General features: G+C 40.2%; 1 protein-coding gene across 1 annotated transcript; it reads right to left on the reverse strand.

The window, feature by feature from the left end:
- Positions 1–20,941: 20,941 nt before the first annotated feature.
- On the reverse strand, positions 20,942–34,911 carry lmo4b (LIM domain only 4b). The gene is made up of 5 exons (XM_033622780.2): positions 34,431–34,911; positions 32,809–33,049; positions 28,338–28,434; positions 25,383–25,538; positions 20,942–21,882 (listed from the first exon to the last, which is right to left on the reverse strand). The coding sequence occupies exons 2-5, from the start codon at positions 33,042–33,044 to the stop codon at positions 21,874–21,876; spliced, it is 498 nt and encodes a 165-aa protein (XP_033478671.1). The 5' UTR covers positions 33,045–33,049; positions 34,431–34,911; the 3' UTR covers positions 20,942–21,873.
- Between the last annotated feature and the right edge of the window lie 37,178 nt (positions 34,912–72,089).

The following is a 72,089-nucleotide window of genomic DNA, read 5'->3' on the forward strand; positions in this document are numbered from 1 at the left end:
CATGCATTTATTTATGACTGAGCTCATTAAACAGCGAAAAAGATGGTCGCCGCTCTGAAAACACATTAGTCCCCGAGGAAACTGCCTGTGAAGTCGCTCTCCTCAGGCTGTTTCAGGTCACAGATTCTGAATCTTTGTGACATATGAAGAAACAGGGAGCTGTAGTGCCTTTAAAAAAATAAAAACTTCAGTTCTGAGGGGACAGAGTGACGGTTCAGGACATTCTTCAGGGTGTATTTGAAGCTGCTTGAACTGGTCCCATAATTACATGTATAGGTCATTGACCGCGGGATGAACAGAAATTCACTTTCAGGTCTTTTGCTTTGCATTTTTGTCCTCAGGTATTTGTGGAGTCTGTTGTTCTTTACATTGTTGATTTACTTCCTTTAATATAATATGACAACTGCAGCGAAAAGAAATGACACTTTGGGCAAAACTAGCAGTTATTAACGGACATAACTCAACTTAGATGAACACAAAATGCCTCCGCCCTCAAACACAAGCCTCTACCCCCACCCTCTTTTTTAGATTACTATGGTATTTAAGTTAATTTAGGACTAAGGCAGTGCAGAGCTATGAAATCAAAGGCAGAAGATATCCCTCAGGTATATTTTCTGTCTCTGGAGGGCTTGTCTCTCCACACTCTCTGCGTGTGTGTGTGTGTGTGTGTGTGTGTGTGTGTGTGTGTGTGTGTGTGTGTGTGTGTTTAAAGGGCATAGACAGAGAGATCTTACGCAGATCCCACTCCCTTCCTTGTAATTGCAAAGATAATGCCAAATCACACAGTCCTTTGCTGAGACAACTGGCAACTTGATTTAGTGCTCTTTAATGGCTCCAGCTTTGAAGACTGAGAAATTTCTTGTTTCTGCTTGTGCTGTTGAGCTCAACTTTTGCTTTCCTTTAGGAAAGACTGGGGTGTTAGCAGATTTTCATTTCCCTTCTTATGTATTATCAACAACAGCTACAGAAGTCATAACAAACACTGTGAATCTTACTGAGTCAGTGCTGATGATTAAGTTACGTCATGGTTAAGAGAGTTATCACTGATATTTACACATTGGCAAGCAAATACAACAGTCCTCTCACTTACTGTGTTTTGCGGCATATTTTTTCTTAATGAACTGTTCCTTGTTTTCTGCTCTGAATTCGATTAGCTGCCTGGTTTACTTAGGAGTCCCTGCAATGATACAACAATTAACACCTATTGCTTGTTACCATTATCAACTATTACAGTGACAAATCTCACAGATGAGTCTATTAACAACAGCCAGGAAGCAAGACAAAGAGTTGAAAAAATTAGGTTTGCTAAAAATAATGGATAAACAGTTGAAATAGTTAGCTTAAAGTAATGAATAAATGGTTGAAATTGTTAGCTCAAAGTAATGAATACATGGTTGAAATACTTAGCTTTAGAAAAAGGTTGAAATATTTAGGTAATTTAAAGTAATGGATAAACAGTAAAATAGTTAGGTTAGCTTAAAGTAATGAATAAACAGTTGTAAAAGTAAAAAAATAATGAATAAACATTTGAAATAGTTAGCTCAAAGTAACTGATAAACAGTTGAAATAGTTAGCTCAAAGTAACTGATAAACAGTTGAAATAGTGTTAGCTTGCTAAAAGTACTGAATACATGCTGTGAATAGTTAGCTTAAAGTAATGGATAAATGGTTAAAATAGTTAGCTAAAAGTAATGGATAAATGGTTAAAATAGTTAGCATAAAGTAATGGATAAATGATTAAAATAGTTAGCTAAAAGTAATGGATAAATGGTTAAAATAGTTAGCGTAAAGTAATGGATAAATGGTTAAAATAGTTAGCGTAAAGTAATGGATAAATGATTAAAATAGTTAGCGTAAAGTAATGGATAAATGGTTAAAATAGTTAGCGTAAAGTAATGGATAAATGGTTAAAATAGTTAGCTAAAAGTAATGGATAAATGGTTAAAATAGTTAGCGTAAAGTAATGGATAAATGATTAAAATAGTTAGCGTAAAGTAATGGATAAATGGTTAAAATAGTTAGCGTAAAGTAATGGATAAATGATTAAAATAGTTAGCTAAAAGTAATGGATAAATGGTTAAAATAGTTAGCTAAAAGTAATGGATAAATGGTTAAAAAACTTAGCTAAAAGTAATGGATAAATGATTAAAATAGTTAGCTAAAAGTAATGGATAAATGATTAAAATAGTTAGCTAAAAGTAATGGATAAATGGTTAAAATAGTTAGCGTAAAGTAATGGATAAATGGTTAAAAAAGTTAGCTAAAAGTAATGGATAAATGGTTAAAAAAGTTAGCTAAAAGTAATGGATAAATGGTTAAAATAGTTAGCTAAAAGTAATGGATAAATGGTTAAAATAGTTAGCGTAAAGTAATGGATAAATGGTTAAAATAGTTAGCGTAAAGTAATGGATAAATGGTTAAAAAAGTTAGCTAAAAGTAATGGATAAATGGTTAAAAAAGTTAGCTAAAAGTAATGGATAAATGGTTAAAATAGTTAGCTAAAAGTAATGGATAAATGGTTAAAATAGTTAGCGTAAAGTAATGGATAAATGGTTAAAATAGTTAGCGTAAAGTAATGGATAAATGGTTAAAAAAGTTAGCTAAAAGTAATGGATAAATGGTTAAAATAGTTAGCTAAAAGTAATGGATAAATGGTTAAAATAGTTAGCGTAAAGTAATGGATAAATGGTTAAAAAGGTTAGCTAAAAGTAATGGATAAATGGTTAAAATAGTTAGCGTAAAGTAATGGATAAATGGTTAAAATAGTTAGCTAAAAGTAATGGATAAATGGTTAAAAAAGTTAGCGTAAAGTAATGGATAAATGGTTAAAATAGTTAGCTAAAAGTAATGGATAAATGGTTAAAAAAAGTTAGCATAAAGTAATGGATAAATGGTTAAAATAGTTAGCGTAAAGTAATTGATACACAGTTGAAATAATTAGCTAAAAGTAAAAGATAAATGGTTAAAATAGTAAGCTTAAAGTGATGGATAAACAGTTGAAATATTTAGCTTAAAGTAATGAATAAACAGTTAAATGGATTAACAGTTGAAATAGTTAGCTAAAGTAATTTATGAACTGTTTAAATAGTGTTACCTCTAATAAATGTTTAAAGTGTTAACATTTGCTAAAAGTAACAGATAAACAATTGAAACATCAGATGGGGTTGTTTACACAGTGGTGTATAATCCTTGTTTTAATGTTCCGATTGCATATTCCTCTGCATCTATGTATAAGAAAGATATTCTGACAGATTTTAACATTTTTTACATGATTATTTATGAAGATATTTATCAGCTTCTTACTCCGCAGTGTTAGCCATGTTGCTTGTTTATGTTTACATTGCTTCAGTTGGCAACCATTCTGGGATTTTTGTTCTACCACTCCGGTGGAGTCTGCATCTGAGAACACTCTGAAGGGGCCGCCTGGAGGGCTGGATGACTATTACCCCTCGACTCCTCAAAAGAAAATTTAGCTCCAGTTTAGCTAGCTATCCAGACGCTAATGCTGCGGTGAGACGGCAGAGACCTGCTAAAGTGATTTAGACGACGTTCCCTTTTCTTTGGATTTAAATCCAGTTTACTCTCACTTGAGTCAGAAACCACTGAAGTCTGCAAGTTTGAAAATGTAAAAAATCTGAGTGTGGAGTAAGAAAAGATGTGACCTCTGTAGCCCGCTGCCCACCACTGCATGACACCTGAATCTCCTAACAAACTGCTGGCTAACAAACTGCATTGTGGGTAATGTAGGTGCCCCGTTATGTCTAGGAAGAAGAATGCGTAGAATTACAAAATCGCAGTATCTCTGGTTCTGCTGAGCCGATCTGGATCTTTTTTCACAAACTGACAATGACATTGTCAAACAGGAAGTGAAACGGTAGATCAGTGAACAAAATCAGCCTGATGTCGAGAGATCAATGTTTTCTGTTTAGTTAGTAATAGTGATGTGCTGTTGAAAGCTGCAGTCTTTTCTGCTGATATGAAAAAATGTGGTTAGACTATTTATTAAGTGCTCGATCTGTCTATCATCCTCAGGCCCATCTAATATAGGCTATGTGCTCTGATCAAACCTGGCAGAGTGAAGCATTATTTATATATTTAAACTTTTCTGGCCATCTGCTGAATAGCAACAAAGGGGACTTGGGTCACAGTAATTTAAAAGCACTGTTATAGTAGGAAAATAGTGTCATTCTTTGACAGTGAACCAAGTAATGAGCATTAACACGCTCGATCATCGATGAAATTCCTTGAAATTTACATCCTTACTTTCTTATCTTTCACACAGTCCGTGAGTAAGAAAGAGTGCTGGGATCATCATTATGGTGTGTTTGCAGTGCTGCAGGCACAGAGAGGCTAAAATCAATCCACAGGGTACCCGCTCAGTGCTTCATTTTAGGATGGCTGATAAACAACAGCATTTGGTGACCTTTTGGTGTTCTTATGGGGGATTTAACCCCCTGCTCAGAGCTGCACCATGCTGGTGGCTCCAGCAGACACGAGCACGATGAGCGCTGGAACTCAGATGGGACTTTTTCTGCAGGCATCGAAGGAAACCTGCGCAAACAGGATGATATCACACGTTGAGGTCCTCTGACTCACCGGACAGTGCGAGACCTCCAGTCTGACGGTGTTTTCGGCTCATCATCTGGAGTCACAGACAGTGTGTAGGAGTCTTTTTTTGTGTGTGTGTGTGTGTGTGTGTTTGTGTTTGTGTGTGTGAGACAGAAAGGAGAGGGGTGGGGGAGCGGAGGCGAACTCTCCACTCTCTGTAGGACTCTGTGTAAGATGCTTTCAACAGCAGACAAACTGGTTCTGCACTTACTGTGAGAGGAAGCTCTGAGTGTTTAGAGTACTCAGCCCACTTAATGCATTATTATTGTTACTACATTCTTGAGGAGAATGGGGGAAAATGGAGCAAGGAATGCTTTTCAAGAGTCAAACCAGTTGAAGGGGAGGTCTGTGTGTGTGTGTGTGTGTGTGTGTGTGTGTGTGTGTGCACGCGGCGGGTTTAAGTGTTGAGTATCTCATTCCTTTTGTATTTATGCTCATTTTTTCAATAACGTCCCATAAAAGCCGTCTGAGCCCACATGTCATGTTTGTAATATTCTCTAGTGAAATAAACATGAACGTTGGTGCAGTAAGAGCTGCTCCCATTCCTTTTGTGTATTTATTTATTCAGTGGAAAAGACGATGCAGTTACTTGATTAAAAAACGATTAAATTTCTTTATTGTATCACTCATTCTCGACAATTTGGACAAAATCTTACTTTTGTTTTTTTTTTTAGATTTTTACTCTTCAATTAGGCTGGAAAATATATTTTAAAAGATCAAAGCCTAACTATAAAACCTTGTAATGGGAAAAACTCCCAGTGTTTTAATATTTTCTTGAATAACATACGTGATGATCATCAGCGGTAAGATCTGACGTAGTTAACGTCTTACGGAGTTGACAACAAGCTATATATTTATTAATTTCACAGCAGTCATAGTGAGTAGTCGTTTTATTTTTCAAAGTCGCTAACAGTTCTTGATGCTAATCAAAATACTCATTTTTAAACCATAATTCTTATTAGCTTTGATTTCGGAGGGCTATGTAGTTGACCTGTTACTGTTGAGACACACCCAATAGCAATATTATTTAATAAAATCATCACCCCGTAGGGGTGGGCAACATATCCTCCTGAGACCCAAACTTTTGTTTGGTATGCATTTTTAAATTCTCTTAGCTATTTGGGATCAGTAGGACCCAATAAGTCCCAATGTCCTCAACCGAGTACTTCCTAATTACAGTGTCTTAGCATTACTGTTGCTAAAATTTGTCAAATTTGTTGCCAGACTGACTTAGCAGAGATGGCTGCCATCTTGTTTTTACATGGATTTGTGTATTGTGCTCTTACTTCCACTAGATGGCACAAAAAAGTGCCCATGAACGAGGACAACAGGTCTAAGTTAAGTTAAATGAAGTGTAAGGTCAAGTAAACCCAAAATGTGATGTCCTCATATGAGGGCACAGGGTCTCAAAGGTGGATATCAAATATACTCAATGCATCATAGCTTGTTTCACGTGGGAAATATAAAATGACTATATCGCGAACATTGAGTATAATAATGGTTACGTCATTTTATTAAACCACCGGTATGAAACTCACTTTAGCTTTTCGGTTCGGCTGTCATGAAATGTAACACACACTCCTCCACCCATCCAGATCACTTTCTTCACGAGCAACAGTGTGAGCAGGTAGGGTGTATTTGTCATAGCAGGGCTCCAGACTGCTAATGTTACTATTTAGTCACATTTTATGACCATGGAGCACCACTGCAACTTGCAAATATTATTAATATTTACCTGGAGAGCTGTCAGTGTGTTTCCAGCTCACAGTCAATAAATCCTCACGTTTAAAGGCGCAGTGGCAATAGTTCACTTTCTGTTCACATCCAACTTTTGACTGTTCACAGCAAAATAATCAACACTTGCAGCCCAAAACGAGCTGGGTGCTTCAAAATAAAAGCACCAGTGGTTCTGCTTTGATTTATGTAATTATGACCATACTTAATTCAACTTTATTACGACAGTAGCTACTTTTTGTAACTTTATTGTAACTGTAGTTAATTCAATATTTATTTAGTTTTTATTCTAGCAGTCAAAGTAATATAGCCTTAAAATATTGCAATATTATTTTTAAGCCATATTGCCCAGCCAAATTTACCAGTACTTTAGCAGCAGTCCCACCTTTTTGGAAACCATGAAGCAAGACAGGAGTCATTGTGATATAGCTAACCTCTTTTATGACTGATTAAATGATGTTTTTGTAGAAATTGAACAGGGTTGACAAAAATCTGGGACACATCTTTAAAGGGCCAACATTTTTACAAAAAACATATTTTAAAACAAAGATGATGATAGCAGTACATTTAACACCAATGTTATGGTTACTTTTAGATTTTGAAGGCTTTTAACACATTTTTTAATTGTTTGAAGTTGTGAACTCTTGTCTCGGATGAGGCTGTATTCTGGTACAGGGCAAGTTTTTAAGTTAAAAAAAGGAAAGCAGATCTTATCTTATAAAGGGGTGTCAGTGGCTTGGTGGTGGAGCGGGCGCCCCATGTGCAGGGCTGTTGCCGCAGCGGCCCGGGTTCGGGTCCGGCCTGTGGCCCTTTGCTGCGTGTCATCTCCCCTCTCTCTCTCCCTTTCACACTTGGCTGTCCTGTCCATTAAAGGCAAAAATGCCCCAAAAAATATCTTAAAAAAAAAAAAATTACAAAAAATAATTTAGACTTTAGATAATTAAGATATTTCAGACATATTTTAGGGAATCTGAGATTGTTTCCTGTGAAAATGTGAAAAGATTAATTTATTCGTTTCTCCTTTTTTTTTTTAAGAAACGTCGCTGAGTGTTAACAAATTCCACTCAGAGTGAATGTGGCTCTAAGAAGATAAGAGTCCTGAGGGCAGGAGGTGCTTTGTTTCTCTTGTTGCATTACGAGTGCATTTCCACTGCGAAGGACATCTGAGCGTAAAGTGAGCCTCTTTTCATCAGGAGGTGGGCCTTTTAACAGTAAAAAGCAAAGCTTTGACGGTGCTCCTTGCACCACAGTTCACAGCATACATAATGGAGAGGATAGAGTTACCTGCTACTTTAGGCCAAACATGACTGCCAATAATTGCCCTACCAATATTTGCATGTCCCTCTCTGTGTTATTGAACACCCTGCTAAGTAACTGAGCACCCCGGGCCAGGCACTATTTTAAGTTGTTTGCTGATTCCACGGTGGGCTGAAACAAGACAATTATGAACCACATTTCACACCATTATGGTGTTTTAAGGGGCTTCAGGTTTCACTGAAAGCTTGGGCTGAGTCCTGCTGAACACCATGCAGCAACATCTACACATAGTCTAAACCTGGTGTGAACCTTTCTGGAATATATGCCATTTAATGTTTGATATGTTTGAGAAAGAAGTGGTCAACCATTTAAATTAGTGAACATGGAAAAAAAGAAGAGCTTGAGCACCCCTCCTGACTCTGGACAATCAGTAAAGAGATACCTTTGTATCATGATGTTTTGACCTACTCTCATTATAATCTGGGAAAACTGGAGTGTGGTGCTGAGATGCATCACTTGCCCAGGTTTTGTCAAAATCGGATAAATGGTTTATGAGATACAAATGAACAAAGGAACAGACTAAACCCCTTGGACCTAATCAGTGTAATTACAGAAATGCTGGAACGCGATGGTGAGATGCATAATTTTCACAGGTTTTGGCAAAATCTGATCAAGACTGGCCAAGAAAACAGATGGATGGATGAGCCAATGATGGAACAAATAAAGAAATTAAAGTTGACTGATGTATGGAGGAAGTTCTATTTAAGAAATACAGGACATGGAAAATACAGCATGTATGTGTTTCAGATACATCCCAGGAAACATGAGATGAGATGAAATGAACAGTTAACCCTGTGAGGCTGTGGTGTTATAAAAGTGCATGTTTTGTTGTATATCAGTAGTTAGTATTCTGCTTTAGCCATTCTTAAGGCAGATTCATAGTTGTGCTTCAGCTCAGTCTTAACATGTGGCCTATGCAGATGTGAGCATTTATACTTTTGCCCTGGTGTGTCTGTGTCACTCTGCAGTTACACCCCCAAACACCAGTCGGCTGTGGGGTTTATATAAAGTGCTGTAAAGTCTGATTGATTCAAAACACACATTAAATGTGGCGTAATGGAGACAATGTCAAACACAAGTACACAAATTGGCTTCATTTTAACTCACAAGATTTACTGACATAACACATGTCTATTTGACACACTTTCCCCACAAACATGCTAATGTTATTACACAAGCCTTAACATTGCTAAGGTTAGCTTAATGGCTAGCAGACTTTTCCTCCACTCATATGAAGCCAGGAACAACAGCAACATTTAACAAAGGCAACGTTACAAAATTCGACTTCATTAAAACTCACAAGGTTCACCAACAAAACAACTGTCTAAGACATTTAATTAGCCTAGCGGCTAGTGGACTTTTCCTCTGCTCATATGAAGCCTGGATAAATCACACACAAGACATAAAACACTATTTTGTGGAGGCTTTATTATCTTACCTGTGAAATTAAAGTAAATAAAAGTTTCATTTCCACTGAGGGAAATGGTTTCAGCTTACAAAAATAGTCAAGAGGTCTGTGTCACTGTAAAGTGTGTTTACATTTCTGGGGAGGTGCAAATCAGGCTAAAACACGAATGGCCATATTCAGAACCAATGTTTGGTTTGTCCATTCTGGGCCACTGTAGACACGTCAGGCTCATTCTAAAGTAACAAAAACACAATTCTTATTTTCAGGTGATAATACACTAAAGAAAACATACTTACTATATTATTCCATTTCTGTCAATACATTCCCCTTAATCCTGGACTGGACAGACCCTTTTACTGTTAGTAAACAGTGTCATGTTTTTGGTGGGCGGGGCTTAGCTGGACGTAAAACAGCTCTTCACAGACATTAGCTAGCACTAGCTAGTCACTTCTGCTGGCTTGTTTTGGACAATGGAGGAAGATGATGCAAGTGATGCATTCAGAAATATGCATTCTGAGTGTCAGAGCGCACTCTGGCGCAAACTTGACCATTCGTAAATTCAGAGCATTGTCTGAATGTACCGTTCATTTATTCAGAGCACCGCACTCTCAGAGTGGCAGAGTGCACTCTGAGCAGCAGAGTGCCGAGTGAAGTGAATGTGTGATTAACTTAACCATTGGTTAATTCACGTAGAAATATAACACTCCGTTTCTTCAGCCAACAGGGTCTTATGTTGGTGTAGAGCGAATTACGAATTTACGAACGAACGAGCGAATTTACCAACGCACCATGTCAGGTCACTCACTCTCCGGGACCGCCAGTGTTACTTGAAAAAGTAAACACTGACCAATGGGACCAAAATGGCCAACCCGTTTGCTCTCACTCAGTGGATGGATGATGTCACAGGAAGCTTTGTGGTAGATTAATCTGGTTTAATCTGGACAGACAGTCTCAAAACTTAAAAGAGGGGCCTCCGCAATGCCAGAGCAAACTATTACTCAGCATTAATAGAAGAAAACAAGAACAACCCCAGGTTTCTTTTCAGCACTGTAGCCAGGCTGACTGAGAGTCAAAGCTCTATTGAGCCTTGTATTCCTTTAGCCCTTAGCAGTAATGATTTTATGAGCTTTTTTAATGACAAAATTCTAACTATTAGAGGCAAAATTCATGACCTCCTGCCCTCAGATGGTAGGCCTACCTATCTAACCTCAAACACAGCTGTAGAATCTAATATATATTTAGATTGCTTCTCCCCAATTTCTCTTCAAGAATTGACCGCAGTGATTTCTTCATCTAAATCATCAACGTGTCTCTTAGACCCCATCCCAACTAGGCTACTTAAGGAGGTCTTTCCTTTAGTTAACACTCATATATTAGATATGATCAATATATCCCTATTAACAGGCTATGTACCACAGTCTTTTAAGGTAGCTGTAATTAAACCTCTCCTAAAAAAGCCCACCCTGGATCCAGAGGTGTTAGCCAACTATAGACCAATATCTAATCTTCCCTTTATGTCAAAGATCCTTGAGAAAGTAGTCGCAGACCAGCTGTGTGATTTTCTCCAGGATAATAATTTATTTGAGGAATTTCAGTCAGGATTTAGAGTGCATCATAGCACTGAGACAGCACTAGTTAAAATTACAAATGACCTTCTGATTGCTTCAGACAAAGGACTCGTCTCTGTTCTTGTTTTATTAGATCTTAGTGCGGCGTTTGACACAATTGACCATCAAATTCTACTGCAGAGACTGGATCACTTAATTGGCCTAAAAGGTTCTGCACTAAGCTGGTTTAAATCTTATTTATCTGATCGTTTTCAATTTGTTGACGTTCGTAATGAATCATCCTTACGTACCAAAGTTTGTTTTGGAGTTCCGCAAGGTTCTGTGCTCGGACCAATCCTATTTACTCTATATATGCTTCCTTTAGGTAACATCATTAGAAATCACTCTATAAATTTCCATTGTTATGCGGATGATACACAGTTGTATTTATCGATGAAGGCAGAAGAAAGTAATCAATTAACTAAACTCCATAACTGCCTTAAAGACATAAAAAATTGGATGAGCACCGATTTCCTGATGTTAAATTCAGACAAAACTGAAGTTATTGTTCTTGGCCCCAAACAACTCAGAGACTCTTTATCTGATGACATAGTTTCTCTAGATGGCATTGCTCTGGCCTCTAGCACTACCGTAAGAAACCTCGGAGTAATATTTGATCAAGATTTGTCTTTTAATTCTCATTTAAAGCAAACCTCACGGACTGCATTTTTTCATCTGCGTAATATTGCGAAAATTAGGCCTATCCTGACCCGAAAAGATGCAGAAAAATTGGTCCACGCTTTTGTTACCTCAAGGCTGGATTACTGTAACTCTCTATTATCAGGTAGCTCTAGTAAGTCCTTAAAAACTCTCCAGCTAATTCAGAATGCAGCAGCACGTGTACTAACAGAAACTAAGAAACGAGATCATATTTCTCCTGTTTTAGCTTCTCTGCACTGGCTCCCTGTAAAATCCAGAATTGAATTTAAAATCCTACTGTTAACTTATAAAGCTCTAAATGGTCAAGCTCCGTCATATCTTAGAGAGCTCATAGTGCCATATTATCCCACCAGAACACTGCGCTCTGAAAACGCAGGGTTACTCGTGGTCCCTAAAGTCTCCAAAAGCAGATCAGGAGCCAGAGCCTTCAGCTATCAGGCTCCTCTCCTGTGGAATCATCTTCCTGTTACGGTCCGGGAGGCAGACACCGTCTCCACATTTAAGACTAGACTTAAGACTTTCCTCTTTGATAAAGCTTATAGTTAGGGCTGGCTCAGGCTTGCCCTGTACCAGCCCCTAGTTAGGCTGACTTAGGCCTAGTCTGCCGGAGGACCCCCTATAATACACCGGGCTCCCTCTCTCTCTCTCTCTCTCTCTCTCTCTCTCTCTCTCATCCTATTACTGCATCTTGCTAACTCGGCCATTCTGGATGTCACTAACTCGGCTTCTTCTCCGGAGCCTCTGTGCTCCACTGTCTCTCAGATTAACTCATACCGCAGCGGTGCCTGGACAGCGTGACGTGTGTGGTTGTGCTGCTGCCGTGGTCCTGCCAGATGCCTCCTGCTGCTGCTGCCATCATTAGTCATTAGTCATACTTCTACTGTTATTATACACATATGACTATTGTCACACATGTATACTGTCAGATATTAATACATACTTTCAACATATTGTACCACAGTAGCCAGAACTATAACTATAATATTATTACTTTCATTAATGTTGTTGTAAGCTACTGTAATTACCTGCATCTCTTTCTCTGTCTCTCTCTCTGTCTCATTGTGTCATATGGATTACTGTTAATTTATTATGCTGATCTGTTCTGTACGACATCTATTGCACGTCTGTCCGTCCTGGAAGAGGGATCCCTCCTCAGTTGCTCTTCCTGAGGTTTCTACCGTTTTTTCCCCGTTAAAGGGTTTTTTTTTGGGGAGTTTTTCCTTATCCGCTGTGAGGGCCTTAAGGACAGAGGGATGTCGTATGCTGTAAAGCCCTGTGAGGCAAATTGTGATTTGTGATATTGGGCTTTATAAATAAAATTGAATTGAATTGAATTGAATTGATTACTATGCAAATCTTACAAAGGAGGACGACACTTGATCAGTATCCTCCAGTTTGTTTTGCTATTGAAGATAATGTTAGCTAATGCGCCAAAAAGTTAGCGTAAGTTAGCGCAATATCTCCCCAGTTTCTGATGAGGTGGACATGATAACCCTTAATACACATAACGTTATTCATCCCTACAACAGGAAATACTTTTCCCTAACCTGATATGAAGTGTGCGCTGCACATGTGAGCATTTTTGATGATCACCTCCATCCAGTCCTTTGGTCTTATCGCATTTAACCATAGTTGTCTCTGTTTTTGTTGACGGGCAGTGGCGGCTGGTTTTGAGCCATGACTCCTTCTATTCTGGCTCCCAATAACACAACAAGACCACATTTTAAGACTCCTATGTAGCCTACAGCCCTGTGGTGGAGAGTCGTCCTAATAACATGACGTCATTGTGACGTCGGCCCTTAAAGGGTCTATAGCAGCCTGAAGTGGCTGAATTAAGGCACTTTTCAGACCTGAAGTTTACGTCTACTTATTTTATACAAAATGTATGGTTACACAACAACTGAAAGGAGTTTAAGACAAAGGCACAGCATGTTCCCAGGTCATAAACCCTTTACTTTGTTCAATAAATAAATGTATAAAACGTGTTGAAGTTCTTATTATGAAGCATCTGGAAGGTGTTATGTTTATTGTTTCTCATACAGTAAAGAGAGAAAACTAGTTTGGCAGATTTCTGAATAAAATTCCCGGGTTTGCGGAGCCTTCCATAAAAACCTCCCAATCACACTGAGATAAATCAGAACCATGTGGCAGAATGAAGACATAAACTAATTACAAATAAATACAAGGTGACTAATCATAAGTAATCCAGTTGTGGTGCATCGGCAGACTCCCCAGTGAGAGCAGGAAGGAGCTGGAGTTGAGGCAAAGTGATTTCCCTCAGGCAGACATGCCATTTAAGTGTGCTCCATTGTTGCGGGTGAGATCCATTAGCCCATACTCTGGTTCGCCACATCAAAGCAACTTCTCACATATGGATTAAATGTGTAGACAGTGTGTGTGTGTTTTAATATTTTCAGTGAGCCTGGAACTGACCTATTTGACTTGTTCAATAAGTTAAAATAGGGAGACGTATGAAATGTGTGTGTGTCACATGTGTGCAGCTTATTTATGTGTGTATGCATGTGTGTTTATGTGTGCATGTCTGTGTGTGTGTGAGTGCCTGTGTGTGTGTGTGTGTGTGTGAGTAAACAGCTTAATGGAACCAAGCGGATTTCATAATGGAAAAGGCCAACGTTAGTGTAGCACGAAATAGTGTTGTTATGATGTGGATTACACTTAAAAGCAAAATCAAACCCAAAATCAACTTAAAGGATAATTCATTTTTTAAAAATCTGATAGTCAGAGGCTTCTTTGGCCTGAGACTCGTTTAATAAGCAGGTGAAAGTGGAGAGCGCGGTCTGGTTCTGTGGTTATCACCTCCCGAGCTGCAACCACTGGACGACAACTGTACCGTGTTTCATAATTCATACTCATACCATCCAAAAAGACCTTAAATCAAATCAGCAGTTAAGCTAAATGAGGATGATGTGTTTGAAGCATTTCGCAGTCATCTAAGTACTAATACATTTTGATGATGTTTACATAGCTGCTCCCCCGAAATTCCTGTTTTAAGTGGTTCATAGAACCTCCAGCCAAAGCTCCATTTAAATGTCACATGAAAAAAGAAAAGCTGAATTATCCCTCGAGATTGTTTTATTTTTTGTAAATCTGACCATATTGCTTTTGTGCATTTGCAATGATATCAAGCTCCAAAAGATGATGTCATGTTCACTTCCACAGTTTTCCAATCATATGTAGGGTGAATATGTGTCAAAACAAAACAACATTTATGGTATCTATTACAAAAAAATGCTTATCTTAAATTTCCTAAATTAAAACTGTTGTTTTCTTTATCTTGGTACTACCGTCTGCTGAGCTCTGCATTTTGCACACCTTTAATCTTCATCTGTAATGACGATGAGTCAGGCCAGGTGTTGTCTTGGACTGCGATCTAAATATTAGTAGTCATATTAAGTCTGTTCCAGCATTAGCCTTTTATCATCTAAAAATATTGCTGGAGTGAGGAGACTCTTGTCCAAACATGATCCTGAAAAGTTAATCCATGCATTTACCTCGAGCAACTTAGAAAGCTCTTAAGCAACTGCAACATGTCCAGAGTGCTTTCTGTCTGTGTATGAACCTTTCAGAATACTTTGGTCTTTAACTTGAAGCTGCTGTCTGTTCCTCTTCTCCCTGATTTACTATTTATTGATCATCTCATTTTAATTTAGAATTAAATACAGCAGACATTTGTACGGTGGCTGAGAAGGGCAAAAATGCACATTTACATTAGGACAAAACATGCTGCAGCATCAGAACAGAGTTTACGCTAAGCTTTTCGTTTTGTCGAGGCCAATACGGCTGTTAATATTCCAGAATTACGGCCATATAGAACAACATGTTTTAAATAGCCATATAACAGCCTTCATTTAAACAGCAACTGAACACAAAATTCCATTCCAAGCCTGTCAATTTAGATAATTTGAAAACAAGCCTAAATGAAGAGGCGGTCTACTGAAGGGAGTGACTAATAAAAGATGAATGGCAGAGGCAAAGAGGAGACGGATCCGAACGCTATCCTACGAAAATGCACCCACAACAGTTTGTATGATATCCTGATGAATAAGCACTCCACGAATGATGTTACGCCTGTAACGTAAATATAAATAATTAATGTAAACTTACGGAGGTTAGCTTTAGGGAAGGGACGATGTTCTGTAAAATCCCTCAAAGTTCACATTGGAACATACGTCTCCAGGGTGAAAGTCCTGTGTTTTGTGAATCATCCACCGCCTCAACCTGCCTCCTAACTGAACCACTCAGGACGGCTTCCTTGTCTACTCCTGTCAGCTCATTGGTCACAGCCCTCCAAAATACGGGTCCATGTCATTGGTTCGACAGCCCATTGGTTCAACATCCCATTAGTCCGACTGTCCGCGGTGCTGAACGGCTCACGGCAGGTGTATGGTGCGCCGCGACCGGCTTGAGGCGGAGCAGGCTCACGGCTTATGTGTTTGTCACTTTCTTTTTCATTTTAACCCACACCATGATCTTTTCCTGACCCTAACCAAGTGGTTTTTGTGCCTAAACCTAACCAGACCTTAACCACAGGGCATCATGATGATTTCGGAACGGACTTCAGAACAATGAGTTTAATATGGTCGGAACAATGGGATGTCGAACCAATGGGCAGTTCCCCCAAAATACATAGGTTATGCACAAATTATTGGCTCATGAATACATGAGATATGTACAAATTTGGGTGTATTACTTCTCATAGTAAAACGTATGAACAGTTTATATGAACAGCCTGAACTTTTGAGTCCTCCATGATAACATCCAGGGAATCACCAAGCCCACCATCTGGCTCACCTTGGTTACATACATCTCCAGTCTGATCTATGAGGAGACCTGCTCAAGGTGTCCTCAAGGTCTTCCTGGAGAGGGTGATCCATGATGCTGTCACCAAACTACATCGAACACACTAACTGCCATGGACATGGTGTATTCTTTGAAGAGGAAGGGACGCAGTCTGTTTGGCTTCGATGGATAAATAGATCTGTACACTGTTAAAATGGATAATAAAAGTATAATGCATAATATAAGTTCATGTCTTGGTAGCATATCCCATAGGTCTCACAATATTAGGCTCCTTAATATGCTGTAAATAATTTTATTTATTTGGCATATTTCCCATTGAAAATTTGGGCCGGACAACGACACATGATGCCAGCAAAAAGCCAGCATATGCCGGCTAATGTTAACCTTGTTTGAGTAAAGATGTCAATTCAAAAAACACATATAAAATTCCAAAATAAACATAACTGTAACGTTCAGCAGATGTAAAGGTGTGCTGCAGAAAGCCAAAACAAATGCATTCAAACTCATAAACAGACAAATAAAACAGGAAAAACTCTGCAGATCCAGTCAACTCAACGGATGTTCTCCAGGCCTGTAGGGGGAGCACTGAGTGGAACAGCTTGATGTTCAACCCAAGACAGACCAGACAAGAAAGTGCGACTGTTTTTGAAGGAGGAAGAAAAGTGGAGTAAAGAGGTGACATAAAAAAAGGTATGTGTCCTGTTTTCGTTTGTCTTTTACAGTGTTATAAAAAGAGATTTATGTAGCTCCCCCTAAAGAACCGAACGTTTGCTGTGTTAACTGGATCTGCAGTGTTTTTCTGTTGAGTGTGTTTTCATGGTTTGTGTGTTTTTGACTTTGCAAAAGTAATTACTCGTTTTTTTTGTCATGTTGGTAAATCTGAATGAATTACAGTCGTCTCTGGTGCCCATGGTTTCAGTAGAATGAAATCAACTGAGCTAACGATGTGTAGCATCTCCATATTGCCAAAAGTTTAAACAATCATATTTGTATGCCTGATTGAAGCAGCTAACTAACATTAGCTGAAGTGGGAAGTCAAGAATCCAGGAAACATCCAAGGAACCTCTATAAAAATTAACTCTTTGGCAACCAGACCAGGCCTCTAATTCAGGCAGGCCTTTATTTGTTTAAATTTGTATCTACTCCAGGCTACTAAAGGCTTTTAATTGACGTTTTATGGTATAAAAGAAAATATTAAATGAAAAAACATAGTTGTGTTTTGTTCTACCGTGGGTTGGGGTATCTTTCAAACTAAAGCCTTTCTTGAGGATTTGTTCCTCCACTAGTAGATTTTCATGAGTTGTACAGATCCACTGTAATTCAAAACTCCACTCAAGTTTCCTATAAATGCAACTCGTGTTCAAACATTTAGTCATCACCATGTTAGAGGTTACTTTCAGGGAGATGTTTTCAGAAGCGTCCGCATTCAAAACAGATCGGTTTCTTCTGGCTTTGCAAGATTTTTGTAGCATATAAATTTGAAAACATAAAAGTCTGTTTACTCTTTCGGCCCTTTTTCTTCTATTGGAGCTGATTTCTGCATCTTATCCTGTACAGCAGCATTGTTTCAGCCACAGCGGCGGTGGGCTCATGAGGAGCCCAGACTCCACAGATAAGCGCATCAGCCATTACCGGGTTCCTCCTTCAGACCTATTAGGTCTTGCAAGGACTTCAAACACCAATTTGTTCTGCAAATAGCCCATTCAATTTGTGCCTGCCAAAGAGAGACACCTCTCTCCCTCTCTGCAGTAATTGAATCTTCAAAGGGACATTTTCCTCTATTTCTGTCAGGTATTAGAGTGATGAATAGCAAACGGTCATTTGAACAGAAAGAGAGGATACATGTTTATCCATTTTCAGTTAGACGCTCGTCATGCACCTTGATGATTGCCAGGCTGGAAATTGAATGGCAGCCCTGCAGGATGTTCAATAGAGGGTTTTAAATGGTGTGCTGGACAAGTCGTGCATTGATATCAGGCTTTCGCATGAAGGATAAATTCTTGGGCACTTGATGAAATGAACTTGTGGTAATTATGTAACTCAGACATGAAGACGCAACTGAAATGCTTCATCTGTAAAAACAGCAGACTAACTTTATCACAATGCAAACGACAGAAGAATTCTCAGCGCTCACCACTGGCACAAATCAAGTCCCACCAAAAAAAACCTTAAAAGTATAACTTATCAACACACTAATTCTGTTTCAGGTTCAGAAGATTATTTTTAAAGGATTTATATTTATATAAAATAAATACAATTTATAAAATATGTTCATTGCTTTCATTATTTTGCCTCCACACTGACGATAACCGTGGCCAGAGGCTTTCGGGTTGTTCGTCCGTACGTCCATTTTATTCCATTCTGGTAAACACAATATCTTAAGAACACCTCGAAGGAAAGTCTTTAAATTTGGCACAAACATCCACTAGTACTCAATGATGAACTGATGAGATTTTGGTGGTCAAAGGTCAAGGTCACCATGACCTTGCATCCATCTCATTCTCAGTAATGCGACACCTAAAGAACATCTTGAGGAAATTTCTTCAAATTTGACACAAACGTCCACTTGGACTGAAAAATTAACTGATTACAATGTGTTGGTCCAAGGTCAAGGTCAATGTGACCTCACAAAACATGTTTTTGGCCATATCTCAGGAAGTCATACCCTAATTATGACAAAACTTCACACAAATGTCTAATAGGATAAAATTATGAAGTGATCCAAAAAGTCAAAGGTCAGCTTCACTTCTTGTTTGAACTTATAAACTTGCCCGCTATCATAAAACAGCCTTGTCCCAGACAAGAATTCACAACTTCAAACCATTAAAAAAGCATTGAAAGTAGAGCTTACAAATGATTAAATCACTGAATGTCAATAATTAAACATAATTAATCACATTTTTAGTCACTTGTTTAAAATTCCATTAGTTAGTTGTTAGTTCCAACAGTTTTGAAGTCCGTATAGACAAGGTGAAGAAATTCTTACCAGAGTGTCTTGACTGGAAATGAAATTTACTTTATTATCTTGACTTTTAGATTTATTTATTTCAGATCAGTGCTACACTGCTACAACTGTGGGGTTTTGGTTGAGCCATTAAAGCTGAGGAGTGCGTCATTCAATCAGTGTCAATTTGGTGTGCAGTGACTCCAATATAACTGTGATTACTCACTGATGTTCAGTGATCCCTTGGGTAATGCAACAGCACTGTCACTTTTCAGGATTTACAGTTAAGTAGCTTTCTCCTGTATGCGTGAAACTATTGTTCCCCCCGATGGTAAAGCATAGGACTGGTCACAATCTGCCAACCTGAGGACGTCCCTCAGACCCAAGTCTTCCACAATGTTGACTGGTCTGCAGTCAGTTTCTGTCCATTTAGCAAGTGCTGTAGTTAACTTCTTCAGTTAAGTTTCATCCACAGGTCTGTGGCGATTCCGCACTCCGAAATAGTTCTTTGCTGACTTTGGCGATGTGGTTGCCCGCTGATATCAGTCTGATTAGCTGCACCTGTGTTCTCAGCTCGTAGGTGGGAGCTCATCCAGGAGTTTTATGAAGTGACATGAGCCACAAAAACCTCAGCGGTGACGTTATTATTTATCACTGTAGAAGCAGGAAGCTGCTGCGGTGGCTTGACAACAAGTAAAGGTGCGTCGAAGGGACAAAATAGCAGCACGCAATTAAGGGGATTTAAAGGAAAAATAACGCATTGTGTTTGGACCTTAATCGCATCACAATTAACGCGTTAACACTGACAGCCCTACTTAAAAGCCTTAAAAAACTGAAACGTATTGATAACATTGGTGTAAATATGTACTGCTATCATCATCTTTGTTTTGTAATATTTTAATAATTAATTATAATATATAATAATTACGTTTTTGTGAGGATCATGGGCCTTTAAAGATGTGTCCCAGATATTTGTCAAAAATTTGGGGGGAAAAAAAACAAAAACAAAACAACCAAAAAACATAATTTAATCAGGTGTAAAAGAAGTCCGCTATATCACAAGGACTCCTGTCCCACTTCCTTGTTTCCCTAAGGGCAGGAATGCTGCGCAAGTACTGGTCATATTTTTATTTTATGATACATTCATAAAATATTGTTGCTATCCAATACCAATAATCTAAACTAAATAAGAGTAATGGTTTAATTAGCATTAGCAACTTTGAAAAAATAAAATGGCTCCTCACTAAGACTGCTGTGACATTAACAATTACATATAACTTTTCGTCAACTCCATCAGATCTTACCTCTGGCATCCATCATGTTTGCGATTCAAGGAAAAATCAAATCATTACAAGGTTTAACAGTCAAGACTTGAATCTTTTTAAACAGTGGTTCCCAACTGGTCCAGCCACGAGGTCCAGATTTCTCCTCAGTCTTTAGTTCAAGGTCCAAACAGTTTAATACATTCGACATCTTACTTGCGTTTGGTCATGTTGTCAAGCTAGTCTGCTGTCCCTGTCCAGAAGCTGTCCCTTAGTCACTAACTTCAAAATAAAAGCTTTGTGCCAAAAATTCACTGCACTTAAAAACAAAGCGTGTTTTTAACAAACTTGACGTGTTTGTGAGTCACTTGCGGTCCATTCAGAACGGACCTGCGACCCATCAATTGGGAACAAATGTTTTAAAATATATTTTCCAGCCTGATTTTAGAGTAAAAATCAAAAAAACCCAAAAATAAGGTTTTGTCCCAGTTCTCAAGAATGAGGGCTCTAAGACCTAAAAAATCTAAGTTCAGTACCTCTGAGTGTCGATTTTGAAACATTACAATGAATTTAAGGAGGCTTTTAAATCTTCAATATTTTTATTAATTAAATACACCATACTGGAGCAAATGTCTCGGAAAATATCACAAATAAATTTCTCTTTCATTCAGCATTTATATGTTGGTGATGATCTCTACATTACTGACTATGAGCAAATTTCTTCCGTTTGCGATGGGTTCAGGTTTCAAGGGGAGGAGGGAGGACTGGAGCTGAGTGCGGAGGGTCGGATGTACTGTAGCCACGCCTGGACAACGACATTTACATGCATACTGTACATACATGGTAGTTTTACAAATACACCAAGAGAGTGTTCATGATTTGTTTTTCCACAAAAAGCCACAGATTTTTTTCTTTTTTTTAAAACCCCATCGTTTTCTATATATACCACCAAAGAAAAAAAACACATTCCCCTTTGACAACACTTAAAATATATAAAGTGGAAACACCATGTTGTTGGGAAATGAGGATAGAAAAGGAAGAGAGGAAAAAAAGAAAGGTCCCAGGTTTTCCCCCAAAATGTCTTTAAACAAATATGCAGAGTTGAAAAGCCTGCATCTTTCACATCTTTAGTCTTTTTCTCTTCCCCTCACTTCAGTCACAACATCCTCTTGTGTTTTAATTTTCTCTTCCCGAAGAGTCCTCATCGGTCTCCCTTTTTTTTTTTTTTTTTAAATTCCAAGGTCATGGAGTCCTCAGTGTCCCGATTCAGGTGCATTAAGTGCAAGTATCCACCCATATTTGGGGAAAAGCCAAGGTTGAAGGCTGAGCGTTGGGTATGGGTTGCAGAAATAAAAGTCAGGTAACTGGTAGGATGGGTAGAGGATTCCTTCGGGGCAAAGGGCCTGGGAGCACAGCTAAAAGGCTGGGGTGCTGCTGATCCACGCTGTCTCGGGTGACAATGAGTAAGGGCTAAAATGAAGGCACACATCCTGCTTCCTGCACGGCTCCCGCCTAACATACCTGAGGAGTGAGATAAAAATACAAATTTAACAAAACTGAGCCGTCATTGAGCACATTTACATGCACGCTATTATTCCACTATTATTCCTAATATGACAATATTCTGAATTTGATACGGGTCATGTAAACAGCATGTTTAGTTTGGATTTTCGGACTAAGGCCTTTTTTCGGAATTTAGCATTTTCCAGATAATACATATCAAATATGCCGCTATTATTCAGCATTATTTGGACGTATATACAGCCCATTGGGAATATGCGTCTCTATTGGGGGTTTTACTCGAGCTTCCCCCTTAAAGTCTGAGATTCAAATTATCTGTCAGAGACCCCTCAGTTGATTTTTATTTGCTTGTCAGTGTGCTGTGCTGTTACTTCTGGGGACATTGTGGTCCCTGAATTTTGATGCAGAGTGAGCGCTCTTGACTTCACTATACTCTTTTTAGAGACTCTACACCGCAAGGGTGCTTTCACACCTGCACTGTTTGGTTCGGTTCAATCGAACTCAAGTTTGTTTGCCCCCTAAGTGCGGTCCGTTTGGGCAGGTGTGAACACAGCAATTGCACTCAGGTGCGTACCAAAACAACCGGACCAAGACCTTCTTCAAGAGGTGATCTCAGTCTGGTTACAAACAAACAAAGGTGCAGAACATTTGTGGTGCTCAAAACACTCGTTGACAAAGTTTTCCTTTGAGGAAAGAATTTACAGTTGGGAAAAAAGTAATTACTCACAATATATTTTATTGCAATACTAAGCATATCGCACCATATTTAAAACTGCAATAATATTGGGCTCGGGTCGGGTTCGGTTATAACTGTCTCGGACTTGGGTCGGGTTCGGTCAGGTCACGCAAGATCAACCACCACATGCCAGAGAAGGTAAACGATTGTTATTGCCATGTTATTGTTTATAAAGCGCTGCCGAGTATGTTTTATGTCACACTAGAAGCTGACACTAGGGCTGGACAATATGAAGATATATCGTTCTTGAGATATGAAAAAAACAACAACAATCATCTGTAAAACTGTTTTGCATCAGAGAGGGTATTTGGTCAGAAGTGTTTTGTTTGATTTTGTCTCCCAGTCGTAGCGTTAATGAAGTGATTTTGAGGAGATCTAAATACAGACATATGTATGGTATTGAGATGTAGCCTAAAAATATCGGGATATAATTTTCAGGACTTATCGCCCAGCCCTAGCTGATGCTGTTGTGTTAATTGTCACACCTCGCGTGCTAATCGGAGTATACAATGCTGCATGTAAATGGGAGTGTTAGAGGAATATTCATTTTCATGAGGTCTTGTACGGAATAAAGGCAAAAACTGGACTATTTAGTGCGTGTAAACATCCTCACTGAGAGTATCAGTTCACAAAATGCCATAAATGTTTCACCCTGATAGACCCTACTTTCCACCAGTGTTTAATTTATTGATCAGCCAGGCTTTGAAACCCATCTGGTGTCCCATTTACTTTGCATTAACTTAAAAGTGCATCCATGAAGTGATTCTCTTTGGTATAATTATAACCACGCTCCAACATAACTGCAGGAGGTGCTCAGTCCTGTGAAACAGAAAAATGTTTTTTTCTTTTTTTCCCCTTCTTCTTCTTCTTCTTCATGATTCTCAGAGGCGATTTACTTTTCCCTTCATCCCTCAAATCACTAGGAGGGCTTCAGTCTATTAGTAATTGCAAACTCCTACTTGGGGGCTAATTAAAGTGACTGACGCTGGGAGGGTCTCGCTCCCCTGGGTCAAAGCAGCTCCGTATGAGAGAGGTAATTTGTCTGTTCAGAACAAAGAGATTAGGAAGAAGCAAGGAAGAAAGCTTAATAAATGAGCATCAAATGTCCCGCGCTATGAACGCGGACAACACCAATTATGTCACGGCAAAATCGCACATAATCAAAACAACGGTCAGCAGATAACCCCTGTGTTTCCGTGTGAGCGGTGACTGCTTCATTTTTCCTCTCTGCTTAAACCAGCCTGTGTTTCTACATTCAGTCCATGTCGTGCTGTTGAGGATACACGAGGTGTATTGATTCTGAGAGCTGCTACCTTTACTGTAAGTCTGCGTTATTTGAGGTGTTGTATTTTAGCAAAAGAAATGTTGATAAAGTGCTCCAGCAGCAGCAGCAGCAGCAGCAGCAGCAGGCTAATTCTCCTTGTTTCACTCACGGAGATAACAAAAGCATCCTGAGACTGTTCCCACTGAGCGATGTGTCTCTGTTTATTTAATAATTCTCTCTCTGCTATAATTAAAGCACCAGGGCCAATATTCAGATTGCATTTTAGCATCAATAATTCAGCAGTTTTCACTACAATTGATGTTAGCGCATAAATAAACAATGAAGCCTCATATTTACTACACCAGCCATGCTGCAAGAGACATCGGGGGTGGGAGTAAGGACTTAAACAGACATTTAAAATTAAGCTAGATAATGCAACGGCTTTCAATTTAAATGTGAGGAGCTCTAAGAGCCCTAAGAGCTGATTTGTAGAAGTGACAAGCCCTTAAAAGGCCTGTGACGTGGAGGGAGGGAGAGAGGGGGGCTTAATGGAGTTCTACCTCTCCTCTACTCACAAAACCACTCAAGGTGAAATGCATGCTCCCAACAATATAATTCCTCTTTCAGTCAGAGTCTGACACACTCCAAACACCCCCCATATCTCTCTCTGTGTGCTGTGTGTGCAGACAAGGTATCAATAAAGCTCCTTGTTGTGAGGCAAAAATGATTATATCTCCTGCGGGCAGAATGAAGCTATCCTGAAGAATGAAGTTATCCTTCGTATATGATTAGGCCTTCTGTTTTGCTTTCACTGGAGGCATCAAGATCAAATCAGAGAAAGCCATGATGACAGCCTCCATGATATACTGGCTGCTGCAGCTTGCTGTCTGCGTTCAACCTCGGGCCCTGGATACATATTTTTGGCCTTGGAGTGATAACTTAGCCCAGGTGATCCCAGTCTTGTTGATACAGTAGTCAAATGCTGGTTTAAACACTCGGTATTAATGGCAGCATGCGCCATTTTTCAGCGCGGTTGGGAGTGCGGCTCGGGACAGCAAATAAATTCAAGATGAGTCAAATATGTATCTGCTCGTAACAAACCGAGCGCGGGGACAGCAGTACAAAAAAATCATTTTCACATGTTTTGTGCTGACGGTTAATACAGATTTTCTGAGCGCGTGTCCTCCAACAAGAATGATGGAAAAATCCATTGGCTGTCTAAAAATAAAATTCATCTCTGCTCTGTAAGATTTAGTGTCGGCTGCATGCCTTGCAGTGAATCGACAACATCAACGTAAACAGAGTGAAAAATGTTGCCGTGAAAATTACAGATGTTTTTCTGTTCCTGTTAATGACTCCAGCTGACTGATGACGAGCTTTTACCGACTTGTCCTTTCCTTGGAAGCTATCAGCCCTCTGCCTGTTTTCATACTTTGAACAGAGACCACAAAGAACTCTGGAGCGCTCTCCATCACCAGACGGAGAGGGTCGGGGTCTTACCTTCTGGTCGGGCAGTAGTGGGTTCGTCTGCAGTGAACTCAAATGGCCGTTGATGAGCGCTGTGGGTCTGTCGTGTTCGCAGAACAGGCTGCCGTTGATGTAGTGGAACCGATCCCCGGGGACGAGCCGGTTCCGGCAGGTGGAACATGTGAAACACTGCAGGAGGGGGACAGAGAAACAACCGCTCACAACCAGGCCCAAGGACCACGAGGCAGCGCTCCGTCCTGTTACGTAATAACACCTCGGAGCAGACACAGATGCTTGTGAACGCAAACATGTACATACTTCTTCTGCGCCACTGTGCGTGCAGGTGTCAGTGGTGGAACTGTGGAAAGCACAACTAATAGACAGCAATTCAGGGCATTTCTTGACTAACTGCTTCATGTTTGGTTTTTAAACTGTCCAAAAATAATGACTGAAATGAGAAATGCCCGTTATTATTGACTTAAGCCAAACTTGATTCAACCCAATGTGTTTTTATTTTCCAACCAACAGACCAAAACCCTGAGATATTTAATTTACTGTCACACAAGACAAAGAAAAGCAGCTTCTCTCACAGTCGAGAAGCTGGAGCGACGTCATGTTTGGCATTTTAGCTTTAAAAAAATGACCTCAACAATTAATCAGATATCTAAATAGATGGCTATTAAATTCCTGTTTATTTTCCGTTGGCTGGTTAGTCAACTTATTCTTCTCACCCTTTGGCAATTTAATTATTTTCCTCCTTGCTTTAGATCCTGTAAATGGAAGCCTGTTAATGCCAGAGTGACAAAAAACAAAAATCCTCAAGTAATTTTAATTAAAAACTTCTGTTGTTTCTCATTTTTTCCATTGATAACAAGTCATTATTTTGAAATATCAAGTTATTATGTTAACGAAGTTTCTTTCTTTTTTCATCACAACGGCAGAAAGGAGCCTCCATAGCGGCAAGTATAATGATTTGTGCTTGAAAACGAAACTTTTCATTTTCAAGCCTTTACTTCGCTATTTTGATCATTCTTTTAAACACTGAGACTTGACCGTGTTTTTTTTTTTTTTTAACTGCTTTAAACTATCTAGACAGTAGCTTTGTTGTGCCTCCATCTTGAAATTCCAATTGGAAGCCCATTTCTGCCAATATGAGATAAAAAATGACGATCTGTAAGTCATTGAAATGACAAACTTTTTCAAAATGAGGTAGTGTCTCAAAAGAATGACTTGAGTCAAAATAAGGACACAGTATTGTTTCTCTCTATTTTTAGATACTAACCCATTATCTTGAAAAGTTTCACAGAATTTTGAGACACTAAGTCCTTTTCTTTGAAATACTAACTCATTGTTTTGAGATACAGAGTTACTATTTCGACAAAGTTTATGGTTATAAAGACTCACAGGATCTTGTCTTATTGTCCTCACACTGGCAGAAATGGGTTTCCATAGAGGTGAGTTCAATGATTACTGCTTGAAAACTAAACTTCTCCGTTCAGTGTTTTTGGTTCTTTTAAATGCTGAGACTTGACCGTGTTTTTTAAATTATTAATAGCGTCAAACTGTCTCGCTCTATTAATGTGCAACTATCTTCAAATTCCAATTGCAAGGCCATTTCTGCCAATGTGACGAAAACAAAAAACAAAACCCTGTGTGTCATTAAAATGAGTAAAGTAATGAGTTGGTGTCTCAAAAAATGATTTACTTGATGTCAAAATCATGACTAAGTATTGTTTGTCTTCATTTTTAGACTCATTACTTTAACAAAGTTTCTATCTGAGATGTAATCCATTATTTTGAAAAGTTTCTCTTTATTTTGAGACACAAACTCATGATTTTAAAAAGGCTTCTCATTATTCTGAGGTAACATATCACTATTTTTCAAAACTTTTTCATTATTTTGAGAAACTAACTTGTTACTTTCTGATAGTTTCTCTTTATTTTGAAATACTAACTCATTATTTTGAAAAATGTCACATTGAGAAACTAACTTGATACTTTCTGATAGTTTCACTTTATTTTGAAATACCAACTCATTATTTTGAAAAACTTCACATTATATTGAGAAACTAAATGATACTTTCTGATAGTTTCTCTTTATTTTGAAATACTAACTCATTATTTTGAAAAATGTCACATTGAGAAACTAACTTGATACTTTCTGATAGTTTCACTTTATTTTGAAATACTAACTCATTATTTTGAAAAACTTCACATTATATTGAGAAACTAACTTGATACTTTCTGATAGTTTCTCTTTATTTTGAAATACGAACTCATTATTTGGAAAATGTTCACATTATTTTGAGAAACTAACGACATTTTCAGTTTGTCTTTATTTTGAAATACTAACTCATTATTTTAAAATGACTTCCTGTGTTCTGAGGTAACATGTCTTATTTTGCAAATCTTTCATTATTTTGAAAAATTTCACATTATATTGAGAACTAACTTGATACTTTCTGATAGTTTCTTTATTTTGTGATACAAACTTGTGATTTTAAAAAGGCTTCTCATTATTGAGGTAACATGTCACTATTTTGCAAAACTTTTTCATTATTTTGAGAAACTAACTTGTTACTTTCCAATAGTTTGTCTTTCTTTGAAAAACTAACTCTTACTTTGAAAAATTTCACATTATTTTGAGACACTTACTTGTTACTTTCAGATAGTTTGTCTTTATTTTGAGGTACAATGGTTACTATTAAAAAAACAAAACTTCTCACTTTAATGTTTTTGTCCTTTTTTAAATAATAAAATTGGCCTCAAACCGTCTCGCTCCTCATAGATATTAGATTTACTGTGCCGCCATCTTTAAATTCCTAAACAACTTTCAAAACAAAATGGCTGTGTGATCAGTTGGCATCAAGACAACTTTATTCACACTGTGAGCACAGTTTGTTAATCACAAGCCTATAATGTTAAAAAACATGCACAGCATTCACACGTTATCTGTTTCAAAGCTTCACAGAGGAAACTTGAGTTTACCTTGAGGTGGTACACGTTGCCCTGCGCCCTCATCACCAGCTCGCTGGCTGGAATGGACTGACCACAAGCGCTGCAAGCTCCACTGTTTCCAAATAATCTGTGAGGAACGAAGAAGAGCAAGTGTTAGTGTGGACCCACTGTGGGCCTCGTCATAGATTTAGCCTTGTGTAATGAACTGTGGCATCCACACTAGTGTCTGTTGAGTTAGTGCTAAGCTCACTGCTCCCCGGCTCCATTTCTAACTTGAAGGGAAAACATACAGCAGAGCAACAGAATGAAGAAATTGAGAATCATCACAATATCGACGGAGAAATGAATCCTCCAGCGCTGAAACTGCATATTACTTTTGGGTGCAGACATTTTTTTGCAACCTAATAATAACCTGGAACATAAGCAATCAGGACCTAAGAGGATTTGATTGTACATCCAGGCGGAGACGTAGTGCTTTTGCCATTAGGACTCCTGTGAATGCTCTGTCAGTGCCGTGTTTCCATTAGAAACCAGTAGCTACTCGGGTTGATATATAATGTGCATGGGTTAACCTTTTCAATCATGGTGTCAACACTTTAGATTTGCTTCTGCTCATCTCTTTCGTCCCTAACCTTCTCCCTCTCCCTCCCTCCCTCTCTCTTCCCCTCTGCCTCTTGATAATGAAATGCTTGCTCCAGCTTCCCTTCTATCTTCCTTCTGAGTCCACAATTTAGATTACTTCATCTCGGTGAGCAGCAAACTGAATGAAATTTCGATTTGAGCAGAAAGTAATTTACTGGGATCTGGACCCATTTGTCATCATATCTCACCGGGTGTTTGCTCTATCACTGCACTTTTCCTAAGCAATCAAATAAGACCACGGCATCTGACATGCTCCGGAGAGAAGGGGAGAGAGGGATGGAAAAAGAAAGGGATAGGGGGGAGTGGTTAACACTGGTGTGTGCGCATCAGATAAAGTTGTTTGGCTTAAAAGAAATTAAAAAGAAAAGAGGGGAAAGTGATGTAAAACTGCATTTTTTCTCCCGTTCAGACATTCTTGAGGACAATTTTATGGAAAGTATTTAACAAATTCATGCTGAGACAGAGCGGGGGAATAAACGCTTCTACCACACCGACCATAACCCAAGCAGTTGTTAGATATATTGACGAACAAACAAGCCGGAGCTCTTTGCAAAGGGACACAGAAATGGCTTTCAATGAGACAGCCTAGGCAGAAGCAAATTTTGTCTTAGCATCATTTGGAAAGGCTCCATCAAAACTCAATTTCAGAAACTAATTAACTGGAGACTGTCGTCACAACACTGCCAATTCTCTGCTTTCACTGGGACAAACACGATAGTGGAAATGAACATATAGGCCCTGCTTTAAGACTCTTGTGCTCGTGCAATCTGTGGGAAAGCAAAACTACACTCGGTTTGTGCATATCAAAGCCGCCTCGTTCTGAAGCTCAAACTTTGTTCAAATTGAAAATATGTTCTCCGTGTTGAGTTCCCTCCTTTTGCTTCTGAGAGGTGTCGAAACAAAGACTACAGGACGTTTTCACCACGGACTTTTGTACGTGAGGAACTCATACCGGGTTAATTATTTTATCAGGGGATAGCGCTCGATGCTAGTGTTTGATTTAAGGAGCCGAAGCCTTTAGGTGCTAAATTAAGTTGCTATATCGGTTTGAACTTGGGCTCTAATGGCCTCCTCTGCCAGTCACCTACAGCGCTGAGGTGAAGTAGACACCACAGGTCAGTATAATTAAGGCCAAGGGACTCTTTAATTGCAGTGACACATCTGGTTTCAGCCTTTTTCCGCCTTAAAAAAAAAACCTCACTATGTTTCTGGCTCCCTCTCGATTTATCTGTTTTTCCGTCCGTGGATCTGACTTCGCCACGACCGAGGTGTTTGATTAAATTAAATAACAAACAACAACAAAAAAACACATTTGGAGCTGTCTGTTGTCTATATAGGCAACGACGATTGGATTTCATTTCAGCACTGACTGCCAGGTGAAATATAGCATGGCTTGCTGCTGGGCTGTCTGGTAAATGCAGACCTCATTCACCAAGGCCTTTGAGTAGGGTAAAATTACCCCACAACAATGATTTCTGCAACACAGTCCATTAAAAATGCCTCTCTACATCAGCAGCCAAAGCACCTTAAAAGCACTAGGCCATATTGATACTGAAGCGGGGCTTTGCATAATGGCAAGAGCTGCATTAGAGAAAAGGGTGGAGGGGCCGGGGACGGTGCGGGCGGGGTGGGGAGATTGCTGGGATGAGGGAGGGCACGCGTGGATCTGTGTTGTGCATGTGTTTTGGGAACAGGGGGTGGGGAGATGTGTGTGTGTGTGTGTGGTGTGTGTGTGTGTGTGTGTGTGTGGAGGGGTGGAGGGTGGTGGTGGTGGCGGTGGGGGATCAGCCAAATTACACTTGGTTAATTCAGAGTAACAGATCTGGCCCCAAGTGAATTGAAGGCCTTGAATTAATTCTGTTATGACAAATCAAGATAAACGTTTCCCCTAAATTGCATGCGATTTAATTAATTTCTGAGATCCCGGTTTTTTCCCCGGCCTAATAGTTCACATTCTCTTGTGCTGTCATAGTGCTTGAGTGGGCAGACTTCAAAGTGATATTAAATAACCAACTATTAGATTTACCTCACACGTTCTATTGGAAAAGTGCCATTTAATTACCTAGGCTTATTCAATTAAGGGGACAGCATTCTCCCTGAATCCAGCAGCCACACAAGTAAATTAATTCTCCCTCTACTAGCAGCCCGCAGAAATAATATCACCTCCAGCTTAAAACAACATGATCCCCACAGCAAATGCAACTTCGGCTTCAAGTTAAAGCTTTTGGTGGTGCGTGAAAAACCAGACGACGTCATGTGACGCGTGTGAATATTGTGATTGATGGGAGATGGGTATCATCCCAGGCCAGGCATACATCCCATTATAGCTGTGATGTGATGCGTTTCGACTCCTGATCAATCAGATGAGCATTTTCTTATCTAAGTTTGGAGCTTAAAATGTATGTGGCGGTGTAAGCAGTCTATTACAAAAATGAGTCTGCCCCTTTAAGATGAAGAGGAGGGGGGGACGAGAGAAAAAAACAGCGGCAAATGGCCTTCGCAATAATCCCTCTTCTCTATCTGTCTTTCTCTCTTGCTCTCTCTCAAAAGCCAATTTGGTTAATTAAATGTTTTGTTTGCAGTGTGGCTCTCATTCATTTCGGACACGTCATTGGGAGCGGATACAAGCCAGGGACCAGATCTCATTAGATAAAACCCATCAGGACTAAAGGAAATGGAGGGGGACTATAATTAAAGCATTTAATTGTGTAGACTCACTGTCAGATGTTTTTTTTTCCCCCCTCTCCCTCCCGCTCGTATCTTTATCTCCACAGAGATCTCATGGTTCCATAATATGCGTTTTAGCTCTTCCACCAAGCATGCTCTCATTACAAGTGGAAAGGTGTATCCACACCCCCCCCCCCCCCCCCCTTTCCAATTTTAATTACGTTATAGTCCCATTATGAATGAAGTACCCCATTGACTTCCTCATCCTTTTTATGAGGTGGGTGTGAGAGCGCACAGGCACACTTTAGATTTTGAATTATCCGTGCAGATTTAATAGCAGCGTTGCATGTTGACTGTAGTGCAGCTCCATCTTTTTGATTATTAATGCAAAAAAAATGAACCCAAACTAAATTTCATCTTGTGCAAACAGAAAAAAAAATCCACTTGCACTGATATAAAAGTGTTAACTAATAGAAATCAATACCATCTCCCCCCCCACAGGGTGATTCAAGAAAGTATCTGAACTTTCAGTAAACCTTGTGCCGTCACATCAGCCTGCTCTACATTACCAGAATGAGAGTGTCATCAATAAGCTGTGGTTGGGTGTCTGGCACACCTACTAGAATATTTAAAAAGGCTCTCTTTGCTAATTAAATGGTGCTTTTCTGTCACATTGAAAAAAAATTAAAAAAAAAAAAAATAACAGCGTACACATGTCTCGCAGAGCAAACATGAATCCTACAGGACCAATTTTCTGTCCTTCAGTTGACCATGAACAGCAAACAGGACAGACATGCAGATGGCCTGCAGAGCAACTCTTTTGCTTTGCGCTCTGTCAACACGCCAGTGTGTTTGACCTCTTCCAGGACACACCACGGAGACTTCAACCAGGAGACTTTAATGAACACTGATGATGTTAGGACAATTTGAGACACATGTTTTGCAGAAATACACCCAACCTTGCTGATCCTCGCATGACTAGCTCTGTCTCTGCCTGCTTCTAACTTGATTTAATATTGCCTCTTAATATCTTCTAGGACTTTTATCTGATTTCTGAGGCAACACAGTTCTCTTAAAAAATTCATCCTGTAACATAAGAGCCGCTTCAGATAATCTGCACTAACAATGATCGCCGATAATCTCCTGAAAATTAGCGCTAATCTAAATAATGCATACACGTCTCTCTCCTCACCTGATGTAGTCGTTTCTGCAGAGGATCATGCCGCTTTTTGTGTAGCACGACGTGCCGATTTCGCCCAGCTGGGCCTGGCAGCAGGAGCACTTGAGGCATCGGCTGTGCCAGTAGCTGTCCATGGTGTAGAGGAGGAAACGGTCTGCGATTTTGCCCCCGCACCCTGCACACCTCTTCCAGGACAGAGAGCCTGTGCCCACCGGTGGTGGCTGGCTGCTGCCTCCGGGATTCACCATTGTCCCTGAGAGAAAACACACACAGGAAACGATGTCAGCAGGCGGCTCCTACAAAGTTCATCATACTTCTATCAGGGTAAGGGTATGCATGGGTCACAGGGGTGTGCAGGGTCGTGCACACCACCATCACAGGTCATGACATTTGAAATTTCAGGCTGCAAATGGCACCAAAACACAATAGCTGACATCATAAAGGGAGCAGATCTGAGTCCTGTTCTGCTACAAGAACAAGAGCTCCGAGTCATTTAGTGAACTAATCTGCCCCTGATCTCTGCCTCATCCCCGTGCTGTTGCTTCGTCGGACCTCTCATGATGAACGTCTGTTAACTGTTAACCCCGGGAGCCACAGGAACAATTACGCGGCTCGGGCTGAGAAATTTTAAACAGCACCATACTTCGCCACACAACTCCTCACTGTGGTGCAGGTTGAATAGCTGGGAGGTGGTGCTGGTGGCAAAACACAAAGGGATACTGTACTAACAGGCTTCAAACTGACACGTCTGTTTACTGATGCATGCTGGGCCTTTGACCTGAAGATGATCCGTCATATTTAACAGCACAAGCCAAGTGTTGTGATGACGCTAAGTGTTGTGTGAGTCTAATGCAACGCAGGCGTTTGTTTCAGCCACAAAATGAATGTGGGCTCTTTCACATGTAATCCTCTCCAATTTGGTCAGGCAGACTACATGCCTGGATAAAGCCAAATCTTTGTTGAAAGGCAGGTAGGCTAATTAGAGTTGGGGAGGGATGAAGGGGGGAGGTGGGTGAGGAGGAGGAGGAGGAGGGAGGGAGGGAGGAAGGGGAGGGGGGGTGCACACAGAAAAGCATTCAGTAAGCCCATTAGCGATGGCTCTTAGGGACAAACCACAGCGTACCTTAGTGCTGATTAAATCTAAAAGGAGATGAATCAAAAAGCCGACCTGAAAGTGACTCCCCGGATAAACAAGACGGACCATCGTCAAGTTTCATTCAGAGAGGAGTTTCTTTTTTTTCCGCTGAGAGATGGAGGGGACAGGAGGAGGAGGAGGAGGAGGAGGAGGAGGGTGGCTTTTAACTTAAATGGGCTAACTCAAGTAATTACACGGGCAGGCAATTTGGGCGCAGAGACCAAATCATGGAAATAGAAAGAGGCAGAGACAGAGAGGAAAAACATATCAGGCAGCCATGTGCTAAAAGCTCCCGTCCGCTGCTGCTGCCGCTTTTTAATGGAAAATAAAAGAAATGTAGCATCATGGTGGTGTCGGTGCGTGGACAGGGGATGAAGGGGAGGAGGGTAATGTCGCAAATAACACACAGGCGATCAGATATCAGCAGAAAGGCTATAATTAGAAATATTAAACATTTTTTACGCGTGCAGCAGAAGCGGTGACATCAACCAACACCCACCTCGTTTGTCTCTTTTGAGAGTAATGGCTGTAAAGTTAACGTCCTGCGGGGTCAGGCAGGTAAACAGGTACGCTTCAACAGTCCCAAAAAAAGTACAGGTAGAGGAGCGGGTGTCGCGCGCGGTCGGCCTCCAGCTCCGCGCGGCTGCGAACCTTCGGCGAGGGGCGGCTCGAGCTGTGGCGAGCGAGCGGAGCTGCAAATGGAGTTATCAGATAGTATTTCCACCGGATGGTTCCCGTTTTACTGCTTTACTGGGCTTTTTCTCGCTGGAACAAAAGGAGTCCATCGCAAGGCGTAATTACGCGTCTACGCATGCCGTAATGTCCTCAGACCGAGAAGGAGCGCGTGTTTTTGGCACACGCGACACACAAGAAGGAGAAAAAAGAGAAATAACGAAGCTGGCACGGAGGCTGTAATTGACTGTCCTCCGGTCTGCTCTCCGGGTCCCGTTAGCTGCTTGTTCTACATGTGTCGCTGACAGGAAGAAACCTCCAGTAAAAACCCCTTTTAGCCGCGTGACGAAGGAGCCGCCGCAGCCAATCAGCGCGCAGCCCATTTAACAGGAATAACAAATCCAGCCAATCAGAGGGGAGGTGAGATTGACTTGGACAAGCAGAGGAGGATGGAGGTGAATGGTGAAGATGGACCGGAGAGGTGCGAGAGGAAAGTGTCAGATGTACACACTTGGAAACATTAACAGGGAGAGGAGAGGAGAGGCAGCCCATAATAATCCTGTGTGTCCTGTTTCATTATATTCTATAATCATCTAAAAGGAAGTAACTAGTCACATGTAAGTACAAAATAAATGTAATCAGTTACTGAGAAAAAATATGGGATTAAATTAAAGTTACTGAAGGAAATGTTGGGGATTACAAAGGGGTCACATCAGGGGCGTAAATATAGTCAGTGGTGGGGGGGGCTCCAACCTTGGACATATACCTGTGTTCAAAACTCTCATTAAATTAAGAACAGCGCCATTTCCTGTATTTACTTTACATACTTTATTAATCCCCTGACCCCTGACTTCAGTGCCTTGCTCAAGGGCACCAGGAAGTGAGCTGGCACCTCTCCAGCTGCCAGTACATGCTCCATATGAGGACATAAACCGGCGACCCTCCGTTTCCCAACCCAAGTCCCTACAGACTGAGCTACTGCCGCCCCAAACTATGAATTACTATTAAAATAACTAAATGAAGTTATTATTGTAACTTATGTTCTTCAGTATATTTGTAATATACAGATATGTAATGATGTTATCGAAGTCTCTGTTTGATCATGTGACAAGATTATATGTGACACTATAGTGTGCACAACAACGTGCTGGGCACAGAATGTGAACTTATGAGCGAGTACCACCTTGGAAATATGGTCAAAGAAGAACACTCAGTAAATTTATAACAGTGCCATGCGCTATATATGCTCTCAAAAAAAGGCAAACCCTCCTCTTGAGGGTCATGGGGAGCCTATCCCAGCTGACACTGGGTGAGAGGCGGGGTACACCCTGGACAGGTCGCCAGACTATCACAGGGCTGACACATAGAGACAGACAACCATTCACACTCACATTCACACCTACAGACAATTTAGAGTCACCAATTAACCTGCATGTCTTTGGACTGTGGGAGGAAGCTGGAGTACCTGGAGAAAACCCACACTGACACAGGGAGAACATGCAAATTCCTCTTGCTGTGAGGTTACAGTGCTAACCACTACAACACCGTGCCGCCCAGTCAGTAGCATCTATAAGAAAATGCTTGTTCTACATAAACTGTAGATGAAAAAGACATACTTTATTTATCGTCTGACTCTGTTGTCATATACACACAGGCCTGTAACACACACGCATGCATTGTTGTTGTAAATATCTCACACCACATGTATTCCTCTCTTTTCAAAGCTTATATGTAAAATTTAACATTCACTCTGTTGCTTTACATCATCTCACATTGCAGGATTGTCAGATGTAACACCCAATGTGACCCAGCACCAGACTCCATCAAAAAGGTAAGCTTAATTTAGGGTTGGGTCACAGACTCTGACAGGTCAGGGTTAACTATCCTGTCTGTCCTTCTCTGGATATTTTCCAGCTTTGTTGCCCAGTGTAAAACAGTTGTTTGAAAAGGGATTAAATGCAATAAGTTACATTAGTGTGATGAGGTAATTATATTACACTTTCAACAGGGTAACATGTCATAACAATTCCAAAGTAACCTTCCCAACAGTGGTGATATCTGATAAGACTAATAAGACTGATGTGTCTCCTCATACAGGAGCAGACTGAACATTTTTCTGAGCTGCATTCATCTCACGTCTGACTTTAATTAGTTGACATTCAATAACTACTTAGTTTACCGAGGGTGACTCCAACCTCTGGGAAATATCAAGGCCTAATAGCTGCGTAGTGGCGCCATCGTCTGTCACTGAAAATAATCGCAAGGCCTGCTGTCGTTTACAACCTCATTAAGCCTCAGGTCATTGGTTTCAACACCTATTAAGGCTAATCTGCAAGACCTCGATTTGGCTGAGATCCTTTAATTCATTCAGTCTTGCTGCTTTTTTTTCACCATCATGTGAGACTTCAAAGACAAGATAAACTGGAAGCAATTGCAACACCTTTTAATAAAAGTAACGTGGTGCTGACATGTTTTCCAGCACGACGTTGAAAGAGAAGGGAGTTCCTCCTCTTTTTATACTCGCCGAAAGAAAAGATGAAGTGCTGCAGCTGAAAATAGTTTGGTGCAAAACAAGTGACGTCTTCAGTTAAAGTTAAAAAAAAAAAAAGTGTTGCTATTGGAGAAAAGTTGCCTCGGAGAGAAGTTGTTTGAGATTCACCGGGTTGACCGGTTTTACATGACAAAACAGCTTCATTATAACATGCCCCTGGCTTCATTAGAAAGACATCAGATGTATAAAGATTATCTTTTTCTTGACTTTAATTGTTTAATTATTCCTGCAGCTCCAAAGAGATTGTGCCGCATCAAGCTGATTTCCCTTTGGCAAAGCCAGTGCTACTCCACCTTGGTTTGAGCCACATTCTCTTGACGTCCTCATCAAGCCTCTCACTCACTAGAACAAAAAACCACAGAAGATGGCAAAGAATATCTTTTCCACCAAGGAATGATTAATTGATATAAATGATTAAAACAGAGGGAAATTATGAAATGAATTTGAAAAGGGGCCTCACAGGAAAAGCTTTGTTTGTTCCAGGCCTGTTTTAATGAGCTTTTCATAACTGGGCAAGAGAAATTACTCTGCGTGTTCTTTTTCTGGAGCTCTTTTGCAAAATAATTATGGCTAGTTGAAGTGAGGAGGAGGAGGAGGAGGAGGTGGAGGGGTCAGGGAGCTGTGTGGGGGAGAGGGTTTGGAGATGAGGAGAAAAAAAAGGAAAGGAGGAGGGGGGTTGTTCCCTCAGATATTGATCATCTCCTTTCTCCGCTGAGATCTTTCAGTCCTGTGGCAGTTTCCAAGCAGCTGCATTATGAAGCGCACCAGATAAAAAAACAGCGGCACACAACAATGTGGCGCAACACTATTTCAATGTTTAAACAGGGACAAGAGAGCGTCAGACGTGGCTCGCTGTGTTGATACTCCCCACAGGGGTGATCTCACCGAGATGAAAAGGAGACCACAGTGCCTCATAATGAAGCTGCTTGCCCTGTGGGAAAAAGCAAGAGAGCCACATTCAACATGGTGGTTAACTTCAGACTGGGATTCACTGTGTGTTAGATTCTATTAACATGACACTGAGCCGCACAGAGGCCGCTCTCTATCTGCAGGTTTACACACCACAAACAATCTTCTAACCAAACAACACACAGGTCACTGTAACTTTCCCTCGTGCTGCATTTACAGCTCACAGTAAAGTGTCTCCTGTTTGTGAAACAGCATCACACTCGCTTCACTGTGTGTGTGTGTGTGTGTGTGTGTGTGTGTGTGGTGGTGTCTTTTAGAGAGAATGATATTCAGTTAGCTGAGCCAACTGATGAGGGGAGATTAGAGTTCAGATTATCTACAGATAGAGAGGGCCCACTCCATGACTGAACGCAGAAGGAGGATGGCGGACTCGGCAGAAAGATCTCTAAATGAAATCTTCTAAATGAGTCACTGGCTACTTACCTGAAAACACATTAGGAAGAGTTCAGCATTTCTGAAAATACACTCACTTGCTTTGTTGCCTGGAGATAGATGAGAAGAGAAACGCTGTGCTAATGTCTGTTCGCTAAATGTGAAGCTAAACCCTGCAGCCAGTTAGCTTAGCTTAGCATAAAGAGTGGTGTGTTCCTCATCAAGGTCCAACACATTCTCACTCCGACCTTGTTTGGTCGTGGACTTCATACGTCCAGATACAACATTCAAGGTACCCTGGGTGTGTTGGTTGTTGACGTTCTGGGACGTTGCATCAACTTCAGGCTGTTACATGCATTGTCTGTTTTCAAAATACACTTCTGTTTTCACAGGAAATGTACAGTTTGCATACAGTCGCTTTCAAAACAAAAGCATGTGGTTACATTTAGCCAACGCTCGCACATGGTTAGGTTAGGAAAAAAGATGCCAATGTGAAAGGGTGGCTTTTTTCGTGGATGTCTGACACCAGAAGTAACTGATCAAGCGCAGAATGTTGACGACTTGGGGGTGAGACCGGCCTGCAAGTTCATGTCTGTGAACATGACATGTCTGTCATTGAAAGCTGGAGTCAGGACATGGTTAGCCTAGCATAGCATTAGCCTGGCTCCCTCCTAAGCATAGGCTGTATTAAAGCACAGATGTATAAAGAGAACTGGATACAGCACTGGAGGTGAGCCCTCATTCATTCCTATGGGAGTTGCTAAGTGGCGCATGATGCTAAAAAATTCCCAGATATAAAATTGTCCAGATCTTCTAACTTGAACTTTTTTCGCTGCACGTCACACCCATCCGCAGCAGTGTCAGGCATCACTTTGTAGCTTCATGTCACCGGCTTCCAATGAAAATGACTTGTAGCCTGTTGCTGTGTCACTCGTAGTGTGAATACAGCATTAGAGCTGCTGATAGGAAATTTTTTTGTCAGGTTTGGACAGAGCCAGACTTTCCTCCTGTTTCTACCCTTTATGCTAGGCTGAACAAACGTCCTCTTTTGCCCGGACATGTCCACTTTTCACTTCCCGTCCGGGGGGTGTTTATAAATTGATGATAATGGTTTTCCTTGTGTTTGTGTTAGAATGCGGCACAGCCGCATATTTCTGTCCAAACCCAACAGTCATTCTGTTTTGTTATGTCCGAAACCGAACCGAGCCCGACATTATTTAATTAGGAAAGCACTGAGTTTGTGTCACACAGTTGTTACGGTTACAGGCTATTTAACAGGCCGGGCGTGTGCCGTGGGTGCTCCGCGGAGAGGGAGACCTCCGTGTTTGAGACGGGAGCGGGCGGCGGGAGGTCCGAGGCTTCCAGCGAGGGGAGAGGGAGAAATAAAACACAATAAGATAAAATAGCAAAACCCGTCTCCCTCTTCTATTTTATTTTCAGCGTTTAATCAAGGCGGAGGCGGGCGGCTGGAGGTCCGAGGCTTCCAGCGAGGGGAGAGGTAGAAACAAACAGCCAATGTGCGTATGTTACGTTCAGGTGTTGTCACGTAAATAACAGTCCCCAAGCAATAAACAGGACAGACAATAGGATTTTATTTATTTTTACACTACCTGTTCACTGAAAGCTGACTGAATCCGACCCAAGCCGAATACAATTTATACATTTTTGACTGAACCCGGCCCGACCCATCAGGTATGCCTACCGTCGGGACCCGTCGGGACCCATCGGGCTCGATCGGGTAGCCACATTCTAGTGTGTGTATGTGTCCCCTATTGGGGCCTATCTGAATTTCTGTCTTTGAGAGATATTATTTTGTAATATAACTGAATTTTCTATCCATACATATAAACTTTTAATATATAAAGATTTTAAGGCATCTTTGAGAAGCTGCGAGTATCATTTAAGTAGGCTATCTCGTGGCCGGGCCGAATGTCCTCTTTTTTGGAAATCAAAATATGGTCACCCTACTTTATGCTAAGCTAAGACAGCCATCTGCTGGCGTTAGCTTGAATCTTACCGTACCAACATGAAATTGATCTTCTCATCTAACATTAAGGGTGCTTTCACACCTGCCCTGTTTGGTTCGGTTCAATCGAAGTCAAGTTCGTTTGCCCCCAAAGTGCGGTTCGTTTGGGCAGGTGTGAACACAGCAATCGCACTCAGGTGTGCACGAAAACAACTGGACAGAGACCTTCTTGAAGAGGTGGTCTCACTCCGGTTACAATGAACTCTGGTACAGTTCGTTTGTGGTGAGAACATCTTCCGACCTGGATGTGAACCAGCTGCAGTCACATGACACATTGTTTGGGTTAAACATGAGCATGTTACAGTCCTGGAGGATTATTAATGTGCACCTCCTCCTGTACTGCCTTAATATGCACATTCAGCACATCCGATGCATCAAAACATTGTTTTCTAGTTGGAGCCGCGCCTCGTTTTCAAACTGTATGGTTTGACTAAAATGAACATTGACAGCAATATAGTCCACGATGAGCAGCGCTAAAATCAACCTGCGTAGTTGTCCCTCCATTGTGACATTAGAAAGTGTCACATTTATCTTGCAAGTGTACTCTTCTTCAACGTTTTATTTACTTCCTGGATTTTTCTGGAAATCTGACCCATCAAGAGCAGCTTCCTCAAGCAAAGCATTTTATCTGGTCTGTTTGTAAATGCTGCCGTGAGAACATGAACCAACTCTAGGCAATTATACAACTTTGTAACAAACTTAGTCCCTGATTCAGACCAAAGCAAGACAACTCTAGGTCTGAAAGCACCCTTCGTAACTTGGCAAAAAAACCATATGAACAAATCTCCCAAAATGTCAAACTATTTCTTCAAATCATTCTGCAACATTTGGACAAAGGCATCAATCAGCTGTGACAGTTTTCATATGAAAGTCTGTTTCTGAAAACAAAATAAATAAAAAAGAAAATTTCTGTTGCATCTGTTGGCAGATCAATACACTGCAGCGTGATGTGATGTGTAGTTGAAACGGCATGAAAATAAGCACATTCAGAATGACTAAATTAGTGTAATCAAACCCTTCAATCTGACTTCATGGCTGTGTTGCTTTCTCTTGTGGTATGTTCTCTGTTCTCCTTCCACTTTCCCATGTGGCTCCAGCTCGACTTGGGTCACGAAACAGTGAAGCAGCCAGAAGTCTTTTTGCTCAATATTCCCCTCTAAAAATATGCTTCACTTCTTTTATTTGGTGGTATCGATCTTGTTCATTTATCGTTCGTAATTAAACAGAGAACAAGTGAGCTTAAGGAAATAGAAATCAACAACTCGATACATATGTCTTGTATGGCAGAGGTTTTCTTTACAGCCTGTGCTGATGATTGATGGGCAGCCACAACTCTGAAACAGTGTGTCTGGACTAATACAGTGGTCTGAAGATCAGCAGATAAAGTGGTGTTTGAATCTAGAGCAGCTCATGGTTCCCTGTATTTCAGACATATGTAACAGGGTCAATCAGCAGTTTGTTTCATTGTGTGACTTTGGTGTTTTAAAGGGTTAGTTCGGATTGATTGCTTGTCCAACCATGTTCTTATCACCTCAGAAACATTGCTAAAATAAGATCTATTCTAACTTTTAGGAATGCAGAAACTGTTGTACGTGCTTTTATCTCTTCATGCCTTGATTATTGCAGCAGCCTTTATTCCTGTCTTAATCAAAAAACCTTGCAACGACTACAGTAGGGCTGCAGTCAGTCGACCAGAAAGGTCATTAGATGGCAAGATTTCATTGGTGGCTTAGTCACAGGAAGAAAAAATAAACAAAAAAGTGAAACTCTGTTAGGAGCTGCACCTTGTCAAAATAAATCCATACCTATGTGACTGGACCTTGTGGGAATTTAATTTGAAAGGACAGACACAGGAAGTGTCCACGCTCAGCAGTCAGACAGGAGTCAGGTTAATTTCCAGGGCTGGTACCTGCGGTTATTCCACAGGCTAGTTAATAACATGTCGGGCAGGAAATCCAAAGTGTGGGATCATTTTGAGAAGGTGAAGGACGAACCCAAGGTGATATGTAAACTCACCTTCATTGGTCGACTACAAACATGACGTATCATCTGAAACATGGAAGTAGCTACATGCCCATTAGCCCACAGCGTCATTAACAGGCAGCTCGCTCAGTGTGTGACGTGCACTTGTAGATAAAATATAGGCCTATATTAATGAAGGTTCATTAGTACGGTTTTGTATTTCTCTGTAATGTAGCACAGTGTTAACAATGTTACTGATACTATTCTTTCTCACACCTTCAACTCAAACCACCAAAATATATCATTTAATATTCAAATAAATATCGTAAACATGCAGGTGACTAGTCGACTAATGGACCTAAATGACGACTATTGTTCAACTAGCAAAAGTCTTAGTCGGAGGCAGCCCTAGACTACAGATTGTACAGAACTCAGCTGCTCGGCTTTTAACCAAAACCAAGAGGTATGATCACATTACACCAATTTTAGCCTTCTGACACCAACTCCCTGTTTGTTTTAGAATTGACTTTAAAATCTTGTTGGTTACTCTGGAGGCTCTTCATGGCTCCAGATTTCATTTCAGACCTGTTAGTCCCTTATGAACCTTTGCGCAGTTGGAGATCCTCCGGCAGAGGTCCTCTGTTTGTCCCAGAGTCCAGAGTGAGGACCAAAGTCCTTTGCACGCTAAGTAAGTTTCTTTCATCTGACATTGTCACACATCTAAAAATAAATACAACTTCATGTAGTGTCAAGTCTGAAACATTCATCTGTCATTAAAGGGCCAGTGTGTAAAATGGGTTGAAAACAGTGACATGTAGTGTTTAGATTCTAGATTGCAGTGCTCACTCGCTCGCCTGTGCTCACCCCTCCCGTTGGCAAAGTTACGGTGGCCTCCGGGGATAACAAAAGTGGATTCACCGCACACAGGGCTGAATTGCTTCTTATTTTATTAATCAGTCTACAAAACAATGCGTTTCGCCCATGGCTTCATCAGGTTTGTTACACAGTCCACAGCACAGGTGATTTGAAATAGGCTGCAACTGTACTGAATCCAATCAGCAGAGTACACAGGAGTAACGTTACTGCTATCCTATTGTCTGTTATGCCTTTGACATAAGACTAAAATTTTCGCAAGTGTTTTACAGTAATTGTTCTACCTGGAGATGATGTAATGTTACAAACTCTCCTCCTCACTCCCTACTTGTTGAGTCCGACACGTAACGCTATTATACTACGTGCTGACAAATAGTAGCATTTATTTTAGTAGTTTACCTGTCCAGCAGAAAACATGCCACTTTGTCCTTCATGAACCCCCTCCATCGCTGAAAAACATCACCAATGTTTATTCTCTACCGCCGCTTGTCCCTGTTTCTTTGCCCCTCTTTGCGTCTTCGTTTCCTCGCAGGTTCAGGTTCATTCTCTCCTGTGGCGTGGTAAGTGTGGACCATTCGCAAACTTTATAACTAAAAAAACTTTTCACTACTCTCTATCAACGAACTACTAACACTCTGCTGTTTCCTCCTCCTTCTTCCTTCCTTCCGCTGTCTTCTTTGTTGGTTTATTTATACACGCAAAACACGTTCTCTGGCTGGCTGGATTGTCCGCTCGGGCTGCCTTACATACATGGCGGCGCAAGATGGCGACCTCTCTAAAGCAAGGCCCTTGCTATATATATATATATATATATATATATATATATATAAAAGCATAATTATAAGGCTACGAAAACCAAACAAATTTTATTTTATGGTGATTATACACTTATATAAACATATTAATGGGTAGAATATTCAGATTCAGATTCAGATTTGACAATAAACCATGCCAAATATTACACACTGGCCCTTTAAAATTTTTGGAACAGGTTTAATTTTCCACATTTCCCGCATCCATCAGAAGCCTATAGAGAGCTGTTTGACCAAGAATCAGTGTGAAAGGTTTCTGTGTGCATCCTTAGAAAACGGGCTCAGTGTGTAAAGGCCTTAAAGGGGGCGGGGACTTTGCAACCAGGGCCTGAAGCTCTGGAACGACCTGCCCGAGGACATAAGGCTGTCTGAGTCACTGTCTTTGTTTAAGTATTTTTTGGAAAGCATATCCTGAGTTTATCTGAGCTGTCTGTCTATTCTATTACTCTCTTATGGGTTTTGTTTCCCATTTATTATCTTGATTTTAGTTTTGGCCTTCTTTATTTTATCTTTTACTTTGGTGACTTTTTATGACATTTTAGTTTGTTTCATTCTCCCTGTGTTTTAAATGTCTATATTATAATGGGTGTTTGTCCCAAAATGTTGAAGTATTCCTTTTCTATATGTCTGTACATAGCAAGACGCTGCAGTGTGGAACAACGTGCTGCTTCTTGGGGGCTAATGTTCATACGAGTCAATCGGTGCAACAGAACTGAGCTGAATGGCTTCACTCTGCGGACGATGTGAGCATCAGTGGAGAAACTTCCGACAAGATTTTGGTCAAAAATGAAGTAAAAGTGGAAAAAGTGCACGTCAAACAGGCAGTTTTACTCTTCACTGGTGGTTGTAAACCTCATATGGAGTGATCGTCACAGGACTGATGTCTATATCTGTTTGTTTCCTCTATATTTGATGGCATTTTTAGATGGTTTGTCACTTTCACAGCTTTAGGCTTTATCTTAAAATGTACAAAGCTTTTCTCATTTGATACCATTCTAAACAAGAAGGGACTTTTGTTCCCCCAAATTAACTGTGCTTTAAGCTCCTGTCTGTGCAGGATTTGGGCTCCAGAAGCCAACTCCTCCCATGAAGCTATATAATGAACCCATCTAGTCTGTCGTGACATTTTCATATAAATGTAATGGATTTTGTAGGTTTTTGATGGATCAGGGTGCACATTTTCAAACACACCAGAAGCCCTTGACAGTAATGAATGTGCACAACAGAGCCAGAAAACATCTCAGCGATGGAGAAAAAAAAAAAGAAAGAGAGATGTAGAATGATGGAATTCAGAAACTAAATGACAGAGAGGCAAAAACAGCCCTTCCTTTAAGTGCTTTAATCGTCGGATAATTACTTCTGCACACTATCTCCGACTCTCTGCATGCGCACACGTACAAACACAAACAGAACACCATGTGCTGCCTCTAACAACATTGCTTTAATGAAATGTCGTGAATCCTTAATGAGTCCCAATGTCTTGTGATAAATTTCATAATTATTCAACCCCACACAACTGGAGAGGGAAATTCATCAGTCAAAGCAAATTAGTTGGGATCCATTAGGGTTCAGTGTCTTGTAGGGACATTCACTTTATTAGCTCCTTACACCCATTGCCATAATTGGGAGCATATTTCATTTGGCTCTAACCCCACTTTACTGAATGACTGCTCTTTCCCTTTTTTATTTACAGCGACGTGCTCGGTGCTGCATACTGTGCATACAGTCGCTGCTGAACAATATAATACACAGTGTGGGCGATGATGATGTTCTCAGTGTTGGAGTCAAGACCACCTAAACCAGGGGTGGTCATCACTAGTCCGATTCTTTTTACAGCTCTGGTTCCTTCGAGTTCATGTAAATGTGTCGAACCTTTTGAGTTTTGACTCAACATATGGTGTCAATTTCTCTGTGACACTCTGTTTCACATTACAACTTAAACCTCATTGACACACTGAACTCGGAAGAACGACCGTCCGAGGAGCACATGAACGGCCATTGGCCTTGGCTGGCAGAAGTCCTGACCCAAAACGGTCCTCATTCGTTTACATACACATTACTGTGCCGATTTTAGAACAAAGACAAGACAGTACAACAACCAGCTGAACTCTGTTATTGCAGCTGGCTCCTCAGGAACACCACCCTCCTCTACGTCTGTGGCTTCTAGCTCTTCCACCTACAGCCCAGGATTGTATCAGCGTCCGCAGCTCGCAGAAAAAACACAACAAAATGCGGTGAATTACGCTCTTGGTTTGTTTGTGTCTTCCTCCGACTCCAGTCGGTCTTGTCCCGAGACAACATGACATCTAGCAGGTCGTTTAAGTGGCAAGCCGACTGCTCTGATGCTATTTATGGAATATAATTTTTTTCGTCGGGTATTCCAAGCAACAGAAATGATAGTTTTACGTTGTAGTTTACATCTTAGTTAGCTAAGCTATCTATATTTTACTTAATGCATGCTTGTATGTATGTAGGCCATGTAAGCCCAAGAGATGTTGCAGAAATATGAGTAGACTGCATTGATTTGTTGTTCTTAATAATAATAATACGTCCCACCTTGAGAGAACGGCTCACTCGGTCTTGTTCAGTGAGTGTAGCTGCTTGGCTGTCTGAACTGGGGTCAGATTCAATCCAATCTCGTTCATTCACAGGCAGTGTGAGCGGTTCTCTACAGTAACTGTGAGTGGGAGGAGGGATATTCATGAGCACTCAGGCATCCGACAGTTTGACCTGGTACATATCGGACACTTAAAACAGTCATTCGTTCATTTTTGACCTTCACTATAGGCAACCTGAAGCTCTGGAGCCACATAAGGCTCTTCAGTGGCTCCATGTGGCTTTGACAAAAAAAAACCCAAGCAGCAGTGGCTTGTCTTAAGTTTTTCCTGGCTGAACTCAGAGAAGAATGATGCAGAGTAGTGACCCATGTCATCTTCGCTTTTTTTCATTGTCCAATCAGATGATTTGAGAGGCAGGGCTTCTGTGGTGGTCATGACAAGATTACACTTTGTAAAAAATGGAGGAGAAACTGGTGGTGCTCAGTCGCTCAGCAGGACCAACTGACTCCCTAAAGTTAGTATTCATTTTTGCTTTGCTAGGCCTGATGATAGACAGCAGGTTGTCATACTGCCCCTGAGTCATCCTAAAATATGTCTGGAAACGTCCATCATGGAGGTGAAGCTCCTGGACCAACTGGTGGTACTCCCCATGACCCACCCTCTTTTTTAGGGTCTCATGTACCCACACAGATCCCCGTGTCCTTGTGCCCAACAAATTATTTACTGACAGCCTCTCACCCTCAACCAAGTACCCTCTATGTCCATGTTAGGAACTAGATACTGATTACTGTGAAATACATAAATAGAAATAATAAGAGTGGACTGATGACATGGGAAGGTCAGTAACAACAATAAAAAGACACAGCAAGAGTTTTTTACTGGTGGCATTCAATTAAAATAAAAAATGATCGGGGCTATGGCATTGATATGACTCGCTGAGGGGCGTGACAAAATGGTGGTATTTGACGTCCTGGGAATGAGAACGGGCTGATCTGCTACATGATAATGTGCAAATGCAGGGTATCTGTAGTTTGCAGAAATGTACTATGGCAGCATTTATTCTGGCGATTTGGTTGTTCAGAAATGGCACCTCTTCAACTTTGCCTTCTCCAAATTTGCTCCTTTTTCTTTCAATGAGGCTCAGCGCCAAATCTCTGTGGTCCATCTTTACTGATTCATCTTAAACTTGAAATGAAAGAAGTGGTACGAAGCAGTGATATCTGCTCCCTTTAATGTGGATTAAAACAAGCCCGTAATGAAAGAGGGTTTTGTCTTTTCGCGAGGAGGCCGCGGTCTGAGCACGCAGCTCCGTGTTGATCAGTGGCACACGGCGAAGGGGATAATTTCTTTAGGATGACTGATGATGGCTTCCACTCACAGATGCCTCTCTTGTTTGTCTTGGGGCTGCCTCGGGGTTCGCCTTACCCTCGCTCCTCTCCCTCTGGCTCTGACAACCTGCAGACATCTCAGATGAGCAGCATTCTTCCCACAGAGACACCGAGTCTCAGACGTGGAAGAATGAACAGGAAAGCCTCTCTGTTTAGTGTCAAGCCGTGAGAAAGAGACGGTGGAGAGCAGCACTGCGTGGTGGTTCAGGAGTCGGTTGAGCTTCAGGATTTGTGAAGATTATGGACCAAGAACAAATTCGAGTCAAACTGTTGCACTCATTCTTATCACACTATAATTTTAAAATTATTAACTTGCTGTAAATGGCTTCTGTCTGTCCTGCATGCGTGAACATTTCAGAACACTTCGGCAGAGTAATTCTCCTATTTTCTTAACCACTTTTTGGAAAATATTTGAGATGCCTGTTTAGAAGTCTTCGTTTGTGAGCACTGAGATTATGGGCCCCATATTTTTCAGAAAAATGACAGCACTGGTTGTTTGTTCAAATGCCTAAAGAAGAACCTGTGTTTACCTGACAAAGACGTTTTGTAGCTCTGCAAATTATGATGGTGACAAAGTACTTATTTTAACCCCAAACACAATCTTTCCCTAATATTTAACCAAGCAGAGTTTCTGCCTGAACAAACGAGCAGAGTCTCTTTTATTCTGCACACGATTCACCTTCTTTGCCCTAAACCTAACCAAACCTCCACTTTGGTCAGTTAATCACTGATTTAGTTTGGAGGACTTGTAATTTTCGGACTGGTGCGAAACCAACAAGTTCGAAAGACAACCTTTGTCGGGTCGTCGGCTATTTTTATGCACTTGTTTGGTATTTTCATGGCTTCATACATGCATGTTTACACCAAGGTGGGTGGAGTGATGCAGCTGAAGTTGGGTTATGCAGACCAGGTGGCACAGTGTAACTTTAATACCCAATTTGACTTCAAATTTTGTTTGCATTCATGCTTGCGCAGTTCCAGGACAACTGGGGCCTCATTACTGGTCGCTCAGATTGAAAACAGCCCTATGTTATAAAAAAGGGGCTGTGTCAGTGGGGTCATGCTACTGCAGGTACCAGTGATCAGCCCAGTCTTCAGAAGAAATTGTTGGCATTGTACATTTCTGCAAACCACAGATTTTTTTTCAATTATTACATTTGAATGTTTCAAGCGTATCATATCAACGTTTCTAAAGTGATGAAATATATGAGCTGACGTTTTCATTCAGACGAGCAGGGGATGGTGGATGGCGTCACAAGGCTAAGCTGCAGACCACTGTTCAAAATCAACAATCAACAAAGCTGGTTGTGTTTTAGAGTCATAACAGTATTTCCAGCAGCTTTTTCGTCCCCAAACATGGGTGTTTTTTCAGGGAGGTTACTGTTTTTTCCAGCGGGGAAAAGCGGCAGACATTACTGCTTTTCCATCATGGATTGTGCCCCCAAAACCAGGTTGTTTAAGATGAAACGTTATCTTTTCCTTACCATAATTGAGAGGTTTTTGTGCCTTATCCTAACCACACTTTAACCACAGTGTTGTTAAAATGTAAAGAAACAAAGGTTTTAAAGTGTCCTCTACATAATAATGTACAAATATAAAGTACCGATGGTCTGCAGAAACATACATTGCCAGCATTTTCTCTGTTGATTGGGTTGGATGTTCAGACAGACTCGAGCCATGTGTGGAAAAAAGCAGCCCCTTCACATATTTAAATGAGGTAGCTCCACTGATGCAGCAGCGGTACCAACGCAGAGGGCCTCAGCAAAATAACAGAGTCGTCTGTCAAAAAGTGAATTCTGGCTCAGTGAAATGCAGCATCATCCAACAAGGCACGGCTTTGACCACATATTTCACTGTTTACCTCAGGATCGTCACAACAAAGTCGAACACTATAACAATTTTTAGAAGTTGTAAAATCCCAGTGAGCCCCAGGCTCATGAACTCAGCATATTTAATTGTTTCATCGAAACCCAATCGCCAGAATAAATGCTGTGTTTCATTTGTAAATTATTATGTAGCAGGTACGTTGACACTTTACATTTCAAAACTACCAACTTTTGGTGGCACAGTCCCTAGTGGAAATGTAGAGATGTGTCGGTAAAAGATACCTGCCTTTTGTAGCACTTTCCCCATTGGAAAAACGGCAGTGGGTCACTAAAAATCACCCACGATTGGTGACTAAAACACAGCTGGAAAAACAGCAACAGAAAGGGCTGTTTAAAGCAACTGGGTTTATTGTTTGTTGGTCTCGAACAGAGGTCTGTAGCTTTTAGCCATTTTGTCTAAATGTCACGCCGTCCACCACCCCCAAGTCAGCTCGTACACTACGTCGCTTTAGAAACGTCAATGTGATGCGTATGCACTGTACAAATATAACGTAGTCATGGTTTGCAGAAACATACAATGCCAACATTTTTTTCTGGCGACTGAGCTGGAACGTGACCTTAAAACTGTTACAAACAGCTGGAGTCATATTTTCTTTTAAATTAAATGTTGCTATAAAGGATCAACCACACAGGATCATTGTGATAAAATGTTTTAATGAAGGTCAAATCCATTTTTAAAATTAGTTTCCTGATGAGATTTAATAGAGGCACATTACATCAACTGAGTATTTTTGGACATCTGTTAATCATGTTTTTGTGAAGCAGTAATGTTAGCAGGTCCAGACGACTATCACATGGATGTAGTTGTATTATTTTAAGTAAATAGAAGGCAAACTCACATTCATACATTGTGTAAACTGAAGCATTTTCCACGTTATCAGGAGACACTGAATCTTCCACAGCAGCAGAAGGCCCTTCACAGAGGCCTGGCTTCAGTGTCTTAATCTCATTCTGCCCACATCATGGCCATGTTTGTCCAAAAAGCCTCTGCTTCGGAGCTGACCTGATTGGAAAGTAATAAAAATCTAAGTCGAACAAAGGAAAGAAATAAGCTACATTCAAGCACGCATGCACACACACACTCACACACACAGAAAATAGCACCCTTATCATCCCTGTTTCATTTAGAGTTGATTGCTGTCGGATTATAATGCAATCACCACGCTGTGTGAGCCGTAACTATGGGAACTGGTTTTAACTGTTTATCTTGCCAGAGATCTTAATTTAAGTTTGAACACTCTGGATCACTTAGATGTGAGAGACATGGGAAATTGACAAAAAGGGGACAACAAAGAGAAGGGAGGGAATGGGAGCTGTGGAAGAAAATGGAGAAACAGACACTTTCTTGTTCTTTCTGTTGTATTTCATATGCAATTTAATTTGTCTCTCAGAGAGAAAATCAATTTATGATGACAATCCGCGGGGCAGTAATGAAAGCAGCCCGGCTCCTTTGCCATGGGAAAGTTTCTGCCGGAGAATGCCACTAATCTTGGCAAAATGAATCATTCACACTTTATTTGGACATCTGTGTTAACCCCCTCGCCCCCCTCCTCTCTCCTCCTCCTCCTCCTCCTCCTCCTCCTCCTCCCAACTTTCATTCATTTGTGACAGTTTTATTACAAGTTGTGCAGGTGGCTGGAGGCTCAGGAGCCAAAAAAGAATGCAGCATGGAGATGGTCCAAAATGTTGAGGAGTTGTTGAGTTTATAACGGTGTTGCCTCCGTGTAGTACGACTGTCACTACACTCTTAACTAACATATTATAAACACCTGAAAAAGAACGCTGGACAGAATAAGATGTGTTGTTTTGCTCCTGCAGAATGCCTCCCACTATGCTGCAGTCGACTCAACAAAGATGTTTGACTTTAAGGTGTGAACAAATCCAGATTAAAGGCTCTGAGGCTGCGACTTTGTGTAAGCCCGAGCTAACTCCAGCCTAAATACAGGAAATTGCACATGCTGCCACAGTATCCGTAGTTTGAGAGCTTTATCACCTTTTTGGCATCCCAGGAATTTCTGCAAAACGTCCACAAGCTGCCCTCGTTTTGAGATTTGCTTTAAAATCTATAAAAGCATCTTATTGATTTGTCTTTTCCAATTACTTTAAAGGTCCAGTGTGTAGGATTTAGGGCAATGGTTCCCAACTGGTCCGACCACGAGGTCCAGTTTTCTCATTAATAATCATTAGTTCAAGGTCCACACAGTTTAACACATTCAGCATCATACTTGTGTTTGGCCATGTCATTGAGCTAGTTTGTTGTCCCTTTTAAGTAGCTGTCTGTTAGTCACTCAGTCTACAGCAGGAACAACACTTAGAAAATGCAGCTGCTTAAAAATGAAGAATGTTTTTTACAACCTTGACACTTGTGGTCCATTCAGAATGTACCCACGACCCACTTTTGGACCACAACCCACTAGTTGGGAACCACTGCTTTATGGGGATATATTGGCAAAAATAGTAAATAGTATGACAAGTATGATTCTTTAGTGTTTAATCACCTGGAAGTAAGAATTGTTGTGTTTTTGTTAGCTTAGAATGAGCTGTTTATGTCTACATAGGGAGCAGGTCCTCGTCTACGTAGATCATCATGTTGCACTGCCATGTTTCTACAGCAGCCCAGAACAGACAAACCAAGTAATCCCAGTTATTCGTGTTTTTGCGTCTGCCACTGTAGTTTGCAGCCGCTCCATGGCAAGCAGCATCAGAAAATTGGTGATTTTTAACCTGAAACTGTTTTATTCATTTTAAACACTGCGTACACACAAAACGAGGCCTGGAATAGGCGTACGCCACTTTCCACAGAAAAGTTGTGATCTTTGAAAACAGACTTGATGGGAGAAACTTTGACTCATGCTTATGGACATTTTGGAGACTGGAAATCGGCGATGCAGCTGGTAAGGAGCCTGATTGTCGAAATTGTCAAATATTTTTTGGTGCACGCCAGTTTTGGCTCTTGTCCTGGGTCCATGTCATTGGTTCGACAGCCCATTGGTTCGACATCCCATTAGTCCGACTGTCCGCGGTGCTGAACAGCTCGCGGCGGGTGTATGGTGCGCCACGACCGGCTTGAGGCTGAGCAGGCTCACGGCTTATGTGTTTGCCACTTTCTTTTTCATTTTAACCCACACCATGATCTTTTCCTGACCCTAACCAAGTGGTTTTTGTGCCTAAACCTAACCAGACCTTAACCACAGGGCATCATGATGATTTCGGAACGGACTTCGGAACAATGAGTTTAATATGGTCAGAACAATGGGCTGTCGAACCAATGGGCAGTTCCCCTTGTCCTTTGGTACATTTTTAATATGGATCCTACGCTCTGTTTTATAAATGAGACCCCTGCTGTGTTTGTTTTGGATAAGGAGAGACCTCTGCATATAATTCAACACTGCTGAGCTAGGTAATGTTACAGCTCAGCCAAGGAGGGCGCCAACCGTATCACTGCGCAGAAGGAAGTGTGCATCTACTCATGGACGAGAGGCTCATGCATGTAACAGCACAAGATTTAAACATTAATGGCGTCCTCCTTGGCTGAGCTGTAACGTTAGCTAGCTCAGTGGTGTTTGGTGAGCTAGCAGTAGATGCACACTTCCTTCTGCGCAGTGATATGGTAGGTGGGTATAGTTTGGAGAGAAAATAGTCCCGGCATGAAACTACTCACAGCAAGGTGTGTGGATTATCTTGAGTAAGCGAGTCATGATTTCTACAAAGAGACATTGCTGTTGAGTTTTTCTGGTACTTTGAGCACCACAAGCCGAGTGCCATCTAGTTCCATTATATTGGAGTGGAGGCAGACATCTCTGTGGCTTATATCTTAAACAACTTGCATCTCAAATTAATCTTCAAGTTCCCAGCTTTTACAGGATGTAGATTTCTTCCATGTGGCATATACTGCTGACCTGCTGTCTCCCCCTAAAGATCCTCTGTACCTCTTAAAATAACTTAACTGTGATGTTTCTCCACACTGTTTCCATGTACCTGAAAATCTCTGTATTTCTGCTTTAACAGGACTCAATATTTTAGCTCTAAAATCGAGATCTGATCATGAGCGAGACACACAGACAGTGTCCTCCAGCCTCTCGAGCCTGCTGCTGGGTCGGTCCTTGAGCTTAAGTCTAAAGCCTGCACTTTAAATTTCTGAAAAATCCATTATTAGCAACAGTTTTTATTGAGAACAAGAATTCACAGTCTCTGAATGGGAGATAGGACCGGCTCAACTTACATTATTCTGAACATAATGACATTAAATTCACTTCCACTTGCCCTCACCACTTCCTCATACTCATGCGCCGTATGTTACCGGAACACAAATTGACTGAATCGTAAGCTGAAGTGTGAAATGGAAATAAGTTGAAGTGGCAAGGTCAGCGATCAATAGGAAGTTAATTAATGAGGAGTATGCAGTGTTGTGAAGTATGGATTTCCGAACACTTATTATTGTGTTCCAATCACTGAAATGTCACCAGCGTTAACATCTGAAAAAATAAAATCAACCTACCTTTAATTTACCTTCAATTTATAATCTAATAAAGGGAAATATTAAGTTTGCCGACAACCAACTGCTCACAGTGAATGAATGTTTCTTTTTTTTCTCGGTTTGTGGGTGAATGAATGAACATGTCTTGACTAAAATTTGTTGTAAGTAAGTCTATGATTGAAGACTGATAACATTAATTAATCCCCCAAAGACATAATTTTCAGCGTGTTGACTTCATTTTTGAAGTTTTGAATACATTTATTTACAAACTTCCATAAAGAGATATGATTTAACTGCTGGCTATGAATAAAGATGGTATCTTTTTTATTGAGCAATCATTTTTCTGACATTTAAACAGCTTTGATCCAGATGATAGACGGGCCAAGAAGAGCTTCAGGGTCTGATTAATGCTTCAAAATGAAGTGAGAGTGGAACATCTACAGTATATATGGTCAGAGCTATATGTTTAAACAGCGGAGGGGAAGCTAATGAATTCATTATGTGCTAAGACGGAGCTATGCACACACTGAACATAATGAGTACCCACTGTCATTGACCCACGTCGAAGCAAAGTCACTTTGAAAAGGGTTGAGTGTATTTTTGGTTATTGTATGTAGCACATAGCTGCAGTATTGTTCAAGCTGTAAAAGTTTGCGTGAGAAAAGTTGTGCTGTGAAAGAGAACAAGGATAAAAAATTAAGTTCTGATTACAATTACAGGACGTGACACTTAGCTGATTTCAAATCAGCGAGGCCAAATTTCACAAAGCCTGTCAATGGTGGCAGCAAGCTCGCCAGATCCCTCCCCAATCAAAAGTTTGCTCTATATAATTTTACGCAATCAGATTTCTCCACAGTCATCCAGTGCAATCAGGTAATCAGAGGGGAGCATTAACAAGACAAATGGGGTTTAAAAAGTGGGTGCACTCTGTTTGCAGGAACTTCCTATGGAGAAGCCCCCTCCCCTCCTTGATTACTCCTATCACCCTCATACAGCGCAACATCCCCGCTAAATAGCTTTCGACTACAGTACAGGCAGTATGTTCAGTAGTGATTGACTTTACATGTAGAACTCGACAGGTAAATTGTTACTCTTAAGGCTATTTATGTCGAGTGATTAACTGCTCCAACTAACGCTTTCTCTCAATGAGTCACATTGTGTACAGTAATGGCACTGCGGCCTCTTTCACACCTTTCATTAAATGTGGAACTCTGTGATCCAAATGGCACAGTCAGGGACTATTTATGCCAGCATGTATTTTCTCTCCATGTATGCAGATGTAGCATGTATGTGACTGGATTTGTGCCGGCTGCTGTCTGTCTTCTTGTATACAATTCCACCTCAGTAAGCTCTGTGTAGAGTCTAAAATCATGTTAATACAAAGATCAGGTTTCAGCAGCTATTCTTAAATCCATGAGTCCAAGCAGCAGACCACTGTTTGAGGCCAGCGAGCAACAAAACTGGTGGTTTTTTAGCAAGACAAGGCTGACAATTTTAGCCATGATTGTGCCACCAAAACCTTGTTTTTTTTAATGAAACATTGACATTTCCAGCAGCAACTGTGCCACCAAAAGTGGCTGTATTTTGGGTAGATATCAGCACCAATTAAAGCTGCGATTGTGCCACCAAAACTAGCTTATTTTTAAGAAGACATTGGTGGCATTTCCAGCTGTGACAGTGCCACCAAAACTGGCTGTTTTTTGGATAGATATCGGGGGCATTTAAAGCTGCGATTGTGCCACGGAAACTGGCTGTTTTTTAGAAAGATATTGGCGCCATTTCCAGTGACAGTGTGCCAACCAACCAGCTGTTTTTAAATATATCTGTAGCATTTCCAGCAGTGACTCTGCCACCCAACCAGCTGTTTTTTAGCCAGATATAAGTGACATTTAAAGCTGTGATTGTGCCACTGAACTGCCTGTTTTTTTAGCAAGACATTAGCGGCATTTCCAGCAGCAACTGTGCCACCAATAGTGACTGTATTTTGGGTAAATATCAACACCAATTAAAGCTGTGATCGTGCCACCAAAACTAGCTTATTTTTGATAAGACATTGGTGGCATTTCCAGCTGTGACAGTGCCACCAAAACTGGCTGTTTTTTGGGTAGATATCGGGGGCATTTAAAGCTGTGATTGTGCCACCAAAACCTTGTTTTTTCAGTGAGACATTGGAATTTCAAGCAGCAATTGTGCCACAGAAACTGGCTGTTTTTTAGAGAGATATTGGCACCATTTCCAGTGACAGTGTGCCAACCAACCAGCTGTTTTTAAATATATCCGTAGCATTTCCAGCAGTGACTCTGCCACCCAGCCAGCTGTTTTTTTAGCCAGATATAAGTGGCATTTAAAACCATGATTGCACCACTGAACTGCCTGTTTTTTTTAGCAAGACATTAGCAGCATTTCCAGCGGCAACTGTGCCACCAAAAGTGGCTGTATTTTGGGTAGATATCAACACCATTTAAAGCCATTGTTGTGCCACCAAAACTTATTAGCTTAGCTTATTTTTAATGAGACATTGTTGGCATTTCCAGCTGTGACAGTGCCACCAAAACTGGCTGTTTTTAGTGAGACATCGGTAGCATTTCCACAGGAGATAATGCCATGAAAAGTGATCATTTTACAGAGATGTAGCTAGGTTTCCAGCCATGATTGTACTACTAAACTAGCTGATTTTGGTTGCATTGGTAGCATTTTCTTTTTTTTTGTTGACATTTCAAGCAGCAGTTTTGCCACTGAAACTGGCTGTGAGAGATATTGGCACCATTTCCAGTGACGGTGTGCCACTACAACCAGCTGTTTTTTTAGCCAGACATCGGTAGCATTTTAAGCTGTGACTGTGCCACCAAACTAGCTGATTTTAAGCAAGACATCACCAGCATTCCCAGCTGCGACTGTGCTACCAAAATGGGCTGTATTTTGGGTAGATATCAGTGGCATTTAAAACTGTGATTGCACCACTGAACTGCCTGTTTTTTCAGAGGCATTTCCACAGGAGATAATGCCATGAAAAGTGATCATTTTATAGAGACGTAGCTATGTTTCTAGCCATGATTGTGCCACCAAAACCAGCTTATTTTTAACAAGACATCAGCGGCATTTTAAGCTGTGATTGTGCCACCAAACTAGCTGATTTTATTTGCATGACGTTATCAGCACTTCCAGCTCCAATTGTGTGACCCAAACTGGCTGGTTTTGGTGAAGTATTGGTGATATTTAAAGCTGTGATTGTGCCACCAAACCAGTTGTTTTTTAGCGAGACATTGGCAGCATTTCTAGCTGTGACTGTAGGTAAGTAAGTTAAAAAAAAAAAAGAAGTAAAATTTATTTATATAGCGCTTTTCACAGACAAAGCATCCAAAGTGCTATACAAGGGCAATATACAACATGCAGGAATAAAACATAGAAGATAGAGCGACAACCTGAGCCATGTAGGTAAAAGTGCAAATCAATAAACACACACAATAAATACATACACTCCCCTTGTGCCACCGAACTGGCTGTATTTTAGCAAGATGTCCCTACATTTCTAGTGGTAATTGTGCCACTAAAAATGGCTGTTTTAGCGAGGCAAAGCCAAAACATAATCTTTTCCAAAGGTAACCAAACGTTTCTTGTGCCTGCACATAACCACACATTAACCACAGCATTCTTTACACGTATAGAAATGTAAAATTTCAATGTATCCACTACAAAATCATGAACAAATGTTGCATAGCGGTGGTTTGCAGAAGCAAACAATGCCATTGGGTTGTGTTTCAATGTTTATGCTAAGCTAAGCTAACCAGCTGCCGGCAGTGCTTAATTTTTACTGTACAAACATTAGAGTGGTACCTCGACAAGAAAGCGAAATAAGCTTATTTACCAAAACATCAAACCATTCCTTTAAACACAGGACTCTTCTATCAAAATGAACATTCTTGGTTATGAATTGTGTTGGATTAAGCCATTCATATGTTGCAGGGTTATGCATGACAGAGAATTAATTATTCTTTGCAGCACCATTTTGGACTTTCTGTCTTTTCTCCCCAAACTTTGCGTCTCTCTGTTATTATGATACATTTCTGGGTAATCTAACAGATTGACCTCTTCACACACTTCCCCAATCCTTCGAGCAGATTTCCTTGGCTCTGAAATAATTAGGGAAGACGATGTGAGGATGACAAAAGACAACAGGAAAATGAAATAGGCCCTCTCTCCGGCCCTTAGGGTCTTTGCAGCAATTCTAATTAAGCCCATCCAGAAACAGAGGAGCTGGATTGGGGCAGTTTCTCATCAGGGTCCCTCCATGAGCCTCTTTTGTCATGAACACACAGCCAATTACAAAGCTCAACAATAGAGCGGGGAAGTCTTATACCCTCCACAAAGACGAGGGACTATGGAGATCTCGAAATATCCATAAACAGGGAGTGACTTTGCGAAAACACTCTCACCTTCCACCATTCTTCTTTTTGGTGGACTGACAGCAAGCTTGCAGGTTCAATTCCCTGTGGTGTGCACATCATTTTATGTTTCCAAGGGAACGCTACTGATCCAGTAATAAAGCGGTTTTCAAAATATGTGTCCCACTAATTAAAACGAAATATATTTCAGTGCAGAATAAATCTGAGCAGCTCCCACTCTATATATCAAGACCAGCCGCAGATAACCTCACTTGTTTATCATCTTTGCATATTAGTCTTGGCGAATAATATGAGTGGCTGTGTAATCTCCGAGCTTGCCAGACCTTAGATTATGGAGCTGTCTCTCATTTTATTCATTGTGCACAGAGGGTAATTACCCAGAGATAAGTGTTCCTCTATCAGGGTCCAGTCACAGCGCTCCGAAAGCAATCTCCTCAGACACGGGTCCCGTCCCAGGCTATTTGGGCGACACAGAGTGGGAAGTGGGTGCTGGAGGACGCCGGTTGAGCTTTGTGGTTGCCTGCGTTTGGATGAGGCCTCCTGACAGTCACGGCCAGGTGGGCCAATCTTTCAATCAGACACCCTATTTACCATCGCAAAGCTCTACTGCCCTGCCTCATTTATAGCCGCTTAGGCTGCTTGTGATGAAAAGCAGATAACAGTGTACATTCACCCTTCCACCTCTCTCCGCAGATGGAGGGAAAACATCCTCTGGGAGGGCCTTGGACTAGTTTTGTGTGTGTGTGTGTGTGTGTGTGTGTGTGTGTGTGTGTGTGTGTGTGTCACATCAAAACTGAACGCTCCATCGGATTTGTAGGAAAATCAGACGACGTGTCAGAAAGTGCAATTAGTCAGTGTGAGAGGATTCTAGTCTGTGTGTGATTTCTGACGGGGGATAAGTGAGGCAAGATTAATGCTTCTAAGAAAAATCAATGAGTGGAAGAAAAACATCTTATGTGTTGTGGATTTGTATCCAAGTTTGAGCTGGTCATGCACACACACACACACACACACACACACACACACACACAGAAATAGATGTAAAGCAAGGAAACAATAGCCCTCCCTCTACATGGAGGAAGAGACTCGTATGATTGAAACTACTTAAACAAATGTATGACTCACAAGTAAGAAGGAAAAAACTTGAAATAACATTAATCAGCATAACAGCCGATAGAGTAAAAGACATTCATGTGTTAGACTGAGGGCATTTCTGACAATCATTTGAGGGTGAGGTGGTTATGCTTGACTTAAGGCCCTGACACACCAAGCTGACGGCAGTGTTGGGCAGTAGCGTCATTACAAGTATCGATGTTACTTAACAACATTACTCATAAGCATGGTGCTAACGTCACTTCTTGCTGAGTCATATAGCTTTTCAGTAGCAAAGTTGACCGAGTAGTGCAGTAACATCCACAAAAGTTATAAGCTCTTTTTCTGTACTGTCTCCCTGTAAAATCCAGAATGGAATTTAAAATCCTACTCTTAACTTACAAAGCATTAAATGGTCAGGCTCCGTCATATCTTAGAGAGCTCATAGTGCCCTATTATCCTACTAGAACACTGCGCTCTGAGAATGCAGGGCTACTCGTGGTTCCTAAAGTCTCCAAAAGTAGATCAGGAGCCAGAGCCTTCAGCTATCAGGCTCCTCCTCTGTGGAATCATCTTCCTGTTTTGGTCCGGGAGGCAGACACCGTCTCCACGTTTAAGACTGGACTTAAGACTTTCCTTTTTGATAAAGCTTATAGTTAGGACTGGCTCTTATAGTTAGGACTGGCTCTTATAGTTAGGGCTGGCTCAGGCTTGTTTTGGACCAGCCCCTAATTAGGCTGACATAGGCCTAGTCTGCCTGGGGACCTCCTACAATACACAGAGCCCCTTCACTCCTTCTCTCTCTCTCCTAAGTTTCTGAAAAGTTGGTTCTCCTTCACTTGCCAACATTGATGTCCTATTACTGCATCTCGTTAACTCGTCATCTTCTCCGGAACCTTTGCACTCCACTTTCTCACAGGTTAACTTGTATTGCAGCTCCGCCTGGATCGTGTGATGTGGTTGTGCCCCTGCCGTGGTCCTGCCTGATGCCTCCTACTACTGCTGTTATCATTAGTCATGCTTCTACTGTCATTATACACATGTGATTATTATTGTCACAAACATATACTATCATTTTATTTTAATATATACTTAATTACTTACTTAATTGATGTTATTATAGCTATTGTCATTACTGTCTGCCCTGCATCTCTCTCTGTCTCTCTGTCTCTGTCTCTCTCTATGTATCATTTTGTCATTTGGATTTCTGCAAATTTATCATGTTGATCTGTTCTGTACGCCATCTATTGGACGTCTGTCCATCCTGGAAGAGGGATCCCTCCTCAGTTGCTCTTCCTGAGGTTTCTACCATTATTTTCCCCGTTAAAGGTTTTTTGGGGGGAGTTTTTCCTTATCCGCTGCAAGGGTCCTAAGGACAGAGGGATGCCGTATGCTGTAAAGCACTCTGAGGCAAATTATGTTTGTGATATTGGGTTTTGATCTGAGGACCCTTACAGACTAAAGAAATATGTATAACTTACATTGTAATCAAGGAAGAGACACAAAATTTGAGGTAGCCAACAACCCGGTTTTATACATCCAAAGAACTATTATAAAAAAAAAAGTTTTAAAAAAAATGAACTGCTTGGCAACCAGACCAGGCCTCTAATTTAGACAGGCCTTTTTTTGGTCAAAATGTGTAGCCACAACGGGCTAGTAAACGGGACTGGCCGTTTAATTGGGATGAGGCTTTTAAATTAAGTTTTACGTTAATTTAGTGTTCTGGTTTAATTTAAATTTGTAGTTCTTTTGTGTCTGACGATGAGTTAGCTTTATATTAGCTGTTTTTCGTATGGTGGGTTCTAGATGCAAGCTCACTAAAATGTCAAATGAAAACATTGAGAACTCCTGATATACCTGTTAAGTTTGTTGATGATAAGATCGATACCACTGTCACATTTTTATAGGAAATACTAAGCTATGGCTAACAGCCTTTTAGCTTAGCTTAGCAAAGAAAAAGACTGGAAACAGAGGGGAACAACTAGCCAGGCTCCGTCCAAAGGGAACAAAATCCACCTAACAGCACCTCTAAAGCTTCCTATTCAGCCGGTTACATCTTATTTGTTTCCATGTTGGCAAGGAGTTACTTACTGGATAAAGGCAGGCTAACTGTTTCCAGTCTCTGAGAGTGGAATCAATCATGTTATACAACTCTTAACAAGAAAGCAAATCCCAAAATGTTGGATTGCAAATGGTACAGCTTCTTCTGAAAACAGCTACATTGGTGTATTTGTTGAGATATAATACTTTTTAAAGGTATTTTTGTCATTCGTTTATTGTAATTTTTCTATTTCTATATTTATATTCTTGAGTGTTGCAGTAAGTTCTCATAATGTGTGTCTTTAATGTATGTACCAAGAACCAAGGCAAATTCCTTGTAAGTGAAAACCTACTTGGCAATAAATCCTTTTCTGATTCTGATTCTGACTCGGAGAGTATAAAAAATGTAGTTGGGTATAAATATGAAGCCTTGCGAAAAAATTGAAAAATAGAATGAACTGAATAAATATAATTAATTACTTTTCACTAATGGCTGTGGCTTACAGTTACCCATTACACACTTTTTTTTAGAGCCGCAGAGAAGTTTGCATGTGTGTTCTCAGTCTTGTAATTACAGCTTCATTCTATTATATTTGAAGCACAGCTCTGTGTGTACTGTAAGTCTTAAATATGTCAGGTTTATTTTCTCTGAGCTGAATAACCCACTCTATACATAATATGTTGGAGGGACATAAGGAGACCTCATGTCAGCCACGTCACAGTCACAAAAGGAATTCTACTGTGAGACTCTTAATGAACAGCACCAAGTGAAAGTTTTTGATTATAGAAAATAAACATCCTACCTCAACACACTGAATGGAGCCACCCCATAGGTCAAGCTACACCTCCTCCCAATGCACATATTGAAAGTGTGTGCTGCAGCTTTACCTCATTTTATATTGTCACATTTAACCCTCTACATGAAGCACGGCACCATGGTCAACATCTTTAATGGAAATATAAAGAACACCCGTCTAACATGTTGGTTACTGATTGAAAATATTTTCACAACATACTTTCCCTGTTTGTTGAAATGGTTGTGTGTGCGCAGTGTCCTGTACTTCTGTTGAGATTTATAAACTCGACTGTCTGACCTTCAGGTAAGTAGAATGTTGAAAATGAAAGCACATGTCGAAGAAGACCAGCTCAGAGACTGAGGAAACAGATGACGCACGTTACATGAACAAAACAATTAAAGCTCACGGTAAGTGTTGGTTCATCACAACATGGACTTGAAATGGACAATGAAGAGTTAAAAAACGATGCGTTCAACATAAGGGCCACCACTGGCCCCGGGGGCACGCTTGGAGAAGGTATGGACTATGGCGACTTTTTGTGGACTTTATGGTAGGATGGCATACAATACCATGAAAATTTTAAGTGACGTTTAATGACCTAATGACGTTTTTTATAACATTTTGACGACTTGTTATACTATGAGTTTTTTGTCATATTTTGACAACATGCTACACTATGACCTTTTTTTTTATTATATTTTATCAACATGCTATGCTATTGCGTTTTTCATGACATTTTAAAGACAATCTTTACAATGACTTTTTTTATTATAATTTGACAACATGCTATACTATGACCTATTTTTATTATATCTTGTCAACATGCTATACGATAACGTTTTTCATGACATTTTTATGACATGCTATATTATGACATTTTTTTTTATCATACTTTGACGAAATGCTATATAATGACTTTTTTAATCACATTTTGACGACATACTGTACTAAGACGTTTTTTACCATATTTTGACAACATGCTATACTGTGACGTTTTGTATCATATTTTGACGACATACTATACTATGATGTTTTTCATGACATTTTCTTTATCATGTTTTGACGACATACTATACTATACTATGACCATTTTATCACATTGTGATAACATACTATACTATGACAGTTTTTTAATCATATTTTGACAACATGCTATACTATGACGTTTTTTACCTATTTTAACAACATGCTATATTATGACATTTATTTATCATATTTTGACGACATGCTATACTATGACGTTTTTTTTTTATCATATTTTGACGACATGCTATACTATGATGTTTTTCATGACATTGTGACGACATGCTATACTATGGCATTTTTTTATCGTATTTTGGCAACATGCTATACTATAACATTTTTTTAATCATATTTTCACGACATGCTATACTATGACGTTTTTTTATCATATTTTGACGACACGCTATACTATGATGTTTTTCATGACATTTTGACGACATGCTATACTATGACATTTTTTTTATCGTATTTTGGCTACATGCTATACTATGACATTTTTCGTGACATTTTGACGACATGCTATACTATGGCATTTTTTTTATCGTATTTTGAAGACATGCTATCCACCTTATTTTTCACGGAAACACAGAGGCAAAACAGAACGCAGCCAGCTTCCGTTTTTTTGTGCGACACTTCCTGTCCAGCACTCTTACCACTGTGTAAATGGGAATCGCCTTGTTGTTTACCTTGCTGAGTTTAGCTATATATATACAGTACAGGCCAAAAGTTTGGACACACCTTCTCATTCAATGTGTTTTCTTTATTTTCATGACTATTTACATTGTAGATTCTCACTGAAGGCATCAAAACTATGAATGAACACATGTGGAGTTATGTAATCGCAAGTTAACAGCAGCTCAGATCAGAGACCAGATGAATGCCACACAGAGTTCTAGCAGCAGACCCATCTCTAGAACAACTGTTAAGAGGAGACTGCGCCAATCAGGCCTTCATGGTCAAATAGCTGCTAGGAAACCACTGCTAAGGAGAGGCAACAAGCAGAAGAGATTTGTTTGGGCCAAGAAACACAAGGAATGGACATTAGACCAGTGGAAATCTGTGCTTCGGTCTGATGAGTCCAAATTTGAGATCTTTGGTTCCAACCGCCGTGTCTTTGTGAGACGCAGAAAAGGTGAACGGATGGATTCCACATGCCTGGTTCCCACTGTGAAGCATGGAGGAGGAGGTGTGATGGTGTGGGGGTGTTTTGCTGGTGACACTGTTGGGGATTTATTCAAAATTGAAGGCACACTGAACCAGCATGGCTACCACAGCATCCTGCAGCGACATGCCATCCCATCCGGTTTGCGTTTAGTTGGACGATCATTTATTTTTCAACAGGACAATGACCCCAAACACACCTCCAGGCTGTGTAAGGGCTATTTGACCAAGAAGGAGAGTGATGGAGTGCTGCGGCAGATGACCTGGCCTCCACAGTCACCGGACCTGAACCCAATCGAGATGGTTTGGGGTGAGCTGGACTGCAGAGTGAAGGCAAAGGGGCCAACAAGTGCTAAACACCTCTGGGAACTCCTTCAAGACTGTTGGAAAACCATTTCAGGTGACTACCTCTTGAAGCTCATGGAGAGAATGCCAAGAGTGTGCAAAGCAGTAATCAGAGCAAAGGGTGGCTATTTTGAAGAAACTAGAATATAAAACATGTTTTCAGTTATTTCACCTTCTTTTGTTAAGTACATAACTCCACATGTGTTCATTCATAGTTTTGATGCCTTCAGTGAGAATCTACAATGTAAATAGTCATGAAAATAAAGAAAACGCATTGAATGAGAAGGTGTGTCCAAACTTTTGGCCTGTACTGTATGTATATATCACATTTTTCACGTCACTATATCACCGTTTAGACTAATCTAATGTTTGTAAAGTCTATAAACACAATGACTGAACATACATTAGTATTTTCTCTGTGTGTAATTAATAACATGGTTATCGTAGATTAGCTGGGCTAACCGTTAGCTGTTAGCCGTTAGCCGTGTCTGTAATAACTCACTTAACTCACAAAGTGGCCCGTGAAAAAAATATTTTCTCCAGTGGATGTCTTAGTTACAACATGATTGAGCTAACTGGAGTAGTTTCATGTCGTATCCGACAACGGGAGGCTTTTAACGGATGACGATCCTGATGTTAGCTTTGCTGCTAGTGTTAACGTTAGCTGTCCCTGTCAGCTGCAGCCACTGATGCTTTCTAGACATTGTGATTTCCCAAAACTGAATAAATACCACACATAGCAACACAAAACTGCTTTGCTAGCTCAATCATGTTGTAACGGCGGGATGGTTGATGCGTACATGCTGATTCAGGTGCTATCAGAGCCGATCCGCGCATCACTATGGCTTAATGATCAACTCAGTCAATTAAAACAACCCGTCCTATGTTAGGAGTGTATGTCACTGACAGAAAGAAAGAAAGAAAGAAAGAAAGAAAGAAAAGGGAAAAAAAGATAGAAAAGCAGCGTACACCTCACATATTTATTTCTCACAGTTGAGCACATGTTTGGCTGGCATGCAGAAGCACCGTCTGTGTGTCTGTGTGTTGAGGGTGCGAGCCGCAGCTTCAGCTGCTCAGGTAGAGAGGCTGTGTAGCCTGGTGTGTTTTTCGCTGATTCGGTTCTGCAGGTTCTCTGCTGGTACACTGGAGAAGGGGATCAAGCAGTTTGTCTCACTCGGGATAGATTGTGATTTTTTGGTTCATAGTTTATGATTGACGTGCGATTTATTCGCGTTTAGAGGGAATAAATTTCCGTTATAACGGAAACGTGGGCACAGTTATCTAACATTATACAAAATACACAGACTAACTAACTAACTAACTAACTAACTGATTGACTAACATAAACAACTGAAAATTGAAAAAAAAATTAGCTTGCACCGTTAGCTCCGGTAAGGGAAAGCATGAGGGAAAGCGGCTGACCGGAAGTCACGCACAAAAAAATGGAAGTTGATCACTCTTTACTTCCGTGTTTGAAAATAATGTGGATACTATGACATTTTTTTAATCATATTTTGACAACATTCTATACTATGACGTTTTTTACCTATTTTAACAACATGCTATATTACAACATTTATTTATCATATTTTCACGACATGCTATACTATGACTTTTTTTATCATATTTTGACGACATGCTATACTATGATGTTTTTCATGACATTTTGACGACATGCTATACTATGGCATTTTTTTTATCGTATTTTGGCTACATGCTTATACTTTGACGTTTTTTCATGACATTTTGACGACATGCTATACTATGGCATTTTTTTAATTGTATTTTGACGACATGCTATACTATGACGTTTTTTACCATATTTTAACAACATGCTATATTACGACATTTATTTATCATATTTTGATGACATGCTATACTATGACGTTTTGTTGTCACATTGTGAAAACATGCTATACTATGACATTGTTATCACATTTTGATGACATATTATACTATGGTGTTTTTTACCATATTTTGACAACATGCTATACTATGATGTTTTTTTTATCATATTTTGGCGACATGCTATACTATGACATTTTTATGACATTTTGAAGATGATTTTGGACGACATACTATATTATGGCTCTTTTTCATGATTTTGGACGACATACTATACTATGACATTTTTTCATGATTTATGACGACATACTATACTATGACGTTTTTTCATGGATCTGTACGACATACTGAACTGTGACGTTTTTTTCATGATTTTGGACAACATACTATACCATGACGTTTTGTCATGATTTTGGACGACATACTATACTATGACATTTTTTCATGATTTATGACGACATACTATACTATGACGTTCTTTCATGGTTCTGAACGACATACTGAACTGTAAAGTTTTTTTCATGATTTTGGACAACATACTATACCATGACGTTTTTTCATGATTTTGGACGACATAATATACTATGATGTTTTTTTCACGATTTTGGACGACATACTATACCATGACGTTTTGTCATGATTTTGGGCGATATACTATACTATCACATTTTGTCATGATTTTGGACGACATACTATACTGTGACATTTTTTCATGATTTTGGACGACATACAATATTATGATGTTTTTTCATGATTTTGGACGACATACAATATTATGACGTTTTTTCATGATTTTGGACGACATTATATACTATGATGTTTTTTTCACGATTTTGGACGACATACTATACCATGGCTCTTATTACATGATTTTGGATGACATACTATACTATGACGTTTTTACATGATTTTGGACAACAAACTATACTATGGCTCTTTTCATTATTTTGGACGACATATCATAATATGACGTTTTTTTCATGATTTTGGACGACATACTATACTATGACATTTTTATCATATATTGACGACATGCTATATACTATGATGTTTCTTTAATCACATTTTGACGACATGCTATGCTATGACTTGTTTTGACATATTGAGCACATGCTATACTATGGCTCTTTTTCATGATTTTGGACGACATACTATATTATGACTCTTTTTCATGATTTTGGACGACATACTATATTATGACTCTTTTCATGATTTTGGACGACATACTATATTATGACTCTTTTCATGATTTTGGACGACATACTATACTATGACTTTTTTTCACGATTTTCGACGACATATTATACTGTGACCTTTTTTCATGATTTCGGACGACATACTATACTATGACGTTTTTTCATTATTTCGGACAACATACTATAGTATGACCTTTTTTTCATGATTTTGGACGACATACTATACTATGACATTTTTTTCATGATTTTGGACGACATACTATACTATGAGTTTTTTTTCATGATTTTAACGACATACAATACTATGATTGTTTTTCATGGTTTTTAACCACATACAATACTATGACTTTTTTTCATGATTTTGGACGACATACTATACTATGACATTTTATTCGTGATTTTGGACGACATACTATATTATTGCTCTTTTTCATGATTTTGGACAACATACCATACTATCACATTTTTTCATGATTTTTGACGACATACTATACTATGACTTTTTTCATGATTTTTGACGACATACTATATTATGGCTCTTTTTCATGATTTTGGATGACATACTATACTATGACATTTTTATCATATATTGACGACATGCTATATACTATGATGTTTCTTTAATCACATTTTGACGACATGCTATGCTATGACTTGTTTTGACATATTGAGGACATGCTATACTATGACTTGTTTTGACATATTGAGGACATGCTATACTATGACGTTTTTTTATCATATTTGACGACATGCTATACGATGTTTTCCATGACATAACATGCTGTAGTATGACATTTTGGCAACATTTTAATGAGATAATACTATGTTTTTATCACATTTGTACATACATACTGATTTCTTTCAAATACCATTTTCTCTGCATACTAAACTATGATCTTTTTTCAAAATGTATGTTAAACAGCAGTGTGATGTACAACAGTTTTTAAGTCTTTTGGATTATTATTTTAGCCCTTACAACATAGTCATTCAACAATTACCTTTCAAAGATGGTCCTCAAATTTTTGCATAGGCACGCACTGTGGCTCCCACTGTAAACTTAAAATTAGTCATTTCCAAATGTGAACTTTGGAGCAAAGTCGAAATAAGGACACAAGGACACAACCATTTTATTTCCCTGTACTGTAAAGTTTTTGCTTCAGATGATCCCACTGAAACAGAGTCCTGTGTCACCCATGTACCCAGAGGAAACACAGGCAGGGCGACTGTCCCTGCGGCTGTCGATGTTTTACCTTTATTTATCATGGGAAAGGTTTTGCTAAGTGTGCATGTTCTGTTCTTGCTCTTGTACCCGCAGACATCTATTTTTTGGCCTTTGAGCAGCATTAGCGGAACAAATGGGAGTGAAAGTGGTGGTTTTTGGAGGCGAAGACATTACTCATTCCTATTCAGCGCTGAGATTTTCGCAGCTGGTGTGGGAAGTCCAACAGATACAAACCTTCTTCTCTCACAGTTAGGCTACTGCTGCTTTGGTAAAAGTTCACCCAACTCATCCAAAATATACTTTGTGTGTCTTGAGTGAATGAGAGCAGTAAGATAATACCATTGTTGTTTGTATTTGTGGGATATATATTTATATCACATCTTTAGTATGTTCTCCAAACAGCATGTCGCCATGATCCCCTGCTGAGTTCATACTGTCAAACCAGTTTCTGAACAGCATCATCACGTATCCCTCTTGCCAAAAAAATACACTCCTTCTCACAGACAAGAGAGTAACAGCACCAAACCATTTCCTGGTGTCACATGTTTCAACTCTGTGAGGCTGAAACAATTCTTTCTTTCATTATAATGAAACATGAGATGCCAGATAATCTCATAAATATGTGTTGTATTTCTTTTTCTGCACTCACGCTGGTCGGGAGAAGAGAGTCAGGCCTTTGTTTGGGGCTTCCTGGCTCACAGGAAGTGATTGCAGTGGGACAGTGAGGGACACTCATCTCTCGGAGAGGGGGAATGTTCGAAGACGTATCCCTTTTTGATCAAGGCTTGCTGACGGATCGCCCGGAGAAAGGCAAATGGGGATCATACCGGGGCCTGATGACAAGAGGCCAATTTTGATGTCCCTTTTCTCTCATTGCGGTGCTTCTCTTTCAAGCTCAAATCTGGTTGAGCAGCCTGGGAAAATGGCCTTTTACCCACCTTCCTTGTCACAGAGATGACAGGATGACTAAGAGCTAAATGGAATTTAGATGAATGTTGAGACTAAATAAACCGTCTTAATTCCAGTTGCAATGAATAGGCACCTGATTGCTTTTAAGAGATATTTTTCATCTATTTTACAGGATAAAACATTCATCAGGAGTCTTTTAGCTGTGGCCATTCTTTTGTCTTTATCACTGGATTTGATTAATGCACCATTCATTAACAAATGGACACAAAAAGCAGTCCTGAAATTCCATAAAAAGTGGACAAAGTGAGACGAAAAGAAGTGAAATAAAAGCTGTCTGCGAGCAAAAACAAGGGCACCGCTTCGTTTCATCCCAGATTGTTTAATTGAAAAATGTTGACCCATGTGAGAAACATTATATCCGAGCAACATCAGGCTCCATATTCAGTGTAACTATAACCTCAAAGGCCACATGTTCTCGCAGTGTTTATAATGCATTAGTGGAACAAACTCTACACTGTACTCTCTTTACAAATCCCACCTGGCCATGTATTAGTTGCAGATGTGGCTCTCTAATTCATAATGAACTAATAATGGTTTTGTTAGTGCAAGGTTGTTTTCCTTTCCCCCCCTCGCACACACGTAGATGGAGATAATCTGTACTGGAGGTGTGGCGGTGCAGGGGAAGATATTGCACCCTGCATGAAACATAGACTTTGGAATGTGTTGTTGCAAGATAGCAGGCTTTGAATTGTCTTAATGTGACTCACTCATCGTGAATTGAATGGATCTGTATCATTAAATAACAGCTTTTTTCTTTAGGGAGTCACCTTTCTGTATCCACCAAGATTATAATGAGTTATTGTAAAGAGGATAAAAAAAAATCCACATATGAGCTCTCCAACATACACAAGAGAAACCGCAGAAGTTCAGCACCTTGTTTAATTGAATGTCTTTGACTGTATTTGCGGCGATTGAAACCACATGACACAGAGCGGCAAATTAATGACTCTATATTTTGATGGTGCACTGATAAAAAGGAGAGCTCAAGGACTAGACATACAAGATAAAGTAGAACAAAAGATGGAGATCTAAGGGCGTCAATTAACAGCCCGATCCAGCTTTTATGTCAAAGAAACTACAGTGTAAAGGAAGTCTCTGAGGCATTTTTCAGCTGCATTGACACAGAGTCAAACTGACTGCATTAATGCAAAGAAATCTGACTTCAGCTTTATGTTCAGTGTAGCTACATGTTGGTTATTTTATCTCAAAGGATGTTCCTAATGAAAGCTATGAATACATCTACTTGTGTAACAACATATAAATGAAAATGTTCTCTTAATTACCAACTCAATATGTTATGATGTACGATAATTACAGCATATTCTCTTTTTACCCTGTTCGACAGTAAAAGTATTGATTAATAATCTTTTGCTAAACCCTGTGCCTTTTAGTCGGGATCAGCGAGTACACCATTACCTGCATTTGTTCAGCCTACTAAATTATCTGTGTTTGTACTCAGAATGGGCGGAGTTTGAACTGGAAGTGGGTGCGGCTTAAGTTGGCAATGGATGGGACCTAA

Source organism: Epinephelus lanceolatus, chromosome 6 (genome assembly GCF_041903045.1).
Source record: "Epinephelus lanceolatus isolate andai-2023 chromosome 6, ASM4190304v1, whole genome shotgun sequence".
NCBI lineage: Eukaryota > Metazoa > Chordata > Actinopteri > Perciformes > Serranidae > Epinephelus > Epinephelus lanceolatus.

Excerpts from the sequence above, each read along its gene's own strand:
- lmo4b (XM_033622780.2), bottom strand. The coding sequence starts at position 33,044 with ATGGTGAATCCCGGAGGCAGCAGCCAGCCACCACCGGTGGGCACAGGC. Across the intron at positions 28,435-32,808 it reads TGCAGAAACGACTACATCAG|ATTATTTGGAAACAGTGGAG; the intron begins GTGAGGAGAGAG and ends CGTTCCTCACAG. Across the intron at positions 25,539-28,337 it reads GCAACGTGTACCACCTCAAG|TGTTTCACATGTTCCACCTG; the intron begins GTAAACTCAAGT and ends CCCCTCCTGCAG.